This window comes from Narcine bancroftii, chromosome 8 (genome assembly GCF_036971445.1).
Source record: "Narcine bancroftii isolate sNarBan1 chromosome 8, sNarBan1.hap1, whole genome shotgun sequence".
Lineage (NCBI taxonomy): Eukaryota > Metazoa > Chordata > Chondrichthyes > Torpediniformes > Narcinidae > Narcine > Narcine bancroftii.
In genome coordinates this window covers 43,931,335-44,003,423 of record NC_091476.1, presented here as the reverse complement: position 1 = coordinate 44,003,423, position 72,089 = coordinate 43,931,335, and positions in this window count along the sequence as shown.

The following is a 72,089-nucleotide window of genomic DNA, read 5'->3' as shown; positions in this document are numbered from 1 at the left end:
CTTAAAATTGTTGTAGGTTACAAAAAGATATAGATAGGATGCAGAGTTGAGTGGAAAAGTAGCAGATGGAGTTCAATCCAAATTAGTGTGAGGTGATGTATTTTGGAAGAACAAACCAGAAGGCTGAGTACAGGGTTAATGATGGGTTACTTAGGAGTGTGGATGAACAGAAGGTCCTTGGGTTTCAAATCCATATATCCCTCAAGGTCACCACGCAGGATAGTTAAGAAGACCTATGGGATGTTGGCCTTCATTAATAGTCAAGAGTCAAGAGATCGTGCTTCTACTCTACAAATCTCTGGTGAGACCACACTAAGAGTATTGTGTTCATTTCTGGTCACCTCATTATAGGAAGGATGTGGAAAAAATGGAAAGGTTGCAGAGGAGATTTACCAGGATGTTGTCTGGATTAGAAAATAAGTCTTATGAGGCAAGGCTAGCAGAGCTGGGACTTTTTGGAGCATTGAAGAATGAGTGGAGTTTTTATAGAGGTCTACAAAATTATGAGAGGCATTGATTGGGTGGGCAGCCAGTGCCTTTTTCCCAGGGCAGGAACAGCAAAAAACAAGAGGACATACTGTATGTACAAAATGAAGGGAGGGAAGTATAGGAGAGACATCAGGGGTAAGTTTTTTTACACAGAGAGATGTGGGTGCCTGGAGTGCCTTGCCAGGGATGGTGGTGGAGGCTGAAACATTAGGGGATTTATGAGACAGGAACATGGATAGAAAAAAAATAGAGGGTTACAGAGTAGGGAGGGTTTAGTATTTTTTAAAGAATAAATGGGTCAGCACAGCATCAAGGGCTGAAGGGCCTGTGCTGTGCTGTAGTGTTCTATTACCTGTACTTCAAGTTTACATTGAGTCAGAAAGACGGTGGGATTGAGAAATACATTATAGGCTCAGCATCGTGCTAGCAAACTGATCACTGGTGCCCTGAGAAACATCACTAACCTGTGTTTGGTGTCTGCAACATAGAGGAGACTACATTGTGAACATTACTGAACATCAGTTATTGTGCTTAACTCCCTGGAGTATTTAGCATTTAAAACCAGAAATCCCCACCTCCCAGACAAGTAAACCGATCACTGAGCCATGGAATTGTATCTGTACTTGCAAATTCTGTTTGCCATTAGACATCTGTTTCACTGCAGCTTCAGGGACTGTGTTACATAGAAAGTTACTGCTAACTTTAGTTACCTGATGACAGGTCACAGGACTTGAAGAATTTGTTAGAGTTAAACAAGAAAGTCTGCAGATGCTGGGATCAAGTGCAATACACAAATTTGCTGGCAAAACTCAGCAGGTCATGCAGTACCCTGGGCCCTTCTTCAGGTATGAGAAAAAACAGGCAGATGTCTGAATAAAAAGGTGTGGGAAGAGGGTGAGGAGGGGAGGAGAGTGGGGAGAAAGGGGAACAGGTAGGATCACAGGCTAATAGGTAAGAGATCATAGTCAAGTTTATTATCATCTGCACAGGTACAGGTGTTCTCTGGACCTCGGTGCAAAATACACAGACACACAATGCAAATACATAATACACATGCAAACACATAATACGCAAACAAACAATACATATGCAGGACAAGTATTCGTATTTACAAATAAATAAATCCATATTGTTTTGTGACTATGTGAGTCTCGGAGAGTGTGGTGCACTGTTGTAAAGAAAGCAGACACAAAGACTGATCAACAGGCTTCATTCCACTTAATTCCCTGTTGCAGTTAGCTGTGCTGGCTCCGTGTGACTGTCTTTGAGGGGCCTGATGTGGCTTATATCCCGGCGGATGATTGGCAGCCGACCAGGTGGGGCTTGCTCCATTCAGGTCGCCCGATTGATAGTCGGCCAGGTGTGGTCTTGTCCTCCAGAGGTCTTCCTGCAGGTACACAGGTCACCCCCTGCAGTCAGCTTGTGGTGTATCACAACAGAGAGATAACCATTGACATCACATGGAGCTTGGTGAGGTGCTGATCTTTCCTGCCCCAGACATTGTTTACAATCTTGAGAATATTAAGAACTCCAGAATAAAATTATCTGGCCACTTCTCATGGCTCTTTGAGGAGCACAGCTGTTGAAAAATTGCATTTCATGTTCCCATGCTGAATTCAGGAAGTGCTGACACAAAAAAACTGAAACTGCTCCAAATACTCTGCAAGTCAAGCCTTATTTGCAGAGAGAGAGAGATGCAGGGGTTTAGAGGCAGGGGTCTTCACCCCTAAGATCCCATTGTGTTGTTCTTAGTGGCATGTTTAAAAGCTGCAACCTATTGCAATCTCAAACCAGCCTGCAGTTGTAATTGAACGGAGGGAGGAGAGCTGTGGAGCCAATTCTCACCGATGACCTGCTTAATTAAAACTGGGCTGTTTGTTTCATATGATGCATTCAGTATACATGTAATCAGGTGAAAATCATGTAGAAACCAAGCATGAAAATGTTGCTGGAACTGGGGGGTTGAGGGGTTGAATTAGAAAGAGAGGAAGGGACTTTTCTCACTGGTGTGTAGAAGGCTAAGGGGAGACCTTACAGAGGTTTATAAAATCATGAGGGGCATGGATAAAGTAAATAGTCATAGTCTATCTCCAATGTAGTGGAAGCCTAAAATTAGATGCATAGATTTAAGATTAGAGGGGGAAGATTTATAAAGGACCTGAGTGGTACCTCCTTCATGTAGAGGATGTGGGTATCTGGAGCAAAGAGGTAGAAACAGGGACAATGTAACGTCCAAAAGACATTTAGACAGGATTAGAGGAGGAAGGGTTTAGAGGGATGTAGGCTGAACACAGAAAAATGGGTCTGGTATGGACATGGATGAACTGAAGGGCCTGTTTTCATGTTTGAAAATTCTGTCCATCTGTATCTGTGATAGTACAGATCTATCACCAATGTCCCTACACTTTGGGGGACCCCACGCCCCCCTCTCGGTCTGCCATCGCCCCACTCCCGAAGCACCCGAGCAACCCGCCCCCATGCCCCGGGGCCAATCCTGCGGCCTTTCCACACTCCGGATTGCCCCGCCACCACTCTTCGCAAACCTCACCCCTGGCTGGAAGCCTGTGGCCACCAAAAGTCGGCAATATAGTTACGAAAACAGGCAATTCATTAGGAGTGAGGTGCGTAGATTGCTGGATGAGGGCATCATCGAACCCAGTTCAAGCCCCTGGAGAGCCCAGGTGGTGGTTGTCAAGAATGGGGAAAAACTACGGATGGTGGTCGACTATAGCCAGACCATTAACCGCTTCACGCTCCTGGATGCGTACCCCCTGCCACGCATCACGGATGTGGTGAACCAGATCGCCCAATACCGCATTTTCTCCACTATTGACCTACGTTCGGCCTACCACCAGCTCCCGATCCGCTGCGAGGACCGACCATTCACGGCCTTTGAAGCGAATGGGCGGCTAAATCAATTTCTCAGGGTACCATTCGGGGTCACGAATGGTGTCGCGGTCTTCCAGCGGGAAATGGACAGGATGGTGGACCAGAACGGGCTAACCGCTACCTTCCCGTATCTGGACAATATCACCATCTGCGGCCACGACGTGCAGGACCATGACGCCAACCTAGACAAATTTCTTCAAACTGCCCGTCGGCTAAACCTGACTTACAATTTGGACAAGTGTGTCTTCCGGACCACACGACTCGCTATTCTAGGTTGTGTGGTGGAGAACGGGATAGTCATGCCAGATCCTGACCGCATGCGTCCCCTAATGGGCTTACCCCCCCCCCCCCCCCACATACCCAGAAAGCTCTCAAACGTTGCCTGGGCCTTTTCTCGTATTACACCCAATGGGTTCCACACTACGCCGACAAGGTGCGTCCTCTTATCAAGACCACCTCTTTTCCCCTCTCGACCGAAGCCACAGCGGCTTTCGATTGAATCAAATCCGACATCGCTGCTGCACGCGATCGATGAGTCTGTCCCGTTTCAAGTCGAGAGCGATGCATCCGACTTCGCCCTGGCAGCCACCTTGAACCAGGCCGGTCGGCCTGTAGCCTTCTTCTCCAGAACCCTCCAGGGTCCGGAGAGTAGACACTCCTCGATCGAGAAGGAGGCCCAGGCCATAGTTGAAGCGGTGCGTCGTTGGAGACATTACCTCGCTGGGAGGCGCTTTACACTGTTGACTGATCAACGCGCGGTCTCCTTCATGTTCAGCAACACCCAGCGTGGTAAGATAAAAAACGACAAAATCGCCAGATGGAGAATCGAACTCTCCACCTTTAACTATGACATCCTGTACCGGCCTGGTAAGCTCAACGACCCGCCTGACGCGCTCTCCAGGGGGACGTGCGCCAGCATACAGATGGACAGACTACGGAAACTCCATGAGGCGCTCTGTCATCCAGGGGTCACTAGGTTTGCTCACTTTGTCAAGGCGCGCAACTTACCCTACACAGTCGAGGAGATCCGCTCCATGACCCGAGCCTGTCCGGTGTGCGCTGAATGCAAGCCCCACTTCTTTCGTCCGGATAACTCCCACGTTATCAAAGCCACCCGCCCCTTCGAGCGTCTTAGCGTAGACTTTAAGGGGCCCCTACCATCGACCAACCGTAATACCTACATCCTTACAGCCATCGACGAGTACTCCCGCTTCCCATTCGCTGTGGCCTGCCCAGACACCACTGCCACCTCAGTGATACAGGCCCTTCACAGTATTTTCACCATCTTCGGGTACCCCAGTTCCATCCACAGTGATAGGGGGTCCTCATTCATGAGTGCAGAGCTGCAACAGTACCTTCTGGAGTGTGGTATTGCTTCAAGCAGGACCACGAGCTATAACCCACGTGGTAATGGCCAGGTTGAGAGGGAGAATGCCACCATATGGAGAGCGGTTAAACTGGCTCTCCGGTCTAAAGGTCTCCCCACCTCTCACTGGCAGGAGGTTCTCACTAGTGCCTTACACTCCATCCGCTCCCTCCTATGTACTGCAACAAATGCCACCCCCCACGAAAGGATGTTCCTTTTCCCGAGGAAATCCGAATCAGGAACCACTGTACCGGCATGGCTCACCGTCCCTGGCCCCGTCCTTTTGCAACGCCATGTCCGGCACTCAAAGAACGACCCCTTGGTCGACCGAGTGACTCTACTCCACGCGAACCCACATTACGCCTACATTGAGTTCCCAGACGGGCGGGAGGACACTGTTTCGGTGCGGGACCTAGCTCAGGACGCGGTAGACCCAGCAAACCCCCCAACTCCTTATTCTCCAGGCCCTGTGCCGCAACAGAAGGACCAACAGCACCCCAATGACCCGGGCCACCCTGCCAACAACACGACTGGGGAATTGAGCGACGGAGCAGTCGCACCCGACGAGCCCGCTGGCGACACCACTCCAGCGACCCCAATCCCGGCACCACGGCGGTCACGCCGGATGGTCAGACCCCCTGACCGCTACAGTCCTTGACCTACCCCTTCCTTTCATTCTCTCCCTCGTTTTTGTTTTTTTTTCCCAGGGTCAATTCTCCAAGAAGGGGTGAATGTGATAGTACAGATCTATCACCAATGTACATAGTGTATATAGTTACTGTATCTAGACTGTGCTTACAGCGATTGGCTGAGAGCTAAGCCACACCTATTGTCTGGGCCTTAAAGGGTTGCGTCCCTAGCCAGGTCGGATCATTCCGGACTGGTCGGCCACCTGTGAAGAGCTCCGGTCTTTTGCTAATAAAAGCCTTGCTTTTATTAACAAGTCTTTGGTTCTTTCGACGAACTCTACAGTATCCCTATGAAAGAATCTGAAGCTGAAGATGGGAGAACTCAATGTTAATGCCATCCATTTGGAGGGCTCTCAGACAGAATATGAGGTGCTGTTCCTCCAATTTGGTGGTGGTCTCAATCTGGCAGTGTATGAGACTATGGGCAACCATGTCAACAAGGGAAAGGGATGGGGAATTGAAAGGGGTGGACACTGGGAGATCCTTACAATTGCAGTGGTCAGAGTGAAGGTGCTCAATGAAGCAAGCTCCTAGTCTGTGTCCAGTCTTTAAATGTAGAGGAGACCGCAACAGATACTGTAGATGAGCCCAACAGATTCACTAATGAAGAGTTGCTTCATTTGGAAGGATTGTTTTGGACCCTGAATGGTAATGAGGGAAGGGGTGTGGACGCAAGTGAGGCATTTCCTGTGGTCATAGAGAGGGAAATTGGTGGGATGAGTGGACAAGGGAGTCACGGAGGTAGTGGTCCCTGTGGGAGGCGCAGAAGGGTTGAGAGGGAAAGATGTGCCTGGTGATGAGATCAATGATAGATCACAAGACAAAGGAACAGAAGGAGGCCACTAGGCCCATCAAGTCTATTCCATAAAGCTACACAAAGATACTCTACACTAGTGCTAATTTCTGGCCTTTTCCCCATATTCCTTGACGCCCTCACTCATGAGATACTTGCTTATTTCTTGTTTAAATACTGCCAGTGATCTTGCTCCACTGCTGTATGCAACAGCGAGTTCCACAGATCCATGACCCTCTGGCTAAAGAAGTTATTCCTAATCTCTGTTTTATATGGATAACCTCTAATTTTCAGACTATGGCCCCTTGTCCTCGATTCACCCACCAAGGGAAACATCTTACCCGCATCCACCCTAACTAAACCTTTCAGAATACGAAAAGCCTCTATGAGATCTCCTCTCATTCTCATATACTCCAATGAATACAACCCAAGAGCTGCCAAATGCTCCTCATACATTAGCCCTTGCATTCCGGGAATCATCCTAGTAAATCTCCTCTGCACCCTCTCCAACAACATCACATCCTTTCTAAGATAGGGGGCCTAAAGCTGCACACAGAACTCCAAATGAGGCCTCACCAGTGCCCCATAGAGTTTCATCAACACCTCTTTACTTTTGTACACTATTCCTCTTGAAATGAATGCCAACATAGCATTCACTATGGTGGTGGTGGAAGTGGCAAAGGATGATCATGACGAAGGGATCAGGAAGATCAATTAGCAAGGGCAGCATAAGAGTACAGTTGTAGGAACCTGATGGAGCTGGCTATAGGCCTGTTGGTGTGCGCTTTCATGCTCTTCAACCTTCTCCCTGATGGGAGAAGAGAGTGTGTCGGGGTGTGATAGACCTTTCAATGTGCTTGCTGCCCTTTCCAGGCAGCGGGAGGTGGATGAAGTCTGTGGAGTGGAGAGAAGTTTGTTTGATGCTCTGACCTGCATTCATCACCTTCTGTAGCTTCTTCTGATCTTGAGTGGAGCAGCTCCTGTACCATACCGTGATGTGTCCAGCAAGTCTACTTTCAATGGTACACCTCTGGAGGTTGTTGAGAGATGAGAGAACATGCTGAATTTCCTTTGTCTTTAGAGGAAGTAGAGGTGCTGGTGCTTTGTTAACCATCATTGTGCTTTTCCCAGGTCAGGGCACTCGGGATTTAAGAGGAAAATGGGGTCTCAATTTGATGTCTCATCAGAAGCTCAGCTCCTGGTGACAGCGCAACATTTTGTCAGGGCCAGAGTGAGAGGCTAGTCTCCATTACTGTGTTGTTCTCTGTTGCCTGCTGACTCAGAGATGAGACCAGGCATCAGACTCAGATTTCAAAGGGCACGGAGAGTGGTCGGAGGATAGAGAGGGCCCAAGCTCGAAATGGGAGGCAATACTTCTCTTCCCATTGGGAGAACGAAATAGATGAAAACCTAGCCTTGACTGCAGGTGGAGGCACACCTTCCCCATCGGTGGGTGGGGGGAGAGTGGTTGGTGGATTTTGAAAACCAGGATTTCCAGCAAGCAAGCACGGTTAAATTGTGAATAGGCTTGTTACTCAATTAATTGCAAACTGTTCAGGTCATGGCTCTCACTCGTCTGAGGGGTGATTCCCCCCTCCCCAACCCAGGATCCCCACCTAGGATCCCTACCACCCCACTGACTGCACAGCACTTGAATCAGAGTGATTTGTGAGGGGTCCTTGTTCCATTTGCAGTTGGCACAGCAGACTGGGAGACAGATTGTGAGTCAGCTCTGTGCTCGGAACCCCCGTGGGCCAGTTAACTGGGCTTTCATTTCTTTCAAATTCTCTCTTTCACTCCCCCTGATTTCTTTCTCTCACGTAAGCCCCTCACTCCTGCACGTCTGTTCGTCTGCTGTAAGGGATTGTGCTGGTTGTCAACTTTACTGCAATCACTCCTCACACTGGTCCCCACATCAGCCAACATGAGACTTGTCTCTGAGCTCTCAGTGACAATTTCCTCTTTCTTCACCTCTGTCTCATCCACTGACAACAAACTGTCAAGCTTGTCTCGACGGGAACCAGCCAGGATGGAATGCTATTCAAATGCCAAGTCTCGACTGTTTAACCGAAGGAATTACCAAGTAGATCTTTATGAAAGGGCACTCTTTACCAATGTGCTGCTTCACTCTCCCAGTCCTTTATCAAGTTGCTCTCTTCATTCAACCAAAAGAACAGGTGGCCAAGCCGACTCTCTCAATGGTGAGGAGCTGGCTTTGGCCCAGGGATGTGTGAGGACAGAAATCCTGTGTATAAGCAGTCAGCAAGGGGTTGAGAAGGATGGGGGGTGGGGGGGGGGGGGGGGAGAGGGGGTTCAGTTACCGAAATTCACCAGTTCTTGAATATGTGAGGCTCAGTTCCTCCCAGAAAGAGTCAGCTGACACTTGAGAAGCTGGCCAGTTGGCCCATCACTCCTGTTCCAGAAATGAGTGATTTAGCTGAAGAGGAGAGCATGAGAAGCCTGGAATTAATTTCATTGCAATTTAGAACGATGAGGGGGTATTTGGTGAAAACATATAAAATTATTTTTGAAGGAATAGTGCAGGGTGCTCAATATTTTATGTTCTGGAAGGAAGGCAACTTTCACAGCCACACTCTGCAGAGGTAGCTCAGGCAACTACAAGGCCATTGGTAATAAAAACAGAGGGATTCTGGAGGAACTTAGCAGGTCTTGCAGCATCCATAGGAGATAAAGATAAATAACCAGTGTTTCTGGCCTGAGCCCTTCTTCAAGGTATGAGAAGCCCATTGGTCACAGTCACATGTTTACAGAGAGAACTGCATTTCACAGAAAAATTAAGGCAATTTCTCAAGGAACTGAGACAGGAAGCAAGAAAGATACATAGACCATCGAGGACTAGAAGTAGGAGCAGTAGATCCCTCGCACCCTAATGGTCCACCATTTGATAGCTCATTTGGTACTTTACAGAACTAACACTGTATCCCTTAATTCAGTGGCAACATTCGGGTTGGTGTCATCCGGTGCGGTAGCTCATGGTGTCACCCCCTCCCCCCACTCCATGGACCGAGTGTATGAGTGTACAGAGTACAGAAGAAACAGGTGTGTGTTCCTTGCATGTTCGGGATGGTGGCGGTGGCACTGAGCAGGAGGGGGTTGGTGGTGGTGCTGAGCATGGGGTGGGGGGGGTGGTGGCAGCGCTGAGTTGGGGGGGTAGCAGCAGTACTGAGCGGGTTGTGGTGGGAACAGTCAATTTGGTGTCACCTCCTGTGGTGGTATCCCCCGGTGCAGTCCACACCCTTCGCACTTTCCCCTGGTGACGCCGGTCGGTACCTTGATTCACTGAGATCATTTTTAAATTTAGACATACAGCATGGTAGCAGGTCCAACCCTGCCCAAATCTACCAATCAACTTACAACCTCCAGTAGATTTTGAAAGGTGGGAGGAAACTGGAGCATCCAGAGAAGACCCACGCAGACATGGGGAGAGTGTACAAACTCCTTACAGACAGCATCGGATTCGAATCCAGGTCGCCGGTGCTGCAATAGTATTGCACTAACCGCTTAACTAACTGGCCACCCAAACTTCCATGAATCCAAGTTGGCTTGGCCTGATCGAATGATTATCATTTTATTAGGTTCATAGCCATGTGATTCAAACCACCTCAAACAAAAAAAAGCATACAGTACTTTTTATTTCTATATATCTATGGATAGGTCTGATATTCTATGTATATTTTCCTTACCAACTCCTGGACTTCCTTGACTAGATTCTGCTTTTCTCTACTCTCTGTCTGAAACCACTTTGACCACATGATACACTTGCTCTTTTCTCTAGTAGTATTGTTATCGTTTCAAATCAGCCATAACATTTTCCCTGTTTGTGGTTTTCTCAGAAAGAGAGATACATATTTGTAAACTAGGTATTAATTATTTAAATATTAGCCATGGTTTATAAGTTACCATGGTTTATAATGCAGTTTCTGACCATCCTCATCTATTTCTTGTTTTGATACTCCCAGTGATCTGGCTTCCACTGCTGTATGCAGCAGTAAGTTCCAGTCACTCTGATGCCCAAGTGAATTACAGCGTGACCTCTGAACCTGAGCACTATGAAACTGTTTTTGATCATGATTGAGATTCACCGAAGGGTATTATTGGGTTTTGCTGACTAAAAGCTCGCTGACGCTGACATGTAGGCCTCCATCTGTATTAGAAATTCAACTGGTCACTCTTTCTGAGAACATCCTCAGCAATGAGATCATTTATTTTACCTGTCTCATTACACAGGACTGGATCTAAGATAGCATGCTCCCTTGTAGTAAAAACACAATGATGGGGAAATTCAGCAGGTCAAACAGTGTACTTTATATCGCAAGGTAAAGACGCATTGCCAACGTTTTGGGCTTGAGCCCTTCACCAAGGCCTTCATTGTACCTTGATGAAGGGCTCAATCCTGAATCGTTGCTTATGTATCTTATCTTTGCTATATAAGTACAGTGAAATCCTCATTTTTCTGGTACGTGAAGAGATCACAGATACCGGATATGAGAATTTTCCGCTTGACTGAGACTCGTTCTTCCAATGGCTAACTAATACACCTGCATTAAGAATACACTGTTTAAAAGACAAAAGATATTCCAAAATGTAAAGTAAATTTGAAAAAAACCAATATAGTAATCATTGATTATGTAAAGTTCACTTTAATCAAGTAATTCCTGTAACTTACGAAATTTAAATCTAAATTCAAACCCTGGTTGTTGGTACTGTAACAGCGTAGCGCTAATCACTGCATTAACCATACCGTCATCATAGCTAACCACTCCCTCCCTCAAGTTTACAGATAAAGCCTTTTTATAATTTTAAACTTTTGTTTAAATTTGTATTCATTCTTATTTATTTTAAGTTTTTTTAACTTTAATCAAGTAATTCCTGGAACAAAAAAAATTTCATTTAAATTCGAAACACTGAGATAATCTGGCTCACCTCCTGACAAGTGTTCGGGTCAGGCCCTTGGTGTATCTTCCTTACGCTAACAACCCAACTCACCTCCACGCAAGTGGAAACAGCGAAAAAAATACGTGCGCATTGAGGGGCATTGCTCGTTCAGAGGGTCAAACCTCCGCATGTCCAACAAAGTCCATCCTCCCAGTCTTATTTAAATGAAACTTTATTCATTTTTTTGCCTGTTGTTTGATTTTCCGGTTGATTGAATCCCCATAAATGGGGATTTTACAGTAGACTGTTCGACCTGCAGAGTTTCCCCAACTTTGTATTTTTACTTCAATCATCGTGTCTGCAGACATTTGTCTTTTACTCCATTCTCCCTTGTAGGTTTTGTAAACACGCTGCTCAAGAAAACTCTCAAGGATGCACTTGATGAATCTCTCCTCAAGGCTACCTCAACCAACTTGATTTGACCAATCGATCTGTAGGCTAGAGTCCCCCATGACAAATGCCAATGAATTGTGTGGATGAATGTCTTGCCCGTGGAAACAATTTCTGTAGAAATTAATTCTGTCCCATGGAGAATATGTTGCGGTCTATTAGTGTAAGAACAAACCCAGGTCATACTGCTCTGTGAATAGATTATGGCTTCTGCTTGACTTGTTCCAAGTGATGCCTCTTCTGAGGAACAAACTGCTACAGTTTGCAGGAGTTGGCTTGAGACAGGAGCACCTCGTGATGGAAGCCATGTAATTCATTCATCCTTGACCAGGAGGGAAGGAATAGAGATAAGCCTGGCGATCAGCACGTCAAGAAATTGCACAGCAGGCAAACATCTGGCTCTCATCCCAATCTGCTCTGTTGCTTCAAAGCCTCTCAAATGAATCACATGGTCAATCATCCTGTGGAGCCATTTGATGCGAAAGGTTACATCTACATCCTGTTTCAAATTTTAAGCCAAAAAGAAAATACACATCTCTGTGTCGAGGCAACATGGCTTTGCTTTAGTGAGGAGAGCAGACGCACCCCACTACAAATGACTCTGAATGCACAGTGGCTGTGGTTGGTGCAGCAATGTATCAAAAGTATTAATTTCTTACACAAACCCTCAAAAATCCTTTAAAAAATAATCAATTTTTTTTATTATTATAATAAAATTGTTCAACGTCAAATTATTTATGGAGACAGATGTACGACATAACCAAAGTTACAGTTAAATATACATATAAATATAACTAAAGGTTCATTTACTTTCTTCCACATGTTTATACATCTGATTGTGCTTTATGTACTACAATTATTACAATGGTGTAATGGTGTCCATAACAATGTAAAGCTATAATGTAAAGAATTGGAAATTTTATAAACCTCAACTGTTGTATACTGTATTTAAACTTCATTAATTGTGATTAACCCAATTACAATCTCTACTTTGGAAGTATTTTTAAGGATCACCCACTTTGTGCCTCCACTTGAACAAATGATTTACATCCTGATCTCCGACTTATTGTGGTCGCAGGATCCTTTCCCTTTCCCGCTGTCCCTTTTGAAGTGATGAAGTCATCTCGAACTTCTCTCCTTGGATTGTTTCCGTTGCTCAGAATTCTGTTGTGATTGTTCCAGCTACCCTTGCTACACTCTGCCTGCACTATATTGGCTTGGCATCAATGAGTTTGTCCCTACTGTGACGTTGCTCGTGGCTTCTGTCACCTGCTGCTTTTCCGACAACTTCGAGCAAGAGTGTTGGCAGCAGGGATGTTTCGGGTTTGAGGAAGCTGCTTTTAAAAAGTGAGTTGTCCTTGCTGAGAAATGCAGACGGGGTATCAGGGGGTAGATCAGTGGAAGGAGATCCCACTCCCCTCAGCTCTCCAAAAGCAACCGAGGGGAAGACAGCAGTCGACCTGGAGTTGGGCAGTGAGTGTCATGAAAGAGATCAGAATCCACACCGATTTCTCTCCATGAATGAGCTTTTGTGCTCCATTGAATTCTTATGCCTTGAACTTTTGTGTTCTTAACAAAAGATGTCAGGGACATAAAGCAGCTACTTGTTTCTTGTAGATAATTTTATCAACAGATTATTGTACAAATTATACAGACCTGCAAATCCACAGTAGCTCTCTTAAACTAAGTTAGAAGTGACTATTTTCAGACCCATTATGAAGAAAGCTGTAAGGTGACACATTACACTATATCAATTGTCAATGATCAGGGTAAAAGTTTTCCTTCCTTAATTGATGCACCAATATTCTGGAACTGTATATTCAAAGAACTCAAACAATAAATGTAGCTTCACAGTCATCACATCAAGAATTTACTTTATTTGCTGAGTTGTTTTGACCTGGGAAGTCCTCTCTGAATCTGCAGGGGGATGTGGATTCAACTGGCACTTCCACAAGGCATTTGGAAGATTGGTGCAAAAGGAAGTACAAAAATGCATAATTTTGGTGAAAGGTCAGGGGCATAGGGCTCATCAAAAGGCTATTGCAAAGAACAGGTGAAGGTACAATAGACTGAATAGTCTCCATCTCTTTCAGGGGATTCTAAATATGCTATGAATTTTCTTTGGCTTGGCTCCGCCGGCGAAGATTTATGGAGGGGTAATGTCCACGTCAGCTGCAGGCTCATTTGTGGCTGACAAGTCCGATGCGGGACAGGCAGACACGGTTGCAACGGTTGCAAGGGAAAATTGGTGGGTTGGGGTTGGGCGATGGGTTTTTCCTCCTTTGTCTTTTGTCAGTGAGGTGGGCTCTGTGGTCTTCTTCAAAGGAGGTTGCTGCCCGCCGAACTGTGAGGCGCCAAGAAGCACGGTTTGAGGCGATATCAGCCCACTGGCGGTGGTCAATGTGGCAGGCACCAAGAGATTTCTTTAGGCAGTCCTTGTACCTCTTCTTTGGTGCACCTCTGTTTTGGTGGCCAGTGGAGAGCTCGCCATATAACACGATCTTGGGAAGGCGATGGTCCTCCATTCTGGAGACATGACCTACCCAGCGCAGTTGGATCTTCAGCAACGTGGATTCGATGCTGTCAGCCTCTGCCATCTCGAGTACTTCGATGTTGGAGATGAAGTCACTTCAATGAATGTTGAGGATGGAGCGGAGACAACGCTGGTGGAAGTGTTCTAGCAGCCGTAGGTGATGCCGGTAGAGGACTCATGATTCAGAGTCGAACAGGAGTCTGGGTATGACAATGGCTCTGTATACGCTAATCTTTGTGAGGTTTTTCAGTTGGTTGTTTTTCCAAACTCTTTTGTGTAGTCTTCCAAAGGCGCTATTTGCCTTGGCGAGTCTGTTGTCTATCTCGTTGTCGATCCTTGCATCTGATGAAATGGTGCAGCCGAGATAGGTAAACTGGTTGACCGTTTTGAGTTTTGTGTGCCCGATGGAGATGTGGTGGGGCTGGTAGTCATGGTGGGGAGCTGGCTGATGGAAGACCTCAGTTTTCTTCAGGCTGACTTCCAGCCAAACATTTTGGAAGTTTCCACAAAACAGGACGTCAAGCGCTGAAGAGCTGGCTCTGAATGGGCAACTAAAGCGGCATCATCTGCAAAGAGTAGTTCACGGACAAGTTGCTCTTGTGTCTTGGTGTGAGCTTGCAGGCGCCTCAGATTGAAGAGACTGCCATCCGTGCAGTACCGGATGTAAACAGTGTCTTCATTTTTGAGGTCTTTCATGGCTTGTTTCAGCATCATGCTGAAGAAGATTGAAAAGAGGGTTGGTGTGAGAACGCAGCCTTGCTTCACGCCATTGTTAATGGAGAAGGGTTCAGAGAGCTCATTGCTGTATCTGACCCGACCTTGTTGGTTTTCGTGCAGTTGGATAACCGTGTTGAGGAACATTTGGGGGGCATCCGAGGCACTCTAGTATTTGCCAAAGCCCTTTCCTACTCACGGTGTCGAAGGCTTTGGTGAGGTCAACAAAGGTGATGTAGAGTCCTTTGTTTTGTTCTCTGCACTTTTCTTGGAGCTGTCTGAGGGCAAAGACCATGTCAGTAGTTCCTCTGTTTGTGCGAAAGCCGCACTGTGATTCTGGGAGAACATTTTCGGTGACACTAGGTATTATTCTATTTAGGAGAATCCTAGCGAAGATTTTGCTTGCAATGGAGAGCAGCGTGATTCCCCTGTAGTTTGAGCAGTCTGATTTCTCTCTTTTGATTTTGTACAGGATGATGATGATGGCATCACGAAGGTCCTGAGGCAGCTTTCCTTGGTCCCAGCAGAGCTTGAAAAACTCATGTAGTTTGGCATGCAGAGTTTTGCCGCCAGCCTTCCAGACCTCTGGGGGGGATTCCATCTATACCTGCTGCTTTGCCACTTTTCAGTTGTTCAATTGCCTTATATGTCTCTTCCCGGGTGAGGACCTCATCCAGCTCTAGCCTTAAGGGCTGTTGAGGGAGCTGGAGCAGGGCGGATTCTTGGACTGAGCGGTTGTCACTGAAAAGAGATTGGAAGTGTTCTGACCATCGGTTGAGGATGGAGATCTTGTCGCTGAGGAGGACTTTGCCGTCTGAGCTGCGCAGCGGGCTTTGGACTTGGGGTGAGGGGCCGTACACAGCCTTAGAGCCTTGTAAAAATCCCTGAAGTCGCCAATGTCCAGACTGAGCTGGGTTCGTTTGGTGAGGCTAGTCCACCACTCATTTTGGATCTCCCGGAGTTTGCGCCGAAGATGGCTGCATGTGCGACGGAAGGCTCGTTTCTTCTCTGGCCAGGACAGCTTTGCAAGGTGATCCTGGTGGGCAGCTCGCTTCTTTTCCAGCAGCTCCTGGATTTCCTGGTTGTTTTCGTCGAACCAGTCCTTGTTTTTCCTGGAGGAGAAGCCCAGTACCTCTTCAGTGGATTGCAGTATGGCAGTCTTCAGCTGATCCCAGAGGGTTTCAGGGGACAAGTCCGTGAGGCGGATTGCATCCTCGAGCTTTGCTTTGAGGTTTGCCTGGAAGTTTCCTCTCACTTCGTCTGACTGCAAGTTTCCAACATTGAACCTCTTTCTGGGGGCTTTACTGTTCCTGGACGTTGGCTTGAAGTGAAGGTTGAGCTTGCAGCGAACCAGCCGGTGGTCAGTGTGGCATTCCGCACTGGGCATGACCCTGGTGTGGAGCACATCTCATTTGTCTCTTTCTCGCACCAGGACTTAGTCCAGGAGGTGCCAGTGTTTGGATCGGGGATGCATCCAGGTAGTCTTCAGGCTGTCCCTCTGCTGAAAAAGGGTGTTTGTAATGACAAGCCGCTGTTCTGCGCAGAGCTCCAACAGGAGGCGCCTGTTGTCGTTGCACTTGCCGACACCATGCTTGCCCAGGATTCCTGGCCAGGTTTCTGAGTCTTTGCCGACGCAAGCGTTGAAGTCGCCAAGGATGACAACCTTGTTGTCTGTAGGGGTGCGTTGAATGAGGTTGCGCAGGTCAGTGTAGAACTTGTCCTTTTCTGCTGGTTCCGCCTGGAGGGTTGGAGCATAGACACTGATAAGGGTGATGCGACGCTTGTTTTGAAGGGGGAGTCGCATGGACATGATCCAGTCCGAGTGGCCTGTCAGGAGGTTTTCGAGTTTGGAGGCAATGGAGTTCTTGACCATGAAGCCTACACCAGTTAGGCGTCGTTCATCAATAGGCTTGCCAGACCACTAGAGTGGGTAGCCTGCGCTGCGTTCTTGGAGGCTGCCTACATCTGCAAGGCGGACTTCACTGAGAGCGGCTATGTCGAAGTCAAGTCTAAGGAGTTCATGTGCGATGAGGGCAGACCGACGTTCAGGTCGGTGGCTCTCAGCCTTGTCTAGCATGGTTCTGATGTTCCAGCATGCTAGCTTGAGTTTGTGAGCATCTTTTGAGGGGGAGGACGTGGAGGGGGAGGACATGGACATGTCCTCGGGCCTGCGCAAAGGAGCTTTTAGTTGGAGTGCAGTGTGCGCAGTATTGGCCCCACCCTTTACACCCATGGTTCGTGTGCCGTGGCCAAGCAAGCTGGGATGTGGCAGTGAGGTCCTTGGGTCATAGGTTTTATATCGGAGTGGCCTTCTCCTATGCAGGTTTCTTACCCGGGCTGGAGGGGCCTGCCTCCCCTCCTAGATCAGACCATACCTGGTCGCAAATCACCTGTGGACATGGCCTAGGTAAGTTTAATTGGGTTCTCTAACTACCTCTGAGGTAGGTCAGGGACCCGGTTGGATTCTGACGGGATTGACCGAGTCACACCCTTTCTTACTGCTGTGTAACTGGGGTGTAAAATGTAAAAAGCGAGGGGGAGGCGGCGGCCCCGGCCTCGGTAGAGTGAGGCAGGCGGAGGCCCCAGTCCAGACAGAAAGAAGGAGGCAGTGGCCCCGGTCCGGGCACAGGGAAGGCGGCGTCGGCCCCGGCCCCAGTCCGAGCAGAAGGTAGGCGGCGGCGGCCCCGATCCGGGCAAAAGCGAGGGGGAGGCGGCGGCCCCGGCCTCGGTTGAGCGAAGCAGGCGGAGGCCCCGGTCCGGGCAGAAAGAAGGAGGCGGCGGCCCCGGTCCGGGCACAGGGAAGGCGGTGGCGGCCCCGGCCCCAGTCTGAGCAGAAGGTAGGCGGCGGCGTCCCCGATCATATGCTATGATAGTTGAAGATGAAATAATCCTCTTTCATTACTCGATGGAATGGTGGACACGGGAATGTTGGAAAGGCCTGTCCTGCTTGACAAGTATTTAGAATTGAGTGGGATACCCCAGATTTAAACAGGAAGTTGGTTATCTCACATAAAATCTGCACAAGATACTTGCTTTCCTTGTGGTGTTCCTGCCCCAGACACCTGATCTATAGTTTGAGTCCTGGTCAACAAAAATAAAACTATCTCCTTTTTCAGTCAGCAACGTCTATCCTGGAAAATTTAATTATCTAGAAAATCAATTCCATAATTCTTTCTATATCAGCACTGGGCCACAGAAAATGGAGATTTTTTCCACATACCCAGATTATTTCACATCTCTCTTTAAGTTTGACCAGTTGCTCCCACATATACACTATGTTATGCTGTGCTTCCCCCAAAACAGCCATCATTAGGAAATCCTGGGATAAATAGTTCTTCCTAGCATAGGGCTGAGCTAAGACAGCCATCTGAATAAGTCAATACTGTGCCATCATCCTTCAGAACCATACTTGCCCCAACATTTGCCACTGCACCACCTCAACCCCTGTTCTGCTGCCCCTCCCCTCCAGATCCTGGCCCCACCATTGACACATCATTGCATTCACCCTGATCCCCACCTGAGCTGGGATCAAGACAACAGAGCCCTCTTCCATTTGGGGAACTGGAATCCTTCCTGGTGAGCCCATCACTTATGTTTGAGATATATTGCTACTAGCCACAAGTCAGGAGGTCACAGGAGTGTGGAGATCTCATCCCATACTCAGCCTGAAGCCTCTGGACCCCACCCCAAGACTGCACACAGTGGTCCCTCCCCCATTCCTGGAGACTGAAGGCAAAGCCCTGTCCCAGCCAGCACACTAACTATACTCCAATACCTCTGGACAGACCAAATGCTGCCTGACCCATAAAGAGGGAACTCACTGATGGAACTGACATATGAATTGGCAAATGATTGCTTCTGGTTTAGACCCAACTGAACCCAAATCACTAACCAGTTAAGTCACAATATGAGTGGACAATAATAATTTTAATTTACGGCCTGGTAGGAGCCAATTCCAGACATTTAAACCAGTGATACCCAATTACACCCAACCCCATACGTTTTGAATGGTGGGAGGAAACAAGAGCACCCAGGGAAAACCCATGCAGACATGGGAAGAAGGAACAAACTTCATACAGACAGCACGGGATTTGAACGTGGGTCCCTGATGGTATAATATTGTTGTGCTATTTACTACTGCTAATCGTGCTGCCATGCAGGTAAATAATGAAGAGAGAATTTGACGTCACACTGCCATGGGTCTCCACAAAGAAATAGTTCTCTGAGGAACAGGAATGGAGGAATCTCATTTTTAAATAAAAGAGGCATTGGGATGTGTATCACCAGCCAAGTCAACATTTATTGCCAACTTCTTGGTTCAAATCGGAGAATAAGCCATCCAAGAGAGAAATCAGTCAGACCATTATTCCTATTAGCGCTTTACACTCTCGAAGTTGAATTAAAAATCAGAATTCATTTCATGAACATGTCATGTTTTGTGGCAGCATTACTGGTGAATTACTGGGAGTGGATGAGGGATGGGCCTGATGTCCAACTCACCCGGGGAATGTGTACCTTCACCATCACTATTTTTCAGTCGAGAAACACTCTGAAGACAACCTGGACGCATCCTCGGTCCAAGCATCAGTGCCTCGTAGACTACATCTTGGTCCATCAGAGAGACCTTCAGATCGTCTTAATCACCAGAGTGATGCTCCACGCAGAGCATCATATGGACCATCCTCTTATCCGCTGCAAACTCAGTCTCCACTTCAAACCCAAGTCAAAAGGTGGAGGCTCTCCAAGGAAGAAGTTCCAGGTTATAATCTTCAATGAAGTCAAAACTGTCTTCCAGGCATATATTCAGTCGAGGCTTGAGGATCCCAGTTTCCCCCACAGACCCCTCTCCAGAAGTGCTTGGGGAATACCTAAAAACCACCATCCTGCAGACCTCGGAAGAGGTCCTATTGTTTTCTGCAAAGAAGAGCAAAGACTGCTTAGGTGAAAACAACCAAGAGATCCAAGAATTGCTGGCAAAGAAGAGATCTGCCCACCAGGTCCACCTTGCTCAGCCATCTTGTCTTGGTAAGAAAGCAGCCTTCCATGTTGTATGTGGCAATCTCCAGTGCATGTTTTGAAAGATTCAGAATGTGTGGTGGACCAACCTCACAGAGAGAACTCAGCTTTGAACAGATACCAGTGGCTACAGAGGGTGTATGGCCCTTTGCATCAGGTCCAGAGTCCATTGCGCAGTGCAGATAGCCAGACACTCTACACAGACAAGGTGTCCATCCTGAACTGGTAGTTAGAAAATTTCTTCAGCGCCAACCGCATGGCCCAAAACTCAACAATTCATTGCATCCCACAACAGCCACAGAAAACAGAAATGGACAAGATTCCAACCCTAGAATAGACTGTCAAGGTCATAGAGCAGTTGAAGAGTGGTATGACAACAGGTGTGCATGGAATCCCACCAGAGATTTGGAAACATGGGGACCCAGCGTTACACTCCGAACTCCATGAATTTTTTGTCTGCTGCTGAGAACAAAGCAAACTACCACAGGTCCTCTGTGATGCAGTTATCATCACCCTGTACAAGAACAAGGGAGAAAAGTCCGACTGTTCCAACTAATGGGGGATAGCTCTACTCTCTGTCACAGGAAAAGTCCTTGCAAGATTACTCCTGAACAGACTGCTCCCCTTCATTGCAGAAGAACACCTCCCAGAGAGCCACTGTGACTTCAGAGCCAACAGGAGCACCTTCGACATGGTATTTATTCTCAGGCAGCTCCAAGAGAAATGTAGGGAACAGGACAAGGGACTGTACAGGATATTGGTCAACCTTATCAAAGTGTTCAACACTATGAGCAGGAAAGGTTTGTGGCAAATCATGGAGCGACTAGGATGACCAAGTTACTCAGCATGGTCATCCAGCTACAACTCCTTGAATGCTTCCACCAGCGCTGCCTCCACATCATCCTCAATATCCACTGGAGTGACTTCATCATCAACATTGAAGTCTTCAAACAGGCAGAGGTCACCAGCATCAAGACCATGCTGTTGAAGATACATCTAAACTGGACAGGACACCTCCAGGATGGAGGATCATCACCTGCCCAAACTTTCCACTGGCCACCATAACAGAGGGGCTCTGAAAAAGAGGTACAATTCATTGTTGCCCGTCACATTGACTATCGCCAGTGATCTGCTCTAGCCTCCAATCGCGCAGCCTGGTTACACACCATTCACCAGTCTGTCTCCTCCTTCAAGAATGCGCACAGGGCCGGCCTTGAAGACAAAAGGAGATGGAGGAAGAAATACAGCAGCACCACCAAACTCAGAGCAGAATTCCCTTGCATTCGCTGAGGCCAGGCATGCCTATCCCACATTGGCCTCGTCAGCCACCAGAAGGCATGGACAGCCCCCTTCCTAAATCTTCATTGGCGAAGTGAAGCTATGATGACTGGTGCAAATATTGCTGTTACATTTAAAAATAAATAAATTAGCATTAAAAAAAAAGAGAAGATGAGGTAGTGTCTGTGGTTCATTGTCCATTCGGAAATCTAATGGCAAGGGGAAGAAGATGTCATTGTGCTGCTGGGTGTTCATTTTAAGGTTCCTGCACCTCCTTCCTGATGGTAGCAGTGAAAAGAGAGCATAACCTGGGTGGTGTGGGTCCTTGAGGATAGAGGCTGCTTTCTTGAGACACTGCCCTTTGTAGATGTCTTTAATGGAGTGAAGACTAATGCTCATGATAGCGCTGGCTGAGTTCACAACTCTAGGTTGTCTTTTCCTGTCCTGTACATTGGCACCTCCATACCAGAAGGTGATGCAACCAGTCAGAATGCTCTGTAGAAATTTGCTAGAGCCTTTGGTGATGTACCAATCACGTTCTTGAACTCTGCAGCCCACAGAAGAAAATCTTCAGACAACGCTGTGGGAAATATGCAAAATTTTAAACAGCAGCTACGATAAATGTATGTCTCCAAGTCTCATAAGGAAATGTTGAAACAAGTAACCAAATACTTGGTGTCAGAGACAGAGGTTTTAACTAGAGAAAGCCGGGGAAATTTATGAAGAAGATTTGGAATGGAAATCTAAAGCTGAAAGTTGTTTGGTAATGAAACTCAAAGTGAAGGAAAGCTGAGTTAGGGCACGGATGGATTCCAAGCTTTTCTTGAGAACTTCGCAGGGCAAGAGCGAGGTAGAGGAGGACAAGGTGATGAAAGAATCCGAGAAGAATTTTACAATGAAGGGACAGATGGGCGCAAAACCAGCAAGCTTCCATAAGTACAATGAATAGGTGAGAATTGGTACAAGATGGGGTAGGACAAGCAGTGTTTGGTATGTGTCAATATTTTCAGAGTAGAGTGTGAAAGGAGGAGAACATTTTGGTGAGTCCCATGCAATATGTTCTGCAAGAGTTATGGATTGGCACAAGAGAAACACACAGATTGCAGATGCTGGAATCTTGAACAAACAATGTGCTACTGGAAGAATTCAGTAGGTCAAACAGAATCCATGGGTAGAATGGTCAGTCAGCAATTGGTGTCGGGACGTTCTATCGAATCTCATTATCTCCATCAACGGATGATTGCACGTTGACATTAATTAGTTTGCATCAGTGTTTCTTGTGATGCAATATCACTGGCTGCTCAGTCAGTTGGACTTGTTCCTGAATTGAACTAGCACCTCACTCTCTTGCTCAGTGTGACACAAGAGTCCCTTTGTGCCATCTTAATGAGCAAAGCTACAATATAAAAGATGAGCATAGCATTAGCAGCAAAAGCATTTCCTAAATTGGACATCAGAAACTAATCTTTGGATCATCTGACATTTGGCACATCTAACAACATGGTATATCTTGCCTAACGTAAAAATGCTCGTGAAACTCAGCAGGTCATGCAATGTTCTTTATGTAGCAAAGATAAAGATAAATAACCAATGTTTTGGGCCTGAGCTCTTCATCAAGGTATGAGCTAAAAGTAGACAGAAGAAGGGGAAGGACCACAGGCCCAAAGGCAAGAGGTCATAATGGATATGAGATATGGGTGGGAGGGCACAGGAGAAAAGGCTGAAAGTGATAGGGGAAGGGGATAGCTCTGTGAAGAGAGAGGGAAGGGAGTAGAGAGCAGGAGGAAAGAAAACAGAGGGATGGGGAAAAGAGGGAAGCGGAGTGGCTGTTGTGTGTGGACGAAACGTGGCCTCCCTGCCTGTCCAGAATATTGTGGATTGCGATTGGTCATATGTCCTCCCTGTCTGAAATTTATTCGGAAGTCTCATCACCTGCCAATCAAGGCCACCCATTAATGCACACCTTGCCATTGGCTAATTTAAATCACTTAGGGTCGTTATTGGCTAGAAGCACAGATTAGCATTGTACATAATACCAACGCACAGCACATTCTTTTTCTTTCCCTCGTGGTCCAAGCCGCGGACATTGTTCCACATTAAGTCGCTACTGTGAACATCGCTGGAAATGTCGCAGGTAAGGTGTCCACTACACTGAAGTTGAGCCGTGGTATTGCAATAGATCAATACTTGCAGAGAGCTGCACCCCCGTTGGTATAGGGAACGTGGTGTGTGTAAGAGACCCTGCTTGTAGTATGTGTACTCATGTTGAGTATAGGCTCACAATTGTCAAAGTCCAACTTAGGTCTGAGGTGAGTCATTGCTTAAGTGAAATAATAATCAAGTATCTTTAACATTTTCCCCTGTTTTTTTCCCGTGTGTTAAAGTTATTGTGTGATTGTAACATTTGCATGCAGACTCGTCTCTCTGTGAACCCACTGAACCTGAAACTTCCCAACATGACAATTGGTGCTACAAGCAGGGTTCAAAGATTTCTGCTGGACACACATGGAGTACTAACCATGTGGAAGATTGTACGAACAAGTGTGTGTGTGGGTGTCCTGTCGGGTGCACGTGTGATTGTATACTTGCTCACCAACTGGGGTAGCAGGAGGTGACCCACAGATAGGAAAGGAAACCTGGGATAGGAATATAAAATCCCCGGGTGGACTGGTGGCCATCAGGAGTTCAGCTGCTTGGTGACATGGTTGGCAAGCCACCCCATACTGGTTGACTGGATCAACAAGCTGGACCTCCATGGAGCAAAGATAGGGCACCATGTGGACTCCCTCCTAGAGGAACTGGGGTTTCCTGAGGTTGGGGGAGTTGAGGGGGAGCCCTATGGCTACTGACATGCAAGTGGGGTATCACATCTGATTTAAATGACCAGGGTGCCCGGAAAGACAGGGAGATAGAATTCCTGCAGCATCACTGTTGAGCACGACAACTATGTGCACGTGATCAACCAAGGAATTAAAGTCATGGAGCAGCTTTCAAGCTGATTGAAGTGCAGCAGCTGCCAGCAGATCACTGGTCTGGCTTGCATCTTGACCCAGGAAAATTCCGAGTTAGCGAACTGAAGCTGGAGCTGGATGAACTTTGGATCTTAAGGGAGGCAGAGGTAGTGGTAGACAGGAGTTTCAGGGAGGCAGTCAGCCCTAAAGGTCAGGAGCCAGGTAACTGAGTGATTGTCATGAGAGGGAAGGGGAAGAGGCAGAAAGAGCAGAGAACCCCGTGGCCGTCCCCTCAACAAGTAAACTGTTTTAGATACTGTGGTGGGGAGGTGGGGGGCGTAAACAATTTAACAGGGACAAGAAAAAATACTTAATGGGGTGGGTACTTTTGGACCTTTTATTTCCTATTGGCTAACTTTCCTTCCTGGATGTCATTATTGGGATCCAACACAGGAACTTGTGGCACCTATTTAAATAGAATGAGAGCAGGAATGACATCCTAGTGTCAGATGACAACCCAAGAAAAAGGGCACTCCAGATCAGTGGCATAGTAGGGGGGTTCAGGAGGAGTGTCATGCCCCCCTGGCACATTTTTAAAAAGTAGCACTTTTTCACCCCTCATGTTCTGACTCTGCCATTCCCCTACTCCGATGCCAAACACCACCCCCCCCCCCCACATCGCTGCCGCCGCCCCATTTGGATGGGAGAGGGAGCTGGTGAGCTGTTGTCATTTAATTTGATTATGTGCCTTGTCCAGCATGTTGAATGCACTTGTATGTGTGTGTGTATATTGATCTGCTTCATTGGTATCGTTTTTTTTACATGTGTTCTTTTTCTTTTCCGTTTTTTATAGTTATAACATTTATTGATTGCCTTCATAGTGATTACAGAGTTATGTGACTTCTGAGGGGTTGAATGTTGTATGTGGAGGAAATGTGGCCTTCCTGCCTGCCTGTTCACGTGTCCTCCCTGTCTGAAACTTATTCGGAAGTCACATCGAGGGGGGACTCTGCACACCTTGCCATTAGCTTGTTTAAATCACCTAAGGTCATTAATGGCTAGAAGCACAGATTAGCACTGTATATAAGACAGCCCATTCTTTCTCTCTGACTCGTATTCCAAGCCCTGGACATTGCTCCACACCAGGTCACTATTGTGGACATTGCTTGAAGTGTTTCGGGTAAGATGAGCCATAGTATGCCGATAGATCAATACTTGCAGAGAGCATTGGTCAGGGAACTGGGTGTGTGTAAGAATCCCTGTTTGTTGAGTGTGTCTAACAGAGTTAAAAATAGGTTTAAATAATTTTTATTTTCAATTCTGTATTTGTACTTAATGTCATTTTAATAATGTTTCTGGTGGGAAAAAGTTTTGCGTTACACACCTCTTCTGTACCTCCTAAGCCCATCCCTTCCTGTTCCTCACACTGATTGTTACTTACTAAGGGTATATGTGGAGAACTAAACTGCTGGGCTACTTTAATGTTTTCTTTGAAAAATGAATTACGTTATCAATCTTAATGTATATTGTTCATTGCTCATAGTAGTATGTTTTACAGTTGGTTTTGTATTGTTTTAACCATTAATGTAATTTTTGTGGATTTTTAAAATCCTGCTCGTGTTTTGGCTCCATTATCATGTGCTGGTCATTTGATCAATGTAGCTTTGATGAGATTTCACAGGTAAATTCTGGGTTTTTTTCATACTTAGGAGAAAAGAGCAGAAAAGATTGTTATTTTGTTGTCCCTCTTCTTTTTTCTCTTTGGCTTGGCTTCACGGACGAAGATTTATGGAGGGGGTAAAAAGTCCACGTCAGCTGCAGGCTCGTTTGTGGCTGACAAGTCCGATGCGGGACAGGCAGACACGGTTGCAGCAGTTGCAGGGGAAAATTGGTTGGTTGGGGTTGGGTGTTGGGTTTTTCCTCCTTTGCCTTTTGTCAGTGAGGTGGGCTCTGCGGTCTTCTTCAAAGGAGGTTGCTGCCCGCCAAACTGTGAGGCGCCAAGATGCACGGTTTGAGGCGTTATCAGCCCACTGGCGGTGGTCACTGTGGCAGGCACCAAGAGATTTCTTTAGGCAGTCCTTGTACCTTTTCTTTGGTGCACCTCTGTCACGGTGGCCAGTGGAGAGCTCGCCATATAACACGATCTTGGGAAGGCGATGGTCCTCCATTCTGGAGACGTGACCCATCCAGCGCAGCTGGATCTTCAGCAGCGTGGACTCGATGCTGTCGACCTCTGCCATCTCGAGTACTTCGACGTTAGGGATGAAAGCGCTCCAATGGATGTTGAGGATGGAGCGGAGACAATGCTGGTGGAAGCGTTCTAGGAGCCGTAGGTGGTGCCGGTAGAGGACCCATGATTCGGAGCCGAACAGGAGTGTGGGTATGACAACGGCTCTGTATACGCTTATCTTTGTGAGGTTTTTCAGTTGGTTGTTTTTCCAGACTCTTTTGTGTAGTCTTCAAAAGGCGCTATTTGCCTTGGCGAGTCTGTTGTCTATCTCATTGTCGATCCTTGCATCTGATGAAATGGTGCAGCCGAGATAGGTAAACTGGTTGACCGTTTTGAGTTTTGTGTGCCCGATGGAGATGTGGGGGGGCTGGTAGTCATGGTGGGGAGCTGGCTGATGTCCCTCTTCTACACCCTAAGCAAACCCATTACACTGGTGTCGTGACTCTTTGGATCTTCATATCAGCTTGATGCTCATCGCTGTGGATGCTGTGCTGCCTTCCCGATTAATGTCTGGTCAGATTTAAATAAGATGGAGGATTTGGGCGTGGTGCTTTAAATTGTTTATCTTCAGTGAGTTAGAGGCTGCTAAGTACTGTTGAATACATAATTTTTGTTCTTTACAATAACTTGTCAATCTTCTCCATTTTTTTTCTGTATAAATATACACAACGCCAGTATATTTAATAGTTGAAAGTCTAGGCTACAATAATAATGGATGGGTCTGCTAGTCCTAGCTTCCCAGAAGGTAGGGGTTTTGAGTTTAGTGATATTATTGACAGTAGGGGTGTGTTCATATCTGATAGTTGTGCAGTTATGGAGTTGTGCACTGGTTGTACTCTTGGTACTGGGTTCGTGAGAGAAGACCCTCACACTTCCACACCTGCCAATGATGTGGATGCCATCCACCACCTCACAGACATGGTTAATCAGTTAGGTGCCTAAATTACAGAATCCATTGTGGCAGATCTGAGGTCAGGTGGCATAGTGACCACCAGGCTACCTCTGTCATCCAGAACACACAATGTGATGTTGGCAGACAGGACCGTCCACGTGTAACAGTCCATGTTCAACCTAATAAAGAACTCTATACGTTCAGAAGAGACGACCCTGACAAACGGTCAGTCCAGGACAGGATTGTCATGAGTAAAACATATACAAGCAAAAGATGCCTGTATATGACTTAAGAGGAAGAAATTATGAGCCATTTGATGAGCAAGGCCAGGGACATTGTGAAGGTTGCCTTGCGTTGTAACTTTGAGCGTTGTTAACCATGAACCTGAAAGAATATACAATGTTCTCCAATATTTCAGTGATGCCCTCTCATGTCTCCATTTTGCAGACATTTATGCTACTCTGCCCAAGCACAGAGAAAACTCGGTCGATTACTGAATAAGGCTGAACAAGGCAGCAGGCCTGGCTCTTGAGGGCTTGTGCAGACAAGGAAAATGGACGGAGAACATGTTTGTCGAGGATTGCCCTGACCAAGAACTATCCTGCACATTAAAAGTATAAGCAAATTCATTAGTGGTCCTCATGTAATGTTCAGCTGAGGCTTGATGGTTACCAGAGAGAGTTCAGGGCTTGCGGCAGAACGACCGTCACAGAGCTCCACCTGTCATCAAGCCTGGCAGCGTCTGAGCAGGGCCACACTCGGAGTCCCTCACCTTCCTCTCTCCAAGGTCAGTGTCATGTCTGCCATCCTCCTTGCTCCTCTCGTATGTCTGTCCCAGTTCAAGGTGAAGTCCAACATGCTCCAAGCTATGTCCTTTCCGGATGTGGCACAAAATCTTCATCAGAGGAGAGACTTCTCACTTGTATGGTTGACGTTTCAGGAGATGATGAAGAAAATACATTAGAGTGATACTTCTCATCCGATGCGAGGTGGGAGGTTCCAGCATGCCTCTTGTGACAGGCATCCCAGAGAAACAGTTTGTAAGGTCTGCAATAGCCCAAGCCACACCACCATTTCACATGCAGATCTAAGAGATTGTGCTTTTCCTGCCTCGTCCTGACCCTCACCAGACTGAATTGCCCTGCTAATAACTCCTTTCAACCCCAGTCTAAGGGGAAACTAGTTGACCTGTATTCGGAGGGAGGCAGTGAAGATCACACCACAGACTCCCAAACCAACGGCATGATTGATGCTGAGAGAGTTCTCACATCTGTGAGAAGCTTGTGTAATGACTCTTAAGTTGTTGTTTATCAGAATATTCACAAAGGTGGCAATAATGACAGTCTCTTCTACACCCTGTGGTAATGGGTGGATCAGTGAAAATGGGCGGAATATCGGACAGTGGCTCCATGGCCTGGAGCACCAGTAAAACAGCCAAGATGATACTGAGAAAGGCTGGGGTGATTACGGACCAAAAGCAGATCGATGTGAATGTTGTCCTTGTTGGATGTAGAGGATGTTGTGCTAAACCAAAGTGTGCTTTTGATGTAGAGATAAAAGTATATGGCTGTAAGATATTTGTCCCCACACTAGTTGTTTCGGGACATCATGATAAGTTGATACTAGGGATCAATCCTGCATCAAACACATCCTGCATCAGTCTAAACTATGTGAGTCCTACTGGAAGACAGTATCCGGGCCCTGCCCAAACAAAGACCCTGAAACTGAATATTTCTCTCCAGGGTCTGAACCCCTGGAGAGATTAAGATATTCCTAATGAGGTCAGTACTATCAGGTGTAACTCAGCTACCTGCCATGAGGCTGGCTATAAATATCTCATCTGGGGAAACTCCACCAAACACACCATTGTTTCCCCAGGCACCACCGTCATGTGAAGACCAGGTGGCTAAGCAGGTGGCAAGGGTTCTCTGGGATCAGTATTTCTGTGTTTTTGGTTTCCCAGAAAGGATCCATAGTGACCAAGGTGCTAGCTTTGAGAGTCAGCTCATAAGTGCCAGGTGCCAGGAAATCCCACATTCCATCCGATGGGAAAATGAAGCATGGAACAATTCAATCAGACCTTGAGTGGCATGATCCCTGAACAGAAAGCCGACTGGCCATGATATTTGCAGACTCTGACATTTATGTATATCAGCCCATGAGAAAATGGGCTATTCCCCCTTTTACCTTGTGTAGGAGCGGATTCCTCACCTACCTGTTGATGTCTTCTTTTGTCGAAAGACATGTCCTTCTTAACTCTAATGTGACGTTATGAAAAGTATGTGGCCATGTCTTGCTAATAATCTAAAAGCAAAATGGTGATTGCCCAGGACCCTGCTGCAAAAGACATACTCAGCTGTACAACAAGAAAGTTAAGGGATCCAAAATTGGGATCGGTGACAGAGTGCTCTTGGCCAACAAGAAGGAAAGAGATAAGAAGAAATTTGCTAACCAATGGGAATCAACCATCTACACTGCGGTGGTCATGAACATAGAGATCTGTGACTCAACTGCTAGATGGGAGAGGGTGGCCCACTGGAACCTACTGATACTGGCCAATTCCCTCCCTATGGGGGACACGTGATATGTCTGACCTTGCCTTGTCCATGCTTGTTACAGAATCCTCAGCCCTCAGGAAATTATGACAGGGGAGAAGCAAAAGTGACCTTGGTTGAGACTGAGACTTCTTGTGTTACTAGTGATGGTGTAAGTGGTGAAAACTCATCTGTGGAAGGGGGACAGGGTCCCTTGACTAATCCGGAGCCTGTGGATTCTGAGAGGAAAACTATAGATTGGATTACAAAGTTGTCTCTACCGAGTCTGTCAGGGCCAGATGTTGTGACCTCTGACTGCAAGGACACTTCAGTCTCACCTGGGAGTCACATGACAGATCAGTCTGTAATCCGTGAGCTTAATTCTGTGACAGCCATGAATATTCCAGCCTATAGGAGACAGCCACTCCCACAGGTCAGGTCAAGATTTGGTTGCCTAGTCAAACCTGTGAACAGGCTCATACAAACCATATCGGATGTTGTTCAGGGCAAGCCCAATGTTGAGACTGGTTGCAAATCATTAATCAGATAGCCTATGGGTTAAGTATTGATAAAATGTTCCACTCTTTCAAGTTCTTCTCATTCATAGGCCTGCACTACACATGTGTTGGAGTCATGTGGTGTATATAAGGCACCCTATTACCAGTTGCTGGATTGAGGGATAAGTGCTGCCCTCATACCACTTTATCCTTATAGTATACTTCTGATGTTGGTCTTTATACTCACCCTTTGAAAATTGTCAGTTGTAGTGCTTTCTTTGGTGAGTTCTGTGTATTGGAAGCTCATATTCCAAAAAAATTCAGTGGGGTGAGTGTAAGAATTGAAACTGTGTTTTAATAATTTTTTATTCTCAATTCTGTATTTGTTGAATTTTATCTCAATGAAGTATTTGTATTTAATGCCATTTTAATAATGTTTCCAGTGGGAATGAGTTTTGTGGTGCACAACTCTTCTGTACCTCCTAAGCCCCTCCCTTCCTGTTCCTCACACTGCTTGTTACTTACTAAGGGTAAGTGGGGAGAACTTTGCTGCTGGGCTAATATAATGTTTTCTTTGGAAAATGAATTGTTTATGTTATCAATCTTAAAGTATATTTTTCATTGCTAATATTAATGGTTGGTTTCTGTATTGTCTTAACAATTAATGTAAGTTTTATGGATTTTTAAAAGTCTTTTGGCTCCATTACCATGTGCTGTTCATGTGACCAATGAGCTGACATTTCACAGTGTAAATTCTGTTATTTTGCATGCTAATGAAAAAAGGAACAGAAAACTCAGAAGTGTTATTTTGTCTTCTAAAGGTTCAGATTTTTCTTGTTAAATGAATGATTTTGGATCAGTTAGTTTCTCTATGCAGTTTTTAACTTGCCAACTGGGCGCCTCTAGTTTTCACTTTGTATATACAGTTTTTTTAATATAGTTTGAAAGGATTTTAAAATGTGAAATATTTTCCTGGGCAAATTTTAAAAGCTCTCAGGTAATACTGTGTACACTGAGTTGAGTATATATTGAAATATTAATATAAAGTATCTGTATGTAGTTGAGGTAAAGAATGCTGACATTGCTTGTTACTTGCTAAGGGAGAAAGGGGACAAAGAAAATGAAGAAAATTCAAGATAATGGTTGTGTTTTTTTTATTTTACCTTCTAAAGGGATGCTAATAAATGCTGGAAAACAGTTCTGTAAGCCATCTATGGCCTATGCAAATCTGTTACATGCGTAATCAAGTGTGTGAGCGAGTCGAGTATAGGTTCGCTATTATCGAAGTCCAACCTGGGTCCAAGGTGAATGTCTATATCATTACTTAAGTGAAAAAATGATCGAGTACCATTAACATTCTCCTGTTTGTCTCTCATGTGTTAATTAAAGTTATGTGTGATTTGTAACACTTGTGTCCATACTCATCTCTCTATGAACCCACTGAAACTGACACTCTTCCCAACATGACAGTGGCCTAATGAAAACTGGAGAATTTGATGTTTAATCTTTGGTTCTGCGGTGGCAACTTGATTAGGCGCTTTGGATCTATGGAATAGGTTTTGAACCCACAACCTTCAGTCCTGAAAGCAAAAGATCTCCCAACGGAGACTTGGTTGACACTGGAACAGAATGTAAGCTGCAGGTGAGCCGTGATTCTTTTTGAGTTGGAGATGAGAGATCATCCATTCCGAGGAGACCTCTTGTGAAAAACATGAACAAAATTTCCAAACGTATTTTCCAGTGAAGCTGGACTGGTCTTGTTTATCAGCATTTAATCAAAATACATCCTTGCTGAAAATCTCAGAACTGCAACCAACCCGGAGGGCACACGATGACTGGGTGCAGTATAGATCCAGAGACTCTGAAATTCCCCTCACAGATGCTTCAATGAGCTTTAATTGGATTGGAGCAGCCTGGGGAATTTCAGAGCAGCACTGTTGATGAAAGGCTGGTTTTAGTTTTACAACATTCCATTTCTCTTGAATTTCAGTTGTCGGTTTAATGCGGCATTGTAGAGATTGAAAGCTCCTTAGTCTTGGTGACGTTAAGAGCAAGATTGTTGTTTCTGCCACCATCCAACTAGGTTTTCCATCTACATCCTGTATTCTGACTTATAACTTCCAATTAATTGGCCAACAGCAGTGGTGTCATCAAATGAGTTCTCCATTGTGTTCAAGGTGAACTTAGCTACATTACATCATTAATGTCCAAAATATGGGATATATATTTATCATTTAGAAATATAAATGTCTAAATAGTATACATGAGAAAGATATTAGAAATAGAGCTAAAATTTTTCATGTTACTAAATGAAAAATCAAGAAAGCTCACGCAAAGGTCCAGATGGAAAATTATTCCTTTTGGTGATGGATTATTATTGTAGCAGTAATTTTAAAAAAACATGCAGACAATGTTTTCAATTCAAAGTGCTTCATGAGTTTTTCTAGATGGCAATCCAATATGTATGAAAGGGTGTTGCTACGAACTGCGTGTAACGAGCAGCAATAGACAATGAAGCAGACAGTCTTAACTCTTAAACTATCCTTAACACTAAATCTATCCCCAACTATGTGCAGGTGTTTTAGTGTGTGTGATATAACTTAGCCATTACAGTCCAGGCCAAAATCTAGAAAGGTACTTCAAAGTTCATTCTTTTAAATTCAGTGTTGAAACGTAGGCCTTTGAAATGTGATGCCCAGAATTAATGACGAACTGATGGGGAGACTGGAGTTTTGGCTGCTATGGACTCACGAATTCTCCTTGCGTTGCCTTTGAAGAAATGTCCATCCATGCGAGCTTAGGTCATAACACGCCTGGTCTTTTTGTAGGCGAGACTCGAACTGGGCGACCTCCATGAAGCTTCCAAGACCCTGGCACCAGTCTCTCCAAGTGACCTTCACTGTTAGCACAATCAAAATGAAGCACTTTGTTTCCCTAAAAGATCTTCCTGGCACAGGTCAGTCCACGAAAAAGGCCCAGTCATTCACAGAGCATGCTTTGCTCTAAATTCCACAAAAATGGTTGGCCACAAGACTTGCTTCAAAGAACTGTTTTCTCTCCAATGGTCAGTACTGTTCTCCCTTGCAAAATCACAATGACTTTGCAAATATATCAAATCTGGTACAGACTGTGACAGACATTCAGATGCAGCTTGTGTGAAATGTTAAATGTCTATACTATCCCTTGCAGTGATAATCCCATTTTACTAAAACTGGAGTTCATAATAGTGTAATGCCTTCAGTTTTCTCTCTATTCTACACCTTCCCCAGCGTGTTCTGGCCTCCCCGCCTTCCCCAGCGTGTTCTGGCCTCCCCGCCTTCCCCAGCGTGTTCTGGCCTCCCCGCCTTCCCCAGCGTGTTCTGGCCTCCCCGCCTTCCCCAGCGTGTTCTGGCCTCCCCGCCTTCCCCAGCGTGTTCTGGCCTCCCCGCCTTCCCCAGCGTGTTCTGGCCTCCCCGCCTTCCCCAGCGTGTTCTGGCCTCCCCGCCTTCCCCAGCGTGTTCTGGCCTCCCCGCCTTCCCCAGCGTGTTCTGGCCTCCCCGCCTTCCCCAGCGTGTTCTGGCCTCCCCGCCTTCCCCAGCGTGTTCTGGCCTCCCCGCCTTCCCCAGCGTGTTCTGGCCTCCCCGCCTTCCCCAGCGTGTTCTGGCCTCCCCGCCTTCCCCAGCGTGTTCTGGCCTCCCCGCCTTCCCCAGCGTGTTCTGGCCTCCCCGCCTTCCCCAGCGTGTTCTGGCCTCCCCGCCTTCCCCAGCGTGTTCTGGCCTCCCCGCCTTCCCCAGCGTGTTCTGGCCTCCCCGCCTTCCCCAGCGTGTTCTGGCCTCCCCGCCTTCCCCAGCGTGTTCTGGCCTCCCCGCCTTCCCCAGCGTGTTCTGGCCTCCCCGCCTTCCCCAGCGTGTTCTGGCCTCCCCGCCTTCCCCAGCGTGTTCTGGCCTCCCCGCCTTCCCCAGCGTGTTCTGGCCTCCCCGCCTTCCCCAGCGTGTTCTGGCCTCCCCGCCTTCCCCAGCGTGTTCTGGCCTCCCCGCCTTCCCCAGCGTGTTCTGGCCTCCCCGCCTTCCCCAGCGTGTTCTGGCCTCCCCGCCTTCCCCAGCGTGTTCTGGCCTCCCCGCCTTCCCCAGCGTGTTCTGGCCTCCCCGCCTTCCCCAGCGTGTTCTGGCCTCCCCGCCTTCCCCAGCGTGTTCTGGCCTCCCCGCCTTCCCCAGCGTGTTCTGGCCTCCCCGCCTTCCCCAGCGTGTTCTGGCCTCCCCGCCTTCCCCAGCGTGTTCTGGCCTTCCCCAGCGTGTTCTGGCCTTCCCCAGCGTGTTCTGGCCTTCCCCAGCGTGTTCTGGCCTCCCCCAGCGTGTTCTGGCCTCCCCCAGCGTGTTCTGGCCTCCCCCAGCGTGTTCTGGCCTCCCCCAGCGTGTTCTGGCCTCCCCCAGCGTGTTCTGGCCTCCCCCAGCGTGTTCTGGCCTCCCCCAGCGTGTTCTGGCCTCCCCCAGCGTGTTCTGGCCTCCCCCAGTGTGTTCTGGCCTCCCCCAGCGTGTTCTGGCCTTCCCCAGCGTGTTCTGGCCTTCCCCAGCGTGTTCTGGCCTTCCCCAGCGTGTTCTGGCCTTCCCCAGCGTGTTCTGGCCTTCCCCAGCGTGTTCTGGCCTTCCCCAGCGTGTTCTGGCCTTCCCCAGCGTGTTCTGGCCTTCCCCAGCGTGTTCTGGCCTTCCCCAGCGTGTTCTGGCCTTCCCCAGCGTGTTCTGGCCTTCCCCAGCGTGTTCTGGCCTTCCCCAGCGTGTTCTGGCCTTCCCCAGCGTGTTCTGGCCTTCCCCAGCGTGTTCTGGCCTTCCCCAGCGTGTTCTGGCCTTCCCCAGCGTGTTCTGGCCTTCCCCAGCGTGTTCTGGCCTTCCCCAGCGTGTTCTGGCCTTCCCCAGCGTGTTCTGGCCTTCCCCAGCGTGTTCTGGCCTTCCCCAGCGTGTTCTGGCCTTCCCCAGCGTGTTCTGGCCTTCCCCAGCGTGTTCTGGCCTTCCCCAGCGTGTTCTGGCCTTCCCCAGCGTGTTCTGGCCTTCCCCAGCGTGTTCTGGCCTTCCCCAGCGTGTTCTGGCCTTCCCCAGCGTGTTCTGGCCTTCCCCAGCGTGTTCTGGCCTTCCCCAGCGTGTTCTGGCCTTCCCCAGCGTGTTCTGGCCTTCCCCAGCGTGTTCTGGCCTTCCCCAGCGTGTTCTGGCCTTCCCCAGCGTGTTCTGGCCTTCCCCAGCGTGTTCTGGCCTTCCCCAGCGTGTTCTGGCCTTCCCCAGCGTGTTCTGGCCTTCCCCAGCGTGTTCTGGCCTTCCCCAGCGTGTTCTGGCCTTCCCCAGCGTGTTCTGGCCTTCCCCAGCGTGTTCTGGCCTTCCCCAGCGTGTTCTGGCCTTCCCCAGCGTGTTCTGGCCTTCCCCAGCGTGTTCTGGCCTTCCCCAGCGTGTTCTGGCCTTCCCCAGCGTGTTCTGGCCTTCCCCAGCGTGTTCTGGCCTTCCCCAGCGTGTTCTGGCCTTCCCCAGCGTGTTCTGGCCTTCCCCAGCGTGTTCTGGCCTTCCCCAGCGTGTTCTGGCCTTCCCCAGCGTGTTCTGGCCTTCCCCAGCGTGTTCTGGCCTTCCCCAGCGTGTTCTGGCCTTCCCCAGCGTGTTCTGGCCTTCCCCAGCGTGTTCTGGCCTTCCCCAGCGTGTTCTGGCCTTCCCCAGCGTGTTCTGGCCTTCCCCAGCGTGTTCTGGCCTTCCCCAGCGTGTTCTGGCCTTCCCAGCGTGTTCTGGCCTTCCCCAGCGTGTTCTGGCCTTCCCCAGCGTGTTCTGGCCTTCCCCAGCGTGTTCTGGCCTTCCCCAGCGTGTTCTGGCCTTCCCCAGCGTGTTCTGGCCTTCCCCAGCGTGTTCTGGCCTTCCCCAGCGTGTTCTGGCCTTCCCCAGCGTGTTCTGGCCTTCCCCAGCGTGTTCTGGCCTTCCCCAGCGTGTTCTGGCCTTCCCCCAGCGTGTTCTGGCCTTCCCCAGCGTGTTCTGGCCTTCCCCAGCGTGTTCTGGCCTTCCCCAGCGTGTTCTGGCCTTCCCCAGCGTGTTCTGGCCTTCCCCAGCGTGTTCTGGCCCTTCCCCAGCGTGTTCTGGCCTCCCCCAGCGTGTTCTGGCCTCCCCCAGCGTGTTCTGGCCTCCCCCAGCGTGTTCTGGCCTCCCCCAGCGTGTTCTGGCCTCCCCAGCGTGTTCTGGCCTCCCCCAGCGTGTTCTGGCCTCCCCCAGCGTGTTCTGGCCTCCCCCCAGCGTGTTCTGGCCTCCCCGCCTTCCCCAGCGTGTTCTGGCCTCCCCGCCTTCCCCAGCGTGTTCTGGCCTCCCCGCCTTCCCCAGCGTGTTCTGGCCTCCCCGCCTTCCCCAGCGTGTTCTGGCCTCCCCGCCTTCCCCAGCGTGTTCTGGCCTCCCCGCCTTCCCCAGCGTGTTCTGGCCTCCCCGCCTTCCCCAGCGTGTTCTGGCCTCCCCGCCTTCCCCAGCGTGTTCTGGCCTCCCCGCCTTCCCCAGCGTGTTCTGGCCTCCCCGCCTTCCCCAGCGTGTTCTGGCCTCCCCGCCTTCCCCAGCGTGTTCTGGCCTCCCCGCCTTCCCCAGCGTGTTCTGGCCTCCCCGCCTTCCCCAGCGTGTTCTGGCCTCCCCGCCTTCCCCAGCGTGTTCTGGCCTCCCCGCCTTCCCCAGCGTGTTCTGGCCTCCCCGCCTTCCCCAGCGTGTTCTGGCCTCCCCGCCTTCCCCAGCGTGTTCTGGCCTCCCCGCCTTCCCCAGCGTGTTCTGGCCTCCCCGCCTTCCCCAGCGTGTTCTGGCCTCCCCGCCTTCCCCAGCGTGTTCTGGCCTCCCCGCCTTCCCCAGCGTGTTCTGGCCTCCCCGCCTTCCCCAGCGTGTTCTGGCCTCCCCGCCTTCCCCAGCGTGTTCTGGCCTCCCCGCCTTCCCCAGCTTCTTGCTCTACTCTTACATACCTCTTTGTGGTATTTCAGGATGGGCTGGATGGGTAAGGGGTGTAATCATTGTCCCTATGTAGGAGGTGATGCGCCATTTTCCTGAAACACTTCCATCCTCAGAACATGGAACAGCGCTGTCCTTTCAGCCCACAATCTCTGCACTGATCACAATGCCAAATTAAACTTCATTTCTTCTGGTTTGTAAATGATCCCCACCCACCATTTCCTGCATATTCACGTCCATGAATGTCTTTTAATTGCTACTCTTGTATCCTGGATAAATCCCTGGAGCCTAATGGGATTATATAGGTTATTGAAAGAATCTGGGACTCTGACAATCCCTCTGGATCCTCAACTTTCTCGCCGCCCGGCCCCAATCAGTGTTAAATTGGCAACACATTTTTGTTAAATGTATTGGGATTGTTAATCAATTGGATGTGATTGGGCAGCCTGGGCTCATGGGCCAAAAGAGCCTTTTACCATGTTGGGTGTCCAAAGTTTAAAAATATTAATTAATATGGGTAGCACAATTAGTGCTACAGTGTCAGGGAGCTGGCTTTGAATCCAGTGCTATCGCTGAGAAGTTTGAACAGTCGTCTGTGTCTGCATGGGTTTCTTTCCACCTTTCAAATGTACTGGGGTTGTCGGTTAATTGGGTTCATGGGCTGGAAGGGCCTGTTACTGTGCTGTATGACTAAATTAAATTTTAAAATCGCTTCCTCCATGCTGTCCATCAACACAGGAGCAACCTAAGACTTCTTGCTTGTTCCCAGTCCATTAATGACTGTGTAACCAAGTTTGTCTCCAACACAGTCTATAAGCAGCATTTCATCCTGTTTGGCACTGTATTGTCATTGACCTGGAATAGCAAGGAAAAGAGAAGGGTGAACAGCTGTTCACATGCCTGTGCAATAAAGGAAGACATAAATTCTGCTGAAGAAATAATGACGGAAAGTCTGAAAACTGCAGAGTGGGCAGTTTCAGACCTTTTCACAGAGCATCACAGATAAGGTGAAAGAAATCCAGTCTCCTCTTCTGGAGCAGGACAGACATCAGCACAAAAAACTGGAACCGAAGCAAATGTAAAACGAGGAAGAGGATTGCCGATGTTTTGGTCGGTATGTGCAGGTTGGATCGAGGAGCCTGTTTCCATACTGTCTGACTCTGTGGCTCTATCTCTCTGCGAGTGAAAATCTGTACCAAAAAACTCCAGACACTGGAAATCTAAAACAAGAAGTGAAATCGCTGGAAATACTTCCAGAATTACACCGCCAGCGACCAGCATTCAAATCCTGCACTGGTTGTAAGGAGTTTGTACGTTTACTTTCTGTCTGCATGGATGTCAAAACATCTCAGGGGTTATAGGATGTAATAGGGTGGCCATTTGCAAATTTCCATAAAGGAAGGTGGGGTTATTGGTTACCATATATAGACAGTGTGTTTTAAAAAAACCTTTTTTTAATATAAAATTTAGACCATATTGCCAACACAACTAATACAAAGATGCTGTCTATATATGATAACCTATGACCCTGTCCTCTTTTTGGATGGCCACCTTACCTGTGGGCTGAAAGGGTCCGTTACTGTGCTGAATGTCTAAATAAAAAAGTTTCCCACGTTTTCTCTCTTTTATGTTAAGATGTCTGGTTCTGCAGCAAGATTGTCAAAAACACACACCTTCTTGTCAGTGGGAATTCACCTGAATATTTTGAAAATGATTTGTGACACCTGGTGAATATTCCTTTCTGGAAGCCCCTTTCCCCCCTTCAGGTGATTCATGTGAGTCTGGGTTATTCCCTATCAGCCCTGTTCATTGACACTACGACAGCTGATAGATTGTTGATTGGAGCTAATTTTGCAAAACTGATCATGATGGAGGGGAAGGACATTCTACTGAATTTTTAAAAAAATCAAGCTCCAGTGATTTCTGAGGGTGTGGTCGAACACTGGGAAATGTCCTCGGGGAGAACTGTGCGTTCAACAGGGGGAGCTGCTGGCTGTCTTTCTCCGCAGGTAACCCCCCACCACCGCCCCAGCCCGCCCCCAGGTAGTTCCACGCTCACTAACTGGAGTGAGGCCAGCAACAGGCAGGCACCCGAACCTGTGGGAGTTGAATCATCTACCGACTGAATTTGCAAAGGTTAGAATTCACATTCTGGATTTAGAACACGCACATTCCTACAACGTTTCCAGGCTCCCAGGGATTCGTGCTGGGTCTGCCTGGAACGGGGGAGTGAGGGGTTATTGTCATAGACATCATTCCTAGGTGCAGATGCAGGGAACATCCTCCTTGCTGCAGCCACGCGGGTACTGAGGGTTGATTGGCAAAGCGGACAGATTGGTGGATGCCGTTGCTACTCTGCTCCCTCGGGGCGAATGGGTTCGCGTGCTCCCCGTATTGTTAGATTCCCAGCCCCCGCCGCCTTGCCAACACCCCCCCCCCCCCCCCCCGCAACTCCGAGGCAAGTGTGTGGGTGTGGGCTGCTCTTTGCCCAGTGCCCGGTCGCCAGCTGCTGTCCTGCGACCGATCCCACGCTAAACCAACGCCGGGATTGACAGGCTGATGATGAACTCGTGTGTGCCCGCTCCGAGCTCGCTATTGTGGCCGGCAGCTGAGACCCCGCCGCTCCCGCTCGCATTCTCCCACATGCATTATTCAGCAGCTCGTCAACACACCGAGTCCTTTCACAGCCTCATTCTGCGTCCAAATAATCCATCACTTCATCCAGTTTGGGGGTGGGGGCGGGAGGATCACTTTAGCTCGAATTAAAAAGAATAAAAGGCAGCGATCAATCCCTCAATACCCCCACTCAACACGCACCCAACAACACCTCCACGCACCCACCCACCCACAACCACACCCCCTCACCCACACCAACGCAACATACACACCCACACCCTCTCACACAAACCCAAACCCTCTCACACACACCCACACCCTCTCACACCCACACCTCCTCAACACACACCCACACCCTCTCACCCACACCCTCTCACCCACACCCTCTCACCCACACCCCCTCGCACCCACACCCCCTCGCACCCACACCCCCTCGCACCCACACCCCCTCGCACCCACACCCCCTCGCACCCACACCCCCTCGCACCCACACCCCCTCGCACCCACACCCCCTCGCACCCACACCCCCTCGCACCCACACCCCCTCGCACCCACACCCCCTCGCACCCACACCCCCTCGCACCCACACCCCCTCGCACCCACACCCCCTCGCACCCACCCACCCCCCCTCGCACCCACCCACCCCCCCTCGCACCCACCCACCCCCCCCTCGCACCCACCCACCCCCCCTCGCACCCACCCACCCCCCCTCGCACCCACCCACCCCCCCTCGCCCCCACCCACCCCCCCTCGCCCCCACCCACCCCCCCTCGCCCCCACCCACCCCCCCTCGCCCCCACCCACCCCCCCTCGCCCCCACCCACCCCCCCTCGCCCCCACCCACCCCCCCTCGCCCCCACCCACCCCCCCTCGCCCCCACCCACCCCCCCTCGCCCCCACCCACCCCCCCTCGCCCCCACCCACCCCCCCTCGCCCCCACCCACCCCCCCTCGCCCCCACCCACCCCCCCTCGCCCCCACCCACCCCCCCCTCGCCCCCACCCACCCCCCCTCGCCCCCACCCACCCCCCCTCGCCCCCACCCACCCCCCCTCGCCCCCACCCACCCCCCCTCGCCCCCACCCACCCCCCCTCGCCCCCACCCACCCCCCCTCGCCCCCACCCACCCCCCCTCGCCCCCACCCACCCCCCCTCGCCCCCACCCACCCCCCCTCGCCCCCACCCACCCCCCCTCGCCCCCACCCACCCCCCCTCGCCCCCACCCACCCCCCCTCGCCCCCACCCACCCCCCCTCGCCCCCACCCACCCCCCCTCGCCCCCACCCACCCCCCCTCGCCCCCACCCACCCCCCCTCGCCCCCACCCACCCCCCCTCGCCCCCACCCACCCCCCCCTCGCCCCCACCCACCCCCCCTCGCCCCCACCCACCCCCCCTCGCCCCCACCCACCCCCCCTCGCCCCCACCCACCCCCCCTCGCCCCCACCCACCCCCCCTCGCCCCCACCCACCCCCCCTCGCCCCCACCCACCCCCCCTCGCCCCCACCCACCCCCCCTCGCCCCCACCCACCCCCCCTCGCCCCCACCCACCCCCCCTCGCCCCCACCCACCCCCCCTCGCCCCCACCCACCCCCCCTCGCCCCCACCCACCCCCCCTCGCCCCCACCCACCCCCCCTCGCCCCCACCCACCCCCCCTCGCCCCCACCCACCCCCCCTCGCCCCCACCCACCCCCCCTCGCCCCCACCCACCCCCCCTCGCCCCCCCCTCGCCCCCCCCCTCGCCCCCCCCTCGCCCCCCCCCTCGCCCCCCCCTCGCCCCCCCCCTCGCCCCCCCCCTCGCCCCCCCCCTCGCCCCCCCCCTCGCCCCCCCCCTCGCCCCCCCCCTCGCCCCCCCCCTCGCCCCCCCCCTCGCCCCCCCCCTCGCCCCCCCCCTCGCCCCCCCCCTCGCCCCCCCCCTCGCCCCCCCCCTCGCCCCCCCCCTCGCCCCCCCCCTCGCCCCCCCCCTCGCCCCCCCCTCGCCCCCCCCCTCGCCCCCCCCCTCGCCCCCACCCGCCCACCCACCCCCGCTCGCAGAAACACCCACACCCACCTACACACATCATTCTTTCATACAAACACACATATGCATTTATCCCCTTCATGCACGTCTGCACTCCCTCTTTCTCACACTCCGTCTTACTCACATTCCCTCACACTCACATGCCCACATCCACATATGCCCTCTCAACATCCACTCTCACAAAGCACACCCCCTCACACGCGTACACCCCCTCACACGCGTACACCCCCTCACACGCGTACACCCCCTCACACGCGTACACCCCCTCACACGCGTACACCCCCTCACACGCGTACACCCCCTCACACGCGTACACCCCCTCACACGCGTACACCCCCTCACACGCGTACACCCCCTCACACGCGTACACCCCCTCACACGCGTACACCCCCTCACACGCGTACACCCCCTCACACGCGTACACCCCCTCACACGCGTACACCCCCTCACACGCGTACACCCCCTCTGGCGCGCCCCCCCCCCTCTGGCGCGCCCCCCCCCCTCTGGCGCGCCCCCCCCCCTCTGGCGCGCCCCCCCCCCTCTGGCGCGCCCCCCCCCTCTGGCGCGCCCCCCCCCTCTGGCGCGCCCCCCCCCCCCCTCTGGCGCGCCCCCTCTTTCTTTCTTTCTTTCTTTCTCTCTCTCTCTCTCTCTCTCTCTCTCTCTCTCTCTCTCTCTCTCTCTCTTGGACAAAATGTCTTTCTGGACATTTTGTTTACAAATATCTGTACCGGCTGGTTTGCCGGAATCCGAGCCTGATTGTTCCCTGAACCCTTCCCCACACACTAACTCTTTGTTTCATCGAATCAGCATAGGGCAATGCTGATTCCAGATTAAAGCAGGCCAGCTTCCCAGAACTCAAGTTCAAGCCTCCAGGAAGGTACATTAAAAAACCTGGCGGGTCTGAGTGTACGATTCTGGAATGAACGAGCATGGGGGGAAATGTTAATGAGTAAGGAAAGAAGGAAGATAATGTGTCCCTCCCTGCTGTAACATACCAAACAGGCTCTTTCCATTTTCATGGTTAATTTGATGAAAGTATTAATGAAAAGACAAGAGAACTGGAGATTCACTTTGATGAGCAGAAGAATTCAAAACTATTCCTTATGAGTGGTTTCAGAAAGTCCTTGCCTCAGAGTTTAATAAAGTGCTTCATTTTTTAGCTAAACTATTGCTTCATTGCTCAAATGCACTGCTAACTTTTGTGTTCATTTCGTGATGAAACTGGTTTAATGAAGCAGAAAGTGGTATGAAGTATGAGGATTGGTAATTCAGTATATTCTGAGTTCACACATCCTTCAACATGGCTGAAGTACCACAAGAAAGATTTTCTGTAACCTCTAAACTATAATCAATATTATTTACTTACTTTCCATTGCACTTCAAATCATCTATTGCCGAGACTACATTCGTCACAGAAGTTGGAAACAAAGGCTCCGAAATAAAAGAAAAATCCAATCATTACATATAATTTGAATTTAATGAGAAAACTGGAAATATTTGCAATCTGCTAATGAATATCTAATAATAGAGATTGATGTAGTTGAAACTGTTTATCAAACACAAACAAAATCCACTCAAAAGTATCAGTCAGTTAGTAGAAACTCATTAGAAATATTAACAGTATTTTCCAGGATCTAGTGCTGCTGTCAGGGTCTATTATAGAACTATTCTTAATGTTTTAAGGATGTCGTTGAGACTGACTACAGCATTAAGTCAAGAAGATACTGAAGTGAAAGATGAGTCCTGAAATGTTCATTGAACATTCTCATTACATTCGTCACTCACTCTGGGCAGTTCCTTGGCATCCAAGGAAGACTTGCTTCTTTTTCAGGTCTGTGGCATCTGAGACGGTTAAACCACAGACTCTTCCGCAGGTGAAGCAGAAGCTTTTTGATGGGGTGAGTGGGTTGCCAGTTTGGGCTGCTTTCATGTGAAGTCAGTGGTCCTGGTGGGAGACGCACGGTTACGTACATTGGGAACAAAAAAAATATTCTGAAGAATTCGATAGGATACTTAAGAATATCTATGCTGGGCTTCATTAGTCGGGGGATTGAGTTCAAGAGTCGAGAGGTCATGTTGCAACTCCACAGAATCTCTGGTGAGACCATACTGTTCAGTTCTGGTCACTTCATTATAGGAAGGATGTGGAAGCCAATGGAGAGGGTTCAGAGGAGATTTACCAGGATATTGCCTAGATTGGAAAATAAGCAAAGTTAGCAGACAAGGACTTTTTGAGTGAAGAAGGATGAGAGGTGACTAAAGATTCTGAGAAGTAGGATCACACTACTCACACTGCTCAAACTACAGGGGAATCACGCTGCTCTCCATTGCAGGCAAAATCTTTGCTAGAATTCTCCTAAATAGAATAATACCTAGTGTTGCCGAAAATGTTCTCCCAGAATCACAGTGTGGCTTTTGCGCACAGAGGAACTACTGACATGGTCTTTGCCCTCAGACAGCTCCAAGAAAAGTGCAGAGAACAAAAGAAAGGTCTCTACATCACCTTTGTTGACCTCACCAAAGCCTTCGACACCGTGAGTAGGAAAGGGCTTTGGCAAATACTAGAGCGCCTCGGATGCCCCCCAAAGTTCCTCAACATGGTTATCCAACTGCACGAAAAATAAAAAGGTCGGGTCAGATACAGCAATGAGCTCTCTGAACCCTTCTCCATTAACAATGGCGTGAAGCAAGGCTGCGTTCTCGCACCAACCCTCTTTTCAATCTTCTTCAGCATGATGCTGAAACAAGCATGAAAGACCTCAACAATGAAGACGCTGTTTACATCCGGTACCGCACAGATGGCAGCCTCTTCAATCTGAGGCACCTGCAATTCACACCAAGACACAAGAGCAACTTGTCCGTGAACTACTCTTTGCAGATGATGCCGCTTTAGTTGCCCATTCAGAGCCAGCTCTTCAGCGCTTGACGTCCTGTTTTGCGAAAACTGCCAAAATATTTGGCCTGGAAGTCAGCCTGAAGAAAACTGAGGTCCTCCATCAGCCAGCTCTCCACCATGACTACCAGCCCCCCCACATCTCCATCGGGCATACAAAACTCAAAACGGTCAACCAGTTTACCTATCTCGGCTGCACCATTTCATCGGATGCAAGGATCGACAACGAGATAGACAACAGACTCGCCAAGGCAAATAGCGCCTTTGGAGGACTACACAATAGAGTCTGGAAAAACAACCAACTGAAAAACCTCACAAATATTTGCATATACAGAGCCGTTGTCATACCCACACTCCTGTTCGGCTCAGAATCATAGGTCCTTTACCGGCATCACCTACCACTCCTAGAACGCTTCCACCAGCGTTGTCTCCGCTCCATCCTCAACATTCATTGGAGCGACTTCATCTCCAATATCGAAGTACTCGAGATGGCAGAGGCCGACAGCATTGAATCCACGCTGCTGAAGATCAAATTGCGCTGGGTAGGTCACATCTCCAGTATGGAGGACCATCGCCTTCCCAAGATCGTGTTATATGGCAAGCTCTCCACTGGCACAGAGGTGCACCAAAGAAGAGGTACAAGGACTGCCTAAAGAAAGCTCTTGGTGCCTGCCACATTGACCACCGCCAGTGGGCTGATATCGCCTCAAACCGTGCATCTTGGCGCCTCACAGTTCGGCGGGCAGCAACCTCCTTTGAAGAAGACCGCAGAGCCCACCTCACTGACAAAAGACAAAGGAGGAAAAACCCAACACCCAACCCCAACCCACCAATTTTCCCTTGCAACCACTGCAACCGTGTCTGCCTGTCCCGCATCGGACTTGTCAGCCACAAACGAGCCTGCAGCTGACGTGGACATTACCCCTCCATTAATCTTCATCCGCGAAGCCAAGCCAAAGACAGGCACACGGATGAAAGAAAAATAGAGGGTTATGAGGTACGAAGGGTTTAGTTTTTTTTGGTAGGTGTATATAGGTTGGCACAGCATCAAGGGCTGAAGGGCCTATACTGTGCTGCAATGCTTTATGTTTTATGAAGGAACTCAGTGGGTCGAGCAGCTTCAGTGGGAGAAAAAGGATGGTTGACAATTCCGGTCAGAGCCCTTCATCAAATTGCAGCAGAATAACAAAAGCCAGTCTTGATAAAGGGTTCAGGCTGAAAACATGGACCATTCTTTTTCTCCAGTGACACCACTCGACCCACTGATTTCCTCTGGCAGATGGTTCTTTTTTCCCTCCAGATTCCAGCATCTGCAGTCTCTCGTGAATCTGGGGAATTGATGGGAATTAAAAACAGGGACGAACTTAAATGGATGGTTGATGGTTGGCAGGGAAAGGCCTTTCTGAGTGCTGGCTGTCTCTCTGAATCTTTAGCTTTAAACATCATTACAGCCTTACAGACCCTCTTTGATCGTTGGCGTCTCACACACACCAGGGTGGGAACATTTAGCCACTTTTAATCAGTATCACTATTAAAGCAGATCTTTCATTCTGTGAAAGATTCCTCATGAACATTTTGGTTGCCAATCCAGATCACAGCATCTCACTGAGAGAAAATAATTCTGATACACCCCCTGCCTATTTCGCTCAATAAGTTTTTGCTGCATGGATGATGAGACGAGGTTTGGCATATTGTCTTCATTGGTCAGGGCATTGAGCGCAGGATCAGGAACACCTTGTTATCACTGTACAAGATGCTGATGAGACCACACTGGCAATATTGTGAGCAGATCATGATGGCCAGCTATATAGGAATGGTGTTATTAACCTTTGGAGGGCTCAGAAGAAGATTTGTTTGTTTTTTGCTGTGACAAGAGGACCTCTGTCATAAAAAGGCTGGATTGTTTTCCCTGAAGCTTTGAGACTGAGGGGTGACCTATAGAGATTCAAAAATGGAGGGAAATAGATAAGGGTAAAGGTGACCTTTTAAAAATTTGGAAAATCATGGAAGGCATAAAAATAAGGTGAATTTTCAGTCTTTTTTGCCAATGTAGTGGAGTCACAAATTAGAGGGGAGAGGTTTAAGGTGAAAGGGGAAGGACCGGTGAACCAACTTTCACACTGAGGATGGTGGGGATGTAAAACGAGCTGCTCGACGATGTGGTGGAATTAAAATAAAAACATACCATGATGGGGCTGAAGTACAGTTTGGCATTTAACACTATCATCCCCTCAAAGCTGATCAGCAAACTCCAAGACCCGCGACTTAACACCCCACTGTGTAACTGGATCCTGGATTTCCTCACCTCCAGACCACAATCAGTGAACATTGGTAAGAAATTCTCCTCCACAATCTCCATCAGTACTGGGGTACCACCGGGCTGCATTCTTAGCCCCCTGCTCTACTCACTTTACACCTATGACTGTGTAGCTCAGTAAAACAATAACACCATCTACAAATTTGCCAACAATACTAAAGGAAGGGGATGAGTCAGCACACAGGAGAGAGATGGAATTATTTAGGAAAATTGATGAAGGTTTGAAAATATGGATGGAATTGCCAATAACATTATTGGGAAGAGTTAATTGTATTAAAATGAATATATTTCCAATGTTTTTCAAACATTGCATATATTCTTACCACAAAAAAATTTCTTCAGGAATTAAATAAATATGTAAGGAATTTTCTTTGGAATGGCAAGATGTCGAGGATCTCCTTTGAAAAGTTAATATGGAAATATGAACTAAGAGGTCTACAACTTCCAAATTTTAAATATTTTCTATAAGGCAACACAAATGAGATTTCTTTTTTTTAAGAGGGAGAGAAACCAGCATGGATTAAGATAGAGATGGAAAAGATAGGAGAGAAGACACCAGAAGTTTTTATATATCAATGGGAATATTTGGTGACAGGGAAAATTTGCTGTTGAAGCATTTGATTAATATATGGGATAAAGCAAATACTGAAATAGGAATGATGATCCCTGGTTTAGCTAAAATGCCTTTGAATCAAAATAGACTTATCCCATTTATAATGTATAATCGACTTTTGAATATTTGGTTCTCACAGGGAATTGGAAATGTAGGAGATTGTTATGAAGGAGGAAATTTAATGTCATTTTAACAATTAAAAAATAAATATAGGATATAAAATAATATATTTTATTATTATCAATAAAAACATGTTTACGAGATAAATTGGATCCAACAATGTTATTATCAAAAGTAATGAAAAATAAATTTTGATTTGTGATAAATCTATTAAGAAATTTATATCAGTCACAGGGAAAAGGGAACTCAAAAGAAGGAAATTCATAGATGTTGACAGAGTTGGGAATCAGATTTAAATATTATTATTGGGTTAAAAAATTAGTTGGAACTATATCTGGATAGTATGACAAATACTATAAATGTTAGATAGAGATTGGTTCAATATAATTTTTTACATCAACTATATCTTATCCCACAAAAATTAAATAGATTGAAATCCAATCTTTCCAATCAATGTTTTAGATTTAGCCAAGAGAATGGTATTTTTTTTTACATTCTACACTGTCATGCCCAAAATTGAGACCATTTTGGATAGAATTAATAACTTTATTGGATCAAGTCACAGGAGTTAAATTTCCACAGGAGTTAAATTTCCACAGAATCAAGGATATTTCAGGGATAAGACCAAAATTGAAACTGAATTTATATTTAAAAAAAATAGCAATTGCAAGAAAATGAATAGCAGTGACATAGAATTCAATTCTCATTTAGGTTTGGAAAGATGGCACATAAAAATTCATAGCTGTATTGAGAAGATTACATATAACTTGAAAAATAAATGATACTTTTTTTTTAAATTTGGTGCTCATATTTACATAATGTTGGCATAAATTTATAATGGATTTACCCTAAACCTTGTGAAACTACATTAACCTATTTGAATAAATAAACAAATAGAATTGAGAAGCATTAGAATTGAGTGAAAGACAGCCAGGTCTGCTTTTTTTCTTTCTTTACAATTCTTTTCCTTCTCCCTTCTTTATTTTCTATCCCTTTTTGGGTTATTTTTTGGGGGGAAAGGGTTGGGGGGGTTAATATCTTGGGGGTTTTATAAAACCATCATATATAATGGATTTGACATCATTATTATATTTTGACATGAATATATGTATAGAAATTTTAAATAAAATATTCAAAGTAAACTTGGCTGAATGGTGCACCAACAACAACCTTGCACTCAATCTCACCAAAACTAAGCTGATTGTTGACTTCAGGAAAGGAAAGCCAGAGGTATACAATCCAGTGATCACTGGGGGAATCAGAGGTGGAGAGGGTGAGAAAATTTAATTTCTTGGGAGTCACTATCTCTGAGGATCTTCCCTCAACCCAACACACCAATGGCATTATGAAGATAGCATGTCAGTGCCTCTAATTTCCTCAGGAGATTGTGGAGGTTTGGTATGACACCAGAAATCCTGGCAAATTTCTACAGAGGGGTAGTGGAAAGTGTACTGACCAGCTGCATCATGGTCTGGTGTGAGAACACCAATACCCCTGAGTGTAAAGCCCTCAAAAGATAGTGGTCACAGCCCAGGACATCACAGGCAAAACCCTCCTCACTAATGAGTACATCTACAGGGGACGTTGCCATCAGAGGGCAGCAGCAATTATCAAAGACTCTCATCACCCAGCACGTGCTCTGTTCTCGCTGCTGCCATCAGGAAAGAGGCGCCACAAGTCTCAAACCACCAGGTTCAGGAACAGCTGCTACCTCTCCACCATCAGACTCGTCAATAACAAACTCAATCAGCGACTCTTATGCACTTTATTGACTTTTTTTGTTCTCTCTGTATTCCACAGTCAGTTTGTTTACATTCATTATCTGTTTACAGTTCTTTGTTTACTTGTTTATACTGGGTACAGTTTATTTTTGCACTATCAATTAGTGGTAATTCTGCTAGGCTCGCAGGAGAAACGAATCTCAGCGTTGTATGTGATGTCATGTATGTACTCTGACAATAAATCTGAAATCAAAATGTGTCCAAACCATTGGTTATGTATCTTTATCTTTGCTAAATAAAGTACACTGTTTGACCTGGTGAGTTTTTGCAGCCTTGGGTTTTTGCTTCAATCAGCGCCTTTCCCAGGGTGTGTGCAGCAAACACCAGAGGACATCTGTATAAAGTGAAGGGAAGAAAGTTTAGGGGAGGCATCAGGGCTAAGTTTTTCACACAGAGAGTTGTGGCAATCACTGTCTGCAGGCTTTCATGTTTTACCGAAGTGGTAGAGATTTTGAGTTTATGAGAGTTTACTGTCAAATAGATTGTACAATGTACGGATGTACTGAAATTCTTACTTGCTGCAGCCGTTCAGGTATGTAAGATAAACCAACAAAACCAGCATAAATTAAATTACTACAGTGTGCCATGAGATTAAAAAGTTAATAAATATACAAGGACTGATAAATATTCATAGTGGGAGTTGGTGCAAAAAGTTAAATGGTGCAAACAGATGGTTTGGTGGCTTAGACAAAAATCCTGGAGAAGCTCAGCGTCCTTTATGTAGCAAAGTCAAAGATAGATAACCAATGTTTCAGGCAATGCTTTGGTGGTCCCAGAGTAGTTTATGGTTGGAGTTGTACGGTAAGGTTTAGAAGCCTGGGAGCTGTGGAATAAACTGAGAAGCAGGTACAATTACAAATTTAAAAGACATTTGGGACAATTACAGGGATGGGAAAGGTTGAGAGGGCTATGGGCCCAACACAGGCCAACGGCCCTTGTTTAACTTTGGTCAGCAGGGACAAATTCAGAATCAGAATTTATTGCCTTGAATGTGTGTCACAAATTTTGTTTTGCAGCAGCATTATATGTGCAGATATTGCTATAAATTGCTTGTCCAAAAATAAGCAAATGAGTGCAAAAGAAAAGAATGCGAGGTGAAGTATCTGGATCATTGTCTATTCAGAAATCTGATGGCAGAGGGGGAGAAGCTCTTTTTGTACCATTGGTGCTCATCTTCAGGCTTCTGTATCTCCTTCCTGATGGAAGCTGTGTCAAGAAGGCATGGCCTGGGTGGTGAGGATCCTAGAGGATAGAGGCTGCTTTCTTAACACACCATCTCTTGTAGAGGTCCTTAATGGAGTGAAGACTAATGTCTATGATGGTGCTAGCTGAGTTCACAACTCTTTGCAGTTCTTTCCTGTCCTGTGCATTGGAACCTCCATACCAGACAGTAATGCAACCAGTCAGATTACTCTCTATGGTACACTTGTCGAAATTTGTAAGAGTCTTCATTGATATGCCAAATCTCCTTGAATTCCTCGTGAAAGAGAGCCACTGGTGAGCCTTCGACATGAAGGTCCCAGGATAGAGATGCAGGAATTTGAAGTTCTTAACCCATTCCACTGCTGACCCCTTGATGAGGAATTGTTGGAGTTCTCCTGATTTCCCGCTCCTGAGGTCCACAATCAGTTCCTTAGTTTTGCTGATTTTGATGTGTCACCACTCAACTAGCTGATCTATCTCATTCCTTCACACTTCGTCATGGGCTGAAGGACCTATTTCCATCCTGTATAGCTCTGATACTTACTCAGAATCCAGGCAATGCTTCCAGCTTAATGACTAATAATGTGACATGATGATGATTCACTCCACAAGGTCTGATTCAGCAGTGTGACTGTTAAAATGCGTCTGACTCAGAAGCTGAGATTTTAGCACTCAGTACTGAGTTTAAGGCCTCACCTTTCACGTGACTTCAAGGTAACAAAATCAGAGACATTATTCTTCAGGAGAAAAATTCAATTCTTTCACGTTCTAAGGAGCTTAGATGTACCATTTTTCTATCCCAGCTAATATTATCCCATTAAAGAACACTTTCCCAAGGTAGTATATTGCAACGGTTTGCGTGATCTTGTTCAGCAAAGAATGTCAATTTTGTATGTCAGTGGCAAGGCCAGCATTTAATTATCAGATGTGAGTTGCTTCTTGAGAAGATGGTAATTGCTGCGGTTCTATGGGGTCTATGCATCTGTTTCTCTGAGTGCAATGGCGCATTGTACCATGCCTACTCTTTTGAAACATCAACAAATATTTTTTTCCCCTGTGTTTTTTCTCACTTCATTGACATGAATGAAATTTGGCCGTGCAGATGGAGTTATAGACATCAAGTCATACCATGTGGAAACAGGCCCTTTGGCTCAAAAATCCCACACATACCAGTCCTACCTATATATATTCTACCCATCTGATATAGGACCAATGTCTTTCTTAAATGTTGCAATTGTACCTGCCTCAACCACCTCCTTCACCAGTCCATTCCATGCACCCATCAGTTTCTTGTTTAATCTCTCCCCCTATGTCCACTGGTTACTGATTCCCCTACTTTAGACAAAGGACTCTGTGCATTCGCTCAAACTATTCCACTCATGATTTCTTATGCCTTTTTGTATCCACTTTACTCAGGTTACATCCATTTCTCAGCTCCAAGTCCATTGCCTTGTATCTGAAAAGCCTAGTTGGTCTTAAGATTATAAGACATTGGGCATAGGAACAAAGTATGGTATTCAGCCCATTGAGTCTGCACTGCCATTTAATCATGAGCGGATCCATTTCTCCACTCAGTCCCACTCCCCAGCCTTCTTCCCATAATCTTTGATGCCCTGGCTAATCAAGAACCTATCAATCTCTGCCTTAAATATATCTAATGACTTGGTCTCCACAACTGGCTGTGGCTACAAATTCCACAGATAAGCCACCTCTGGATCTCTGTTCTAAGCGGACGCCCTTCAATCCTGGTGCCCGCTTGTTCTAGACTCTCATACCATGGGATACAGCCTTTCTACATCTACTCTGCCCATGCCTTTCAACATGCAAAATGTTTCAATGTGATCCCCTCTCATTCTTGTAAATTTCAACAAGTACAGGCCAAGAGCCGTCAAATGCTCCTCAGATGATGACCCTTTCATTTTCAAGATCATTCTTGTGAATCTCCTCTGACCCCTCTCCATTGTCAGCACATCCTTTCTTAAATGTGGAGTCCAAAACTGCTCACGATACTCCAAGTGAGGTCTCGCCAGTGCCTCATAGAGCCTCAACATTATATTCCTGCTCTTCTATTTTCTTAAACACTTTTTTGAAGCAGGAAGTTTTCTGACTCCATAATTCTCTCGACAGAGTTTCAGAACCTTTGTTTCTTGAGTTTTAAAAAATGGCCTCAACTTTCTGCTGTTATTTTACCAATGACCTAACAAATGCAATGGGTCAGGAGCCCACTTCTCCTATATATCTTGTGAACTTCCATCAATAGGTTCTTGATTAGCCAGGGCATCAAAGATTATGGGAAGAAGGCTGGGGAGTGGGACTGAGTGGAGAAATGGATCCGCTCATGATTAAATGGCAGAGCAGACTCAATGGGCTGAACACCATACTTTGTTCCTATCCCAATGTCTTATAATCTTAAGACCAACTAGGCTTTTCAGATACAAGGCAATGGACTTGGAGCTGAGAAATGGATGTAACCTGAGCAAAGTGGATACAAAAAGGCATAAGAAATCATGAGCGGAATAGTTTGAGCGAATGTACAGAGTCCTTTGTCTAAAGTAGGGGAATCAGTAACCAGTGGACATAGGGGGAGTGTGATAGTACAGATCTATCACCAATGTACATAGTGTATATAGTTACTGTATCTAGACTGTGCTTACAGCGATTGGCTGAGAGCTAAGCCACACCTATTGTTTGGGCCTTAAAGGGTTGTGTCCCTAGCCAGGTCGGATCATTCCGGACTGGTCGGCCACCTGTGAAGAGCTCCGGTCTTTTGCTAATAAAAGCCTTGGTTTGGATCAACAAGTCTTTGGTTCTTTCGACGAGCTCTACAGGGAGAGATTGAACAAGAAACTGATGGGTGCATGGAACGGACTGGTGAAGGAGGTGGTTGAGGCAGGTACAATTGCAACATTTAAGAAAGACATTGGTCCTAGATCAGATGGGTAGAGAAGAATATATATATATATATATATATATATATATATATAGGTAGGACTGGTATGTGTGGGATTTTTGAGCCAAAGGGGCTGTTTCCACACGGTATGACTTGATGTCTATAACTCCATCTGCACGGCCAAATTTCATTCATGTCAATGAAGTGAGAAAAAACACAGGGGGAAAAAAATATTTGTTGACATTTCAAAAGATGTATTGACCTTTATACCAAGGGAATGAAGTCTTCCTCTTCAACCTCTTTGAGCCAGTAATTTAATGGGCCCAAATCAAACCTCCCCTCACTCTCCTCTGTTCTAAATATACCCTAGTCACGTCAAACGTTCCTCGCAATGGTGCATCTCTTCCTGACACCATAGTTGCATCCGTTTGTGAAACAATTTTGGAAGAGATTTGCACAATGATACTCAGACTGGTAATGATTTGGAATTCATTGTTTGTGGAGATGGTGGAAATAGAATCAATCGATATCTTGAAAATGGGATGGGAGAGGCATTTGAGAGAAAGCAAATTGCAAGGCTATGGAGAATGAGAGGGGAAATAGGACATGAGTTTGCTGCAAAGTGTGGTGGTATGGACAGTGTATTGAGTGCCTTTCAATAGCCTGAAATTCTCTGATGATCCAGTGTGAATCATTATTGAATCGTTTCAACTTAGAATGATGCTTTGATTTCTTGTTGGTAAAGAGACAAACCAACTCACATAGCACATAGCACAAATATCAATGTGAGCCATTTGGTTTCCTGGTCTCAAGACTTTCTTCTCATTTCTTCAGAGTGATTATCTGTTGATGGAGACCCATGAAAGACTGCAGACCCTGGAATCTGGAGCAACAAAAATCTGCTGGAGGCAGTCAGCAGGTTGAGCAATATCAGTGATTCAATGGATTGTATGCTTCTCCATTCATGTCCTGCACTCGATCATATTAACCAAACTCATTCGGGCTCAACAGGAACAAGTTTGAGAAGATGGGAAGAAGCACTGTCCCAGAAACTGAAGCTGTGACACCTGCTCATGCAGTTCTGCTCCACTCAACAACTCTCCTCTCTCCTCTCTGCCGTGGCACCAATTTTGGTTCATGCTCCTGTTGCAATGGCTCTCTCCAACAAATAAGCCATCGCTAAAAGTTCTATAAAATGTTGTCATTCCCTTAAAAGTCCTTAAGCTTTTTATGGCTTCTGAAATCTGCCCTCATCTTACCCAGAATCCTTGATGACTGGAAATCCCCATATTATGTGTCATATGTATGGGATAGGACAGCTCTGACTAAGGATACCACTGAGATCCTGTATGTTTGTGCCAATGATAGTCATCCTCAACCTCTCCATGCCCACCAACTCTCCTTACTTGAGAAAGGACATTCTAGTTCTGGAGATGGTGCAGAGAACGTTCACCAGGTGCATTCCAGAGATGGGGGAGTTAGCATACAAGGAGAGATTGAATCATCTCGGAATGTAATCTCTGGACTTCAGAAAAATGAGAAGGGATCTTGTCAAAATATATAAAATTATGGAAGGAGGGAGATAAACTAGAAGCAAGAACTTTGCTTAAGTTGTTTCCACTGGCAGGTGAGACGAGAATGAGAGGACCTAGCTTCAATATATAGGAGAGTAGATAATAGGAATGAGATGCTTCTCCTGCGGAGAAGTGAATCTGTGGAATTCTCTGGCCAGGGAGGCAGTGGAAGCTGCCTCATTAACTATATTTAAGGAACAGTTAGATATTGGCGAAGTAAGGGTTATGGGGAGCAGGCAGGTAAGAGGAGCTGAATCCAGAGCCAGACCAGCTGTGATCGTGTTTGATGGTGGAGCAGGCTCGACGGGCCAGATGGCCGACTCCCGTTCCTGTTTCTTATGCTTTTATGTAAACTGATCCAGGTGAAGCTTCTCTCAAGATCTGGAGGTTAAACAAAAAACACAGCAGAACATCTTTTGCCTTTCTGAGTCAGAAAGCACGCTCTTTCCACATTCAGAGTGGGTCCTTGGTTAATGTTAATAGCATGCAATTATAATGATATAAAAAACAATGTAAAATCTGTTCATATTTATATTCATTCTTTCATGTCACCTTTCTGGTGAATTAATCTGACCTTTGACTTTGTCCTTATGGTGAATAAAACCCAACACGATCCCATTAGGAGAGTATTTTATCTGAAGTATAATTGAGAGCACAGTGGAGATCATTTGAGAGGTAGCAAAAGCCATGTGTGCAGAGCATATTTTAAGACACAAAGGCATTGGAGATATGACATATTCAAAGTTCAGAACCTGCAGACAGCCTTGGCCCTTGCTCTTCACAATTGTCGACACAGTTGTAAATGCCATGGCAATCATGGCAACACGTGTTAAGACATTGAATTCAATGGTCAAATTTCAAATGAACTCGTCCATAAAGAACAGGCATATTTCAATTGTCGAAATTTCTGACTGACAGTTTCATTGTTGCAGCTTGCATCTGATGCACTCATGTAGTGCTTATTAAGCACATACTTTCTTTTTGCAGGAAGAAATACCTGTCAAAAGCAAAGGGAAAGGTTTTAATCTGGCGAAACAAAGAACTGGTGCTGAAATTGAGCTGTTCCCTGGATGGGAATTGCCCATTCACACTCAGGCACTCTAGGTTGAAGGAAGGGAGAAGGAGGTAGAAATGTTCAATTTCCTTGAGAATGTGTTTGTGAAATGTGGGAAGTTCTGGTAGGTTAGAATAGATCCATGATCAAATGAAAAGTCTGGTCTTGCTTGAGAGAGAAGGTTTGTCAGGAAAATAGCTCTCCAAAATCTCTTTCCCCCCTCCCCACCACCCCCCCCCCCACCCCCCAGCCCCATGAAGGGTCAATTCCACATTATACTGGCTTCAGACTTAAGACTTTGTGACCAGCTTTCTGAGGTTTGTCCCGAAGAAATATCCAATTTAGCGAAAGCAATTTGGCAAAGGAGCCATCTTAAAAAATTCAGGCAGTCAAGGCTTTTACTTAATTTGCTTAATTTCCCAGAGGTCGTCGAGCAAATTACTATTTAAAAAAAAAAATGAGGTGATAAATGACTGAGTGTGCTTTAATGTGGATAAAAGCTTAGATTCTAGTGAGATATATGGCCGATGGACAAGGGATGTGAGGGAGGAGATGGTTGGCAACTTGACTGAGCGTGGCTAGATGCAACAGTGCCAGATGACTAGAGGAGAGAGAAAGTGTGGGCCTATTATTTAGGGATGGCAGCAAGGATAAGCCAGGTAATTATAGGCCTATGAATCACTTGGAGAGAAATCTTTGGAAAATATCTGATGGACAATATCATCCTGTGCTTTGAGACGCAGGGACTGATCAAGGATAGTCAGCATGGCTTTGGTAACAGGAGAGGCTCCTGTCTGACTAGCCTGGGAACTTTTCAAAGAGATGTTTAAGTGTGTCGATGAAGGCAGTGTAGTAGATGTTGCCGACAAGGTCCCGAGGTGCCTGATCCAAAACCTCAGGGTCCATGGGATCTGGGGGCAGTTTGACAACTTGATCTGAAGTTGGATTGGAGTTTGTGGGCAGTGGATGATGTTGGAGAGTTGTTTTGGTGAGTGGAACACTGTACCTGTGTATATCACAGATATCATGCTATGTGAATATGAATAGTATGATTAATAATTTTGCAGATTGCACAGTTTAGTAGGGTTATTGATACTGGGCCTAGGGAGGGGGAGTTACCTTCTACTGCAGATGACTGATAAAATGAGATGGACGGATGGAACTTAATCCTGAAAAATGTAAGATGGTACATTTTTGAAGGATTAATAAGGCTAGGATAAATACCATGAATGTTAGAGTCCTAACATTCATGTACACCAAACCTTAAAGCATTTTACTTTATTTTCAATCACATGTTAGAGGCTTTGGTGTACATGATCAAAGATCCATGAAGATGGTAGCACAGGTAGGTGAGAAGGTTAAGAAGGCAAACAGGATATTTGCTGTCATCAGCCAGAATCTAAGAGCCAAGAAGTTGTATCATAATTATAAAAAAATTTGTTCGACCACCATGCTGGTCAAGAAGCTACAAACTCTAGGCCTCCGTACCCCACTCTGCAACTGGATCCTTGATTTTCTCATCGGAAGACCACAGCCAGTACAAATTAGAAACAACGTCTCCTCCTCAATGATTATCAACACAGGCACATCGCAAGGATATGTGCTTAGCCAACTGCTCTACTCATTATAGACCCATGACAATGCCAGGCACAATTCCAATGCTATCTACAGATTTGCTGATGACCCCACAGTTGTTGGCAGAATCACAGACAGCAATGAGGAAGTGTACAGGACGGAGCTATCAGCTCATTGAATGGTGTATCGGCAACAACCTTGCGCTCAATGTCAACCAAACCAAGGACTTCAGGAGGAAGTCAGGGGAACATAACCCAGTCCTCGTAGAGGGCTCAGTAGTGGAGAGGGTCAAGAACTTCAAATTCCTGGGCATTAAGATCTCCGAGGATCTGTCTTGGAGCCTCCATGTTGATGAAATCATGAAGAAGGCCTGCCAATACTTTGTGAGGTGTTTTAGGAGATTCGTTATGTCACCGAAGACTCTTGAAAACTCCTACAGGTGTACCATGGAGAGCATTCTAGCTGGTTGCATTACTGTCTGGTATGGAGACACCAACTCTCAGGACAAGAAAAAAATTCTCCAGCATGTTGCTAACTTAGCCTACAACATCCAAGGTACCAGCCTTTACTCCATCAATGACATCTACAAGTGGCAGTGTCTTAATAAAGCAGCCTCTATCCTCAAAGGCCTTCATCACCCAGGCCATGCCCTCTTCACTCTGCTACTATCGGGAAAGAGGTACAGGAGCCTAAAGATGAACACTCAGCAGCAGAAGGACAGCTTCTCCCCACTGCCATCAGATTTCTGACTAATCAATGAACCAAAGACACTGGCTCACTTTTTGTGCATGATTTTTTTGTATCTATTTTTGTAAAATTGATTTATATGAATGTTTGCACTATGATTCTGTTGCAAAACACTGAATTTTGCGACCTGTTGACAATAAATTCTGATTATGCTGAAGAGGGTGCAGAGATTCATCAGGATGTTACCTGAGATGGACTGACACCACCGTGTTAGTCAAGAAGATAGAAATGGGTAGAAATTTGGGCCAAAGCAATCGGTATAATTTTCTGTTGCAAACCGAATGTATTTGAACTATATACAGTTCAAAGAAATCATGTTTAAACTCCAGGAAAGATTTTCAATAAAAGTAGGACATATTTTTGGCAGCATGAAATGAGCACAGGATAGTTGTGCAATTAAATATGTCCATGAAATAGCTCCTTATCCATTGTAGCAGTGATGATCCAAAATGTTTGGGGACTGCTCTGTAGAGAACTAGATTGGTGGTCAATCCACAAAACCATGAGTGGTAAATCACTGGAGTCTTCCCCTCATTGACGTGGTCTACCAGGATCGTTGTTTGGAGATGGCTGGCAAGGTTATGGAGGACCCCTACCACAGGATCTTTCAGCCAGCAGAGTGCCTTGGTTGTGCTTTGTTCATAGCACACGTTGCAATAAAGTTGTGTGGAACAGTGATGGCATCACTTAGGATAATGATGCTCACCAATGGGGTGACAGCATCCTTATCCCTGCTTAGTAAGATTTGCCCAGACAGGGGCTTTATCCGCAAACTTTGTGGGGGGGTGGGTAATTATCTATAATGTTATTGTTTGTCTTTCTGGTGACTCTGTGGAGGGAGAGGAACCTGCAGTCAATGAATGTGATTGAAAATAAAGTAAAATACTTTAAGGTTTGTTCAGTGTAAGTACCTTTTAAATTGTTTATTCTTAATGCAGGTGTATTAATTAGATATTGTAAGAATAAGTCTCAAGCAAATGGAAATGAACCTTAATGTTTTACATTTAGACATACGGCACAGTAACAGGCCATTTTGACTTACAAGTCCGTCCTGCCGAATTTACCTACATTTCCAGTGCGTTTCGAATGGTGGGAGGAAACCGGAGCCACCGGGGAAAACCCACACAGACACAGGGAGAACATGCAACCTCCTTACAGACAGTGCGGGATTCAAACCCCGGTCCCAATCACTGGTGTTGTAAAGGTTTTGCTCTAACCGCTACACAACTGTCCCCAAAGATGCCCAATACCAAATGGGCGTACTGTATATGGATAGGAAAGGTTCCATAGATTTTGGGCCAAACATAGGAGAGCAGGATGTGCTCACGTATGCAACTTGGTCAGCAAGGTTGTATTGGGCAAAGGGCCTGTTGGCATGGTGGTTGACTCTATTACTCTATGTCTGAAATCTCTGTTGTGATTTCTGTAAAGTTGCCCATAAAAGAGGGCAGGAAACTTTCCATCGAAAGTATCACTTTCTTTGATAACAACATGAGAAGCTGTGAGAGTGTGTTGTATCTCCCTCACCTGGAGGTGGGCCCTGAGCTGTAATTACACACTTGGGAGACCAGCTTTTGTCTGGGAGCTGGGTAACTTGGGAAACACAGCCTGTTAAATTTGTCACAGCTTATTTAATTACTCAAATGAAGCAGCAAAAATATGCAGCCTGTAGCCCCAGGGGGAGTGGCGGAGGTGGGTGGGGGGATGGGTTTTGGGGGAGGTTTGGGACGAGAGTGTGGAGATGTTAAAGCCTGCTAAATCTATTTCCTGAGTGCCACAGGCTGTGACAAATTGTTCCCCAGGGAAGAGGGGGAAATCGGTTATGAACCTTTTGTCTTGAGTTGGGAGATTACAGGCAGCACAATGTTAAACCTGCAGCGATTCACAATTGCTCGACAATCTACTCTAGAGGTTATATTCACCTGATTATTGCTCAATGATTCCACCAACCGGCAGATTTGCAAGACAGTGATTTCAATTGACTTTTGTGCCCACTTGGAAGTCGACCTGGCCTTAACATCAGAAGCGGGTTAGGATATTCTGTTACAGCCCATCACTGCATTCATCATCCTCCTACCTTGATGCCAGTGTTGGTGCCAGAACAAGCCTTAGTGGGGGGGGGGCACAATTGGACTTTGGAAAACTCACTCAGATAATGGTGCTTATCTACCTCCCACAGACCTTCTCTGTGTGGCGCCACCGCCGAGCTCTAACATAACAGACAAACATGCTGCTTATATTGTGGACTAGTGATGCTACATGGCAGTGACACTAGGTTGTGGGTGTGGGGGGAATGGCCGTAAGTGAGTGGGGGGTGTTACAATATCTCGGTTGGGGGGAAATCCCCGCGAATGTTCCCCTTCTGCACTGACCCTGCTCAATGTTCTTCGCACCTCTCCCTCTCTTCTCATTACTGAGCTATCCCCTTCCTCCTTCAAATCCATCAGCTCTCACATGTCCCTCCCTCCACACAACCCTTGCAATATCAATAATATTGAAAGAGTGAAGAGAAGATTTACAAAGATGTTGCTGAGACTTGAGGAGCTGAGTTACAGGGAAACATTAAACAGGTTAGGATTGATTCCTGGAGCATCAGAGAATGAGGGGAGATCATACAACATGATGAAGGATATAGATAGAGTGAATTCAAGGAGTCTTTTTCCACTGAAGTTGGGTGAGAATTAGAGGACATGGGTTAAGGGTGAAAGTTGAAATGTTTAGGTTGAAAGGTTAAATGTTTAGGAGGAACATTTGGGGAACTTCTACTTGCAGAGACTGATGACTGTGTGGAATGAAATGGTGAATGCCAGCTCAATTTTGACATTGATGGAAAATTTGGGCAGGTACATGGATGGGAAGAGTATGGAAGGATATGGACTGTGTGCAGCTTAGTGGGACTAGGCAGAATAAGAGTTTGGCATAACAGTTTGGCCTGTTTCTGTGCTCTAATGTTCAATGGTTCTAACCAGCAATCCTTGTCTGAAAGTAATTGGTTAAACCAAACATAAAGACAGAAAATGCTTGGTTCACTCAGCAGAACAGGATAGGATTGTATCTACTGGAATTGACAAGAGTGAGAGATAACTAGACTAAAAACAATATAATATACTGAGAAGTCTTCACACTGAATATGCAGAGTTTGTTTGTTTTTCCATGTGAGATAATTCAGAACTAAGTCACATTTTAAAAATATGGAGCCACATACCTGATATCCCTTTGTTTTTTTTCCTCAGGAGGTCATAGGTCAGTTATGGTGAAATGAAGTGCATCAAAATGTGGAGAACCTATAACAGGATTTAGACAGGGAGCAGAGTTGGGCAGAAAAGTGGCAGATGTAGTTCAATCCAGTGAAGCAATGCAGTTTGGAAGGTCAAACATGAAAGCAGAGTACATGGTCAATGTCAGAATTCTTAAAAGTGTGGAAGAACAGAGGGAACTTGGGGTCCAAATCCATAGATCGCTCAAGGTTGTCGTGCAGGGGGATTGAGTTCAAGAGTTGAGAGGTAATGCTACAGCTCTATAAAACTACATTTGGAATATTGTGTTCCGTTCTGGTCATTACAGGAAAGATGTAGAATCTACAGTGAGGGTGCAGAAGAGATTTACCAGAATGTTGCCTGGATTGGAGAACATGTTGTATGAGGTAAGGTTAGCGGAGCTGGGGCTTTTCTGTTTTGGAGCGATGAAAGATGAGAAGTGACATAATAGAAGCTTACAAAATTATGAGAGCCATAGATAAGGTCGACAGCCAGCACCTTTTTCCTGGGGTGAGAGTAGCAAACACCAGAGGACATCTGTACAAAGTGAGAGGAGGAAAGTTAAGGAGAGACGACAGGGGTAAGGATTTTAAACAGAGAGTAGTGGATGCTTGGAATGCATTAATAGAGACATTTAAAAGACTCTGAGGCAGGCACATGGATGAAAGAAAAATAGAGTTATAGGCATGAGGTAGGGAAGGTTTCATTTTCAATGGAGTAGGTTTCTATTGGTGGTACAGCATCGTGGGTTGGAAAGCCTGTACTGCACTGTAATATTCTATATACTATGAACTCAGCAGATCAGGCATCTTCCCTGATGAAGAGCTCAGGCCTGAAACGTCAACTGTCCATTGATTTCCATGCACACCAGCTGACTTATCGGTACTTTTTTGTATTGTTCCAGTTCTCCAGCACCTGCAGGTTCCTTGAAGTTATGGACAATTTTGTAATGGTGAACACAGTGTGGAAAAATTGCTCTGTGATAATGCCTGTGGTTTGACACAAGCACCAAGTCCTCCACTGAGCCACTTCTGGATTACTTGTACAAATATCTGGTGCAGGTGGCTCGTGAAGCTGATAGTCATTGATGTTCCTTTTGAAATGGGAGCACTGGGCTACTTTGTTCAGGGGGTTGCCAAAGCTTCTCCTTGAATATCTTCAAGCAATTTACTTATTTTAACAGCATAAGAACATAACCACAGGAGGAGGTCATTCTTGCCCTCGAGCCTCCTCATCCATTCCATAAGATTATAGTTGGTATCTACCTCAGTGTGAGTTCCAGGTCTATCTTCCCTCTCCCAGCTTCCTTGAACTTCCAAAAACCTGCATTTCTTTCACAACATAATTCCTGAGCTATATTCAGAATCAGAATTTATAGTCATGAACATGCCACATAATTTGTTGTTTTGCAGCAGGTGAAAATATTGCTATAAATTGTTTTTTTTTAATTAATTAGTACAAAAGAGAATGTGAGGTAGTGTCTGTGGTTCATTGTCCATTCAGAAACCTGATGGTGGAGGGGAAGTAGCTGCTTTTGTATGATTGGGTGTTCGTCTTCAGGCTCCTGCACCTCCTTCCTGATGGTAGCAGTGTGAAAAGGGCATAGCCTGGGTGGTGAGGGTTCTTGATGATAGAGGCTGCTCTCTTGACACACTGCCTCTTGTAGCGATCCTTTAATGGAGTGAAAGCTGATGCCTTTGATGGTGCTGGCTGATTTCACAACTCTCTGTAAAACTTTTCCTGTCCTGTGCATTGATGCCTCCATACCAGAGAATGATGCAACTAGTCAATACCAGTTATTGTACTTTCTCCTTATTCTGCACCATCTGACTCCTGTTACACAACTCAATACATTTATGTATCTATTTGTTTGTTTGCTTTTTACCAAAAAACAACTATATTCACAATAATTGATTTAATAAAGGAAAACTGTTCAAAGTCTCTTCTCATTCATACATTTTCATCACTGAACATTGTTACATTCCTTTCTCTCTAAACCAGTGGCATCACTGTGGCACCTTCTTGTGATGTGTTGACTTGCCAGGGTAGCACGCAAAACAAAATTTCTTGCTGCATCTCGAAACACATGACAAATAAGCAATAAACATTTATGCCTGTCAGATCACCAACAGCTAGCATTAGGAATGAAGGAGTGGATATGATGTATATGGGCCCTCGTTTGCAATGGACCATCTCCCCACAAGCCTCATCTCTGATTCGGTAGATCACTGCTCCGCATTTCACTGGCCTGGATTCAATCCTGACCTTAGGTGCTATTTGCGAAGGGAATAGTGTCAATCTCTTTGTTGAAGGTGATCACACCCACCCCCCCCCCCCCCCCCCCAAACCCAGTGCTGTTGAAGAGGGAATTCCAGGGCTTTAAGGCAGAAAGGCTGATGACCAGCTTGAGAATAAGGGAATTGGTTTAAAACAAAAGAGAATCATTAAACTCTCTGTCAAAAGGCAGCCAACCTCAAGTTTCTTTGCAGAAGTGAAAACATTACAATGACATTTATTCCACGAGTCAGACAAAAGTGAAAAGCAGCTTGCAATCATGGATTTACCCATCTAAGTGAACTAACATCTCTGTTACTTGATTTTTTTTTGTGTGGAGATTTTAAGTTTGAAATCTACACATGGTCAGATTCTGACGAGGAGGATGGAAAGTGAAGGCATTTTTGTGTGAAGATGCACCACCTGTAGTTTTCACTTTTTATCTTGCAAATGTGGCGATGCTGACATTGAAAAGCACGGCTGGGCCTCCCATTCAGGATGATTAGCAGTGATTTCATCAGCTCACTCCATCCCGGGTCAATGGAATCTGCGTTTGATGCTGCAGGAACATTAGAGCAAATGGAATTGAATTGCAAGTTTGAATAATTCAGCACTAACCACTGATTCCTTTCTTAGTTTAGGAAATTATTTTGCATGAAATGCCACAAAAATCAAAAAAAAATGCACACTTTTAAACAAAACCTCCAACTGCTCACCTTCCAAATCACTGAGATCGGCCTGTATTTAGTGCATTCCAGTACTGCACAATTGGCAGCAAGTCAAAAAAAAGGTTCAATAAGGGCAGAAGAAGGTCATTCGGCCCAATGGGTCCACTCTGAGCTGACCTATTCGCCCACTCAGCCCCACTCCCTTGCCTTCACCCTCGATACCCTGACTATTCAGATACTGATTAATCTCTGCCTTAAATACAGCCAATGGCCTGGCCTCTACATCTGCCTGTGGGAGCAAATTCCAGAGGCTCTCACTCTCTGGCTCAAGAAATTCTGCTGAATCTCTCCTTTAAATGGGTGCCCTTCAATCTTGAAGTTGCACCCTCTTGTCCTAGAACCCTGTACCATGGAAAATGACTGCCACACAGTCCAGCATGGTTAATTTCTGGCCCTGATCTTATTCATCTCCTTCTGAAGGTCCTGCATTCCATTTTAATTCCTGACACCTGAGCCCAAATTGTGGCTATAATACTGGTAATGTGATGGTGAAGGAATACCATTCTGCTTTCCTTCAGATGAGGAATTACACCACAAACATAACTCCTCAAGTTTCCCTCCTCTGCATAGATTTCATCTGCATCTCCTGCTGCTTTTGAGTGGCAGACAACATACTGAAGGACCCATCACATGCTGGCACACTCTTCTTCCTCCTTCCATTGAGGCTGGTGTGAAATTGTGCACAAACACTGTGCCCTCAGGCTCCTAAAGGAACTCCACTACAGTGTTCTCATGCAGCCCTTGCATAACACCAATTGATTTTTTTTTTCATGGTAACTCAGTTACTTATGCTCTTTACATGGCTGAATGAATTTTAGAGTTAACCTGTTAGATTGTTAGCAGAAGAACCCTAGCCTATGTACTAAAAATATTAATAAATGTAGGGTGGTGGATGTTTTATACCTGGACTTTGGTAGAACATTTGGAAAAAATCCCTCGTCGTAGGCTGATTCAGAAAATCCACATGATACGCGATCCATAGTGAGATAATAGCTTGTATATGAAGTGGCTGGCCTCTGGAATATAGAGGGTAGTGGAGGAAGGCTGCTATTTAGGCTGTGACCAGTGGCAATCTGCAGGGATCAGTGTTTGGACCTCTTTTGTTTGTTGATAGAAATAAATGACTTGGGAGGAAAAAGTAGGTGGTAAGTTAGTAAGTTTGCAGATGATACAAAGATGGGTAGAGTTGTGGACAGAGGGTTATCAAAGATAACAGGATATAGATCAGTTACAGATATGGGCAGAGAAAGGGCAGATAGAGTTTAATCTGGACAAGTAAGAGGTCAAATGTAAGGGAGTGTGCACAGTTAATGGCATTGATGTGCAGAAGGATTTGGAGGCCCAGATCCATAGCTCATTGAAAATGACACACAAATAGATTGGGTGGCAAAGGCATATAATATGATTGGCATAACTGGGTGGAACATTGAGTATAAAAGTAAAGAGGTCATGTGACAACTGCATAAATCTTTGGTAAGGCTGTACTTTGAATTCTGTGCACAATCCTGGTCACCCCATTGCAGGAAGGGCGTGAAAGCTTTGGAAAGGGTACAGGATGTTTCCTGGTTTAGAAGGTTTGATTTATGGGAAGAGGTTGGATAAATGTGGGTATTTTCTGGTGGATCATCAGAGGGTGAAGAGAGACCCAACAGAGGTTTATAAATCCATGAGAGGCAGTGATAGGGTGGAGAATCAGAATCTTTTCCCTAGGTAAAAGCGTCAAACTCTAGAGCATCCATTCACAAACCTTTTTTTGGCTATGCCCCTCCCCCCCTGACTCTGCTCAAAATTTATAGGCCCCCTTCCCTGTGAAACAGCCATGATTTGGTTTCTTCTGTACATCTCTCCTCCTGCTACACAACTATTTTTAAATATTTCTATTTCACGAGGAGTAAAGAATACAAAACCTTGACTTAAATGTTCAGTGGCCCCCAGCAAGGGGGATGGGGGAAGAGTCATAGGGCCCCCATTGAGAATGGCTGCTTGAGAAGATGTCTAAGGTGAAGGAGAGGGTGTTTAAGGGAGATGTTTTGGACAAATATTTTATACAGAGTGTTTGTGAAATGGGCCTGCTGGGAGTAGTGGTGCAAGCAGATGCAATAGTAATGTTTAATATGCTTCTTGATAGATATATGAAGGGAGTGTAGGGATATCTATCAAATGCACACAATAGAGTTTGAGTTTGATTTGGACATCATGTTCAGCATAGATGTGTGCTGAAGGGCCTGTTACTGTTCCATGTACAAGGTATAGGTGATAAATAAACTTTGTCAAAACACAGAAATGCTGGAGGTACCTCAAGCCCAGAACGTCAGTTATATATCTTTACCTCCTATGAACACTGCAAGACCTGCTGAGTTCCTCCGGCCTTCCTGTCTTTTGGCTCCAATCGCAGCTTCTGCAGACTTTGTTTCATGACAAATAAATTTGAACTGGCTCCCTGAATCAAATAGATGTCAAAGAGTTTATGATGTTATTTTGAAGGGAAGGGGGAATTATCCAGTGTTTTTAAACCAATTTATTTCTTCAGCATGGGCCGTGGTCTCACCTTTAGTTGTCTTGTACTATTTCACAAGGTCAACATGGCTCTTGGGCTGTACTCCTCAGAGTTCAGAAAAATGATGGAGAACCTCAGAAGCATTTGAAATGTTGAAAGAGCAGATGTGGAAAAGTTGTTTCCCATGGTAGTATTATGACCTACTGAGTCATAACACTGTTTTAAAAAAAATGGTGTTACACCAGCACAACCACGTAACTCGACAACAGCAGATTATAAGGTGGTGTTTTGGGATGATTTATAGAAGCTTTCTACAAATCCACTTTCAGCAAGCCTTCTTGTGTGAAGGTTCAGTCAACCACTTGATGGAGGTGAACTACACCACCATGACCATTCATCACTGCATTCCCACAAGGGAAGCATGTCACAGGAGATTGACTAAGCCAGTGTCCTTAACCTTTTTCCTCCCACTTGCACACTACCTTAAGTAATCCCATACTAACCACAGAGCACCTGTGGCATCCTATGCCACAGGTGCTCTGTGGTTAATAAGGGATTACATAAAGTGGTATGTGACTGGGGGGGGGGGAAGAGGTTGAGAACCATTGCACTAAGCCTAAGATTTAGACCATTTGAAGACAGTTACTATACCAACAACATAGAGTGTTTTAAAAAAGTGATGCTTTGTGTGTGAAATGAATGATCTCACTTATTTGCTATCTGATAAATGTTAAGCTGTATGGAAACAACATCCTTACCATTAGGTGATCAGCATCAGTGCAGCTACTCTATATGAAGCTGAAGCTCATGCACACCACATAATTACCTGCTCAGTTTCCAGAGCCAGAGAACACATGCTGAGTTAAACCAGCCTTTCTTGTTTCAACAACAAACTGTGAAGGTAAGAAAGGAATAAAGGTTTGCTCACCTGTGCAAATACAGCTTAGAGTCTTGCACAAAGAAACAAAGGCTGTCCACAAACTTAACGTGCAAGCCCTTCAAAAGACTGTTTCAGCAAAGATGTGCAGCTGAGCAAACCATAGAGTTGTGGCCACCACTGATAACCTGAGCTTACTCCTGCATGCTCAAACAACCTACTCTACCCAATACCAACCCTGGCTCGAGTACATTGGCTGGGACTCGGCAGGTGACAGCGAGGCAGGCATGTGAAAAATATCATCAGCTTGGCAAAACAAGACAGAAACATGTTTGAACATATGCGAGGATGGAGTTTGGAATGGAGGCAGGATAATGCCCAAAGCTGGACTTAACCCTAAACAGAACTTAACTCCTGACTGATGCATGAAAATGTTCTGTAAAAACTTAAACAGCTGATCCTTCTTGATGGCAATACAAAAACATGCTGGAGAAGTTCAGCAGGTCACACAGCATCCATGGAAAGAGGAAAAGTCAACATTTCAGTTCAGGAAAGATGGCACGCTTTTTCCTCACTGGAGATGCTGTTTTGTCTGAGTAATTTCAGCTTTCCCTTTTATTTTGGGCTTCCGGTCCCTGCTGCTCTGCATCTCCAATAAGACTATATGATACAAGAGCAAAAGTAGGCCATTCAGCCCTTCGAGTCTTCTCTGCCATTCCCATCATAAGCTGATCCCACTCATCCCCACTCTCCTGCTTTCTCCCCATAACCTTTGATACCCTGACTATTCAGATCCCTACTAATCTCTGCCCAGTAACAGTTGCCCGTGGTAGCAAATTCCAGAGGTTCACCACCCTCTGGCTAAATAAATTCCTCCACATCTGTTTTAAATGGACACCTTTCAATCCTGAAGTTGTGCTATTTTGACTAGACTCCCTTGCCATGGGAAACCACTTTGCCACACACTTCCAACATGATTCATTTCTGCCACTGCTCTCATTCACCTTCCTCTATTAACCCTTCTCTCGATGCAACAGTTCTGCTTAGCAAACATTCATCCACCTCCAAATCAATATCCGAATTTATTGTCTTGAAATTTATTGTTTTACTGCAGCGTCACCGTGCGAATATTGAGATAAATCAAGTTTCAAAAATAAATAAATAGTGCAAGAAAATAGGATAATGTGAGCTAGTGTCTGTGGTTCATTGTCCATTCAGAAATCTGATGGCAGAGGGAAATATGCTTTATTTGTGCTGCTGGGTGTTCATCTTCAGGCTCCTGTACCTCCTTCTTGATGGTAGCGGTGTGAAGACGCCATGGCCTGGGTGGTGGGGTCCTTGAGGATAGAGGCCATCCTTAATGGAGTGAAGTCCATGGTGCTGCTCTTAAATTATATCAGCAGTGAGGTCACCTGGACCACCTTGATCTCCACACTATTATATGCCCTCTGTTCAATTCCTTCTTCACCTTAACACAGTCTAATTTTTCTTGTTCTGGTGAAAAGTCATCTAGAACATCAGAGCAAGACAAGGCCATTTGGCTCCAATACTCTTCAAGTCACTACCACTTCCATACATTAAGCTCCTTATGTGATCGTTAAAATGTGATCCTTAAGATGTGATCCTTAAGATGTGATCCTTAAGATGTGATCCTTAAGATGTGATCCTTAAGATGTGATCCTTAAGATGTGATCCTTAAGATGTGATCCTTAAGATGTGATCCTTAAGATGTGATCCTTAAGATGTGATCCTTAAGATGTGATCCTTAAGATGTGATCCTTAAGATGTGATCCTTAAGATGTGATCCTTATGTGATCCTTAAGATCCAGATAGTTACTGGTCTCCGTTCCACAACCTCTAGGTGGGGCTCCGAAGTTTCACCACCTTCTGAGTGAAGGCATTTCTTTTCAGTCTTAAATGGCCAACTCCTTAATCTGTGACCCTTGGACAGAATACTCAGCCAGGAAAAAGATCTCTCTCTTTCCCCCCTCCCCCCCACTTTGTCCGCCATATTGAGGCTCCACAAGAGTTTTTAAAATTTCAATTAGGTCTCTTCACATTCCAAAGCCTACAAGCTTAATCAATTCAATCCTTCCATGCATATCAAACCCACCATCCCCGGAACCAGTGCAGTGAATCTTCGCTGCTCTCCCTCTGCGACAGGTTTATCCTTTTTTATGTAAGGATACCAAAGCTGTGCACGATACTCCAGGTGCAGTCTTACCAAAGCACTATGTAATTGCAGTACTATATCTTTCCTCTGCACTCAAATCCTCTGATAATAGACAACAAGCTATTTACTTCCCTAATCACTTGCTGCAGCTGTATGTTGCTTTTCAACAGCTTGTGTATGAGAACACCCAGGTCCCTTTGTACATCAACCTAATCTCTCCTGCTTTAAAAAGTCACTCTGCTTTCTGTTTGGTCCAAAGAGGATAACTTTGTGATTTTTCAACTGCCCCTTAGTCTCAGCATGAATCCTCTTTACATCCTCCTCCCTTATTCATAATTGTCAATAATTTTTCATCTTCAGAAAACTTAGAAATATATTTCTTCTGCCAAATTGTAGGAATCCATTCTGATTATTCAGGGCATGTAAGAAGCTTTTAGCTAGAATGGGATAATACAGGGAATATAGTTTAAATATTCCTCCCAATGTAGAACACCCTCACACAGACGTGGTTATTCCTTTGTGTTCTTTATTTAATCTAAAATGGTTCTACTGTGTCCCACAATACAAAGCTGTTATCTGACATCACACGCATGTGTGTTCCATAACACTCTCCAAAAAAAACTAAAATATAACTAAGAATACCAATACAAGTCAGTAGCAACAATTACTAAGCATGGTACTTCTCAATCAATCATGGGACATAATCCTTCAAATATAACAGAGGACGCTTCCCGCATTTAGACCTCCTAAGCGATGGAAGACTTGGAGGACTTTTGACATCTCAGGAGAACCCTTTGGTCTTTCCGGGGAAACTGTCTCGCATTTGAAAGTACAGTTGACTCTAGAGATTGGGTAGTTACTGTTGGGACATCCGGTGGTGGCTCATCATTCTCCCATGTACCCAATGGTGAGGATATCTCTGGAACCGGTAATGGGGTCAGATCCAATGTATCCTTGTTGGCATAAACCCCACTCTGGATCGAATATGTCAAAGAGATTATGCATTTCAGAAACGGACCCTGTAGTATCTATTGCTCTCCATTGGTCGATGTATCGTTTCCATATTGTATCTCCCACCAGTAAAGAATATGAAGGTAGGCTCAATTTTTTTTAGAAGCACTCCTCTTATCCATGTTTCTTTATCCTCTCGGTAATCTCTTATCAATACTTGTGGTCCAATTTCTAGAGTTCTGGTTGGTTTACCAAGAGATGCTGATTGCTGGGAACAAAGCCCCATGTTTGGGTGTACCGTGGAGAGTGTGGTTCTCAAGTTGCGTCCAAACATCAGTTCTGCTGCCGTGCGTTTTGTTGTAGAGTGCGGGGTTGTCCTGTATGATAACAGAAAATTTGCCATCCTCTGATGCCACGTTATGTTCAATTACCTCTGGGCCTTCATGGATTTTTTTTTTTTTTAAAACATCTGTATAAAGCACTCTGCTTCTCCATTGGTACTCGGATGATAGGATGCCGATAAGATGTGTCTTGTATTTTTTTTGCAGGAATTGTTTGAAAGCATCAGACACAAATTGTGGTCCATTGTCAGAGACAATTGATGGAATCGTGACACCAAAAATTATGGCCAGTCCTTCCTTTTCAGTTGTCCATAATTTCATTCACAGGGTGTTAGAGCAAGAAGTGTAAGCTACAGTTTGTTCTCCTTTTTCTGTGACTGTGGCAATACTGTTCCTAAACCCATTGGTGATGCATCAACCTCCAGGGTCACTTCTTTGCCTGCCTCATAGTGAAGGAGAACATT